The sequence below is a fragment of the Mobula birostris genome, chromosome 4 (assembly GCF_030028105.1).
Source record: "Mobula birostris isolate sMobBir1 chromosome 4, sMobBir1.hap1, whole genome shotgun sequence".
In the NCBI taxonomy this organism is placed as follows: Eukaryota; Metazoa; Chordata; class Chondrichthyes; order Myliobatiformes; family Myliobatidae; genus Mobula; species Mobula birostris.
Window position 1 is genome coordinate 145,135,376 of NC_092373.1, and position 72,089 is coordinate 145,207,464.

Here is a 72,089-nt window from a genome sequence, read left to right on the forward strand (position 1 = left end):
TGCTCTTTGCTCTCCATGCGGCATGCAGTTCCACCTTCCTGGCCGTTGGATCTCACTGTAGATCTCATCCCCCCAGTGTACCTGAGCTGACCTCGCACACTAGGACAGGCATGTCTCTATCTTATCGGGGTGTGAGGCTTTCAGCTACCCTCACCTGGTTTAGCCCGCTTGTCGAAGCAGTAACGTGGGTGATGGCCGCTGTCGCATGGAATCAGCTACTAGGAGCAACGGGGAGAATCGAGTCGCTGGTGGGGACCAAGAGTGAGTGAGCTGCCCCAAAATAGACCCAGACAGCACTAGAGGTGCTACCCTTCCCTGAACAGTCACCATTCCCGCCTCACTTAATCATCTTTCATTCCTCATGTTGCCCAGTCCTACACCCTGTAATGTACACTTTCTATATCTAGTTTGCATCTCTCATAACTGCACCACATTTTGCACCCTCCTCCCATCCTCATCCTGCTCTCCTGGGGAATCCCCACGTACTCAGATCCCACTATGCACCCTCCTCCTATGGCCACACCCTACTGTATTCCATCTCCCACAACTCCTCCACTGCCTCACTTCATTACAGTCTCCTTTGCCCACCATCCCTCCGCACTGAGAACTCTCCTTCAGTGTCCACACTATGAGACACATCTTCTCCTGCTCCCACAGAAATCTCCTATGCCTACAACCTACTCACGTGCCCAGATAAACCCAGACATCCCACCTCTCCCAGAAGTTCCGGGAATCTCCCACATATGAATAGTGGCTCCCTGATGCCCGCAAATTATATACAATATCACAGAAATCAATTTTTTTGAGAGCGAGCGACAGAAAGCAAGAGAGAGCGCTTGAGAGTGCACGAGCGAGAGCGCCATGGCAGAGTGTTCCAAAAAAAATATGAAACATATGACACCCCAGTCTACCCCAAAGTGTACCCCTGCCTAATAGGGGTCAAAATAATGACAGTGTTGCTCGCTGCACTGTTTGCAACAGTGACTTTTCTATTGCCCATGGTGGGTTAAGACTGTGAAAGACATGTTGAGGTGAGTTTAACAGGTGTCATTCGTTCATTAGCATAGCTAACATTATTTAAACTAGCTGGCTAGCTGCTAAGGAGCTACTCTATTGCAGTCATCCCCCTTCCCTTACTCTACACATGCCCTTACACTTCCTCCCTTACCACCATTCAGGGCCCCAGACAGTCCTTCCAGGTGAGGCGACACTTCACCTGTGAGTCGGCTGGGGTGATATACTGCGTCCGGTGCTCCCGATGTGGCCTTTTATATATTGGCGAGACCCGACGCAGACTGGGAGACTGTTTTGCTGAACACCCACGCTCTGTCCGCCAGAGAAAGCAGGATCTCCCAGTGGCCACACATTTTAATTCCACATCCCATTCCCATTCTGTCATCCAATTTGCTGGTGAAAGCAGCAGGCCAGGCAGCATCTCCAGGAAGAGGTACAGTCCACGCTTCGGGCCGAGACCCTTCGTCAGGACTAACGGAAGGAAGAGCTGGTAAAAGATTTGAAAGTGGGAGGGGGAGGGGGAGATCCAAAATGATAGGAGGAGACAGGAGGGAGAGGGATGGAGCACTCTTGTCTCCTATCATTTTGGATCTCCCCCTCCCCCCTCAAATCTCTTACCAGCTCTTCCTTCTGTTAGTCCTGACGAAGGGTCTCGGCCTGAAACGTCGACTGTACCTCTTCCTAGAGATGCTGCCTGGCCTGCTACGTTCACCAGCAAATTTGATGTGTGTTGCTTGAATTTCCAGCACCTGCAGACTTCCTCGTGTTTACCCATTCTGACATGTCTATTCATGGCTACCACCTCTCCCGGAAGTCTCCCGCAAATTGATGGTGCTACCTCCCTGAAATGAGTTTTTGCAGGGTGGGATGTCTGTAAACCCCCGCCAATAACCCCTTCCTGTGCCCATAGTCAAACACAGTCCTTCCATACCCACCTCCTATGCCGAGACTTCCTTCTCCTTTCCCAAGTAGACACCCCACTTCCCGTGGTCACAGGCATCCGCTTCCTGCACCCTCTCTCACTTCCCCAGGGTCAGTCATTCCCTTCTGCCATATACAAACACCTTTGTTCACCTTACTTCGCCAACACCACCCCACGTCCCAGTTTAAATCGTGCGAACTGTTTCCTGTGTCACCGACCCGCCAGCAGCCGAGCTACGCGCTTGCGCCGTGCCTACCAACTGTTCTCTTCCCGTGACCCCTCGCATCCTTCCGGTGACCTCGACCGGGGCGGGCGCGGACACTGACCGGCTGGCCACCCGCCCGCTCGAGCCTCCGCCGTTTGAACCCGAACGTCTGCAGAGCCGCTGCGCGCAGTGCGCATGCGCAGCAGGGTCTGGCGGTTATACATGAGAGAAGGGGACGAGAGGTAACGGGGGAGTGAAGAAATAAGTGGTCGAGAAGAAAAGCAGCGTGTTGTCACCTTGTGAGTAATATAGTGAAGAATTAAGTTTCGTGGCATGGGGAGGGAGTTAGCGACTAGCTTGAGGTACAATATCCCGCTTTCCGGCTGCTCTTGCTGAACAATTTCTGCAGGGTTTGCTGCAGGTCTGCAGATTCTCCATTTCCATTCATTTTTAAACTGGACCGTGTGCTGTAAATTAAAATCCCTGCTGTTTAACCAATTATTTGTGAGCTTTGTAGTTTTCTTACAAGCCGCCTGTTAGTGATACTTTTTTTTTAAATAATGAAGCTGTGATAATGATTTAAATATTTATTGCCGAGCCACTATAGTGGGTTTATAATTTTCTTTGTGGGGTGGGATGTTGTAATCAGCTGGATGTGAATAAGGAAACGAGTAAAAGCTGAAGATGCTAATTAAAAATATGCCTGTGAAAAATTGATAAGGGCATAGATGTCAATGAGAAAATGGATAATCGGCAGTCTGCTATGTTGTCAGAAGAAGGCCTTGGGTGGGCCTTACTATTCTGTATTTCTTTTCACAGCCTTTTGTGGCTGTATGCAGCAGCAATCTGCTATATACTGTAAGATCTGATTTGATAAAATTTGCTTTAAAGTATATGAAATTGGTCAGATTCTGTAGTCCAGTCTTGGTTGGTGATTAAACTCAAATGCAATGCTATTTATCCTTTAACTAGCAATGAAATAAAAAGTTAACGGAATAAACTTAGCCCTTTCGGTTGAGGTGATAGTGCAAGCAATTGAAGCAATGTATAATTTAGCTAGTTAGTGTGTGCCATCGGGAAATTGAAAAGATGGCCTGCAATAACTGTTGCAGAAGTTGGGGGATGGGGGCAATTGTAAACTGGTTAAGTGATTGCTGTTTCACAAGTGCTTCTTAACCTGTTCAGTATTTTCCTCATCTTTTACTTGTAGTGCAGATTTACTGTTCTGCTGAAGTGGCTTCAATGTGAAATGTTAAATCTGTTTCGCTTTCAACAGATGCTGCTTGGAACTCAAATGTTTGACTTTCTGCGTTCTATTATTGTTAAAGCAATGACAGCCATTTTGATCTAAGTTGCAGATGACATTCTGTAATGTTATAATGCATGAAACTCTCCTCAATTTCATAGTAAATGACACTTGTTATCCTCTACTACTTTTTCATTGATCAGCCTAGTGGTCCTGTTTTCAATTTGGTGATGTGTTGAATCTTGGCATCTAAATAAGTCATGTAGGTGGGTTCAAGTTTAACTCTAGAATTTTCAGTGGCATTCTGGTGGAGTACTTACTGCATTACCAAGAAGTTACGTCCCTTATGTAAAGCATGGAACTGGGGCTCCAAGGAGATACCTGGAGTAAAGATGCCAAAGCACACTATCAAAAGAAAGATAGAACTGGAGTTCTCTCACTGTCCTGATGAATTGTTTTTTCTTATCTCATATCACCAATGGCAGAATAACTGATCACTTGTTTTGTAGAACTTGGTGTGAGCTAATTAGCTGCTGTGTTTCCTAAACTATACTGACTACAGTTCAGAAGTACTTCGGCTGTAAAGAAATTTGACTGGAAGTTGAACTCACACCACCAGGTTCAAGAACAGTTACCACCCCTCAAACATCAGGCTCTTGAACAAAATAGGATAATTACACACATCTATTGAGATGTTCCCACAACCAATGATTTCATTTTAAGGGCTCTTTATCTTATTTCATGCTCTTGTTATTTATTGCTATTTTATTTATAGTTGCCTTTCAACAGTTTGTCTTCTATTCTCTTGCTTTTTAATTGATCCTATTTACAGTTACCAATGTATAGATTTGCTGAGTATGCCCACAGGAAAAAGAATCTCAGGGTTGTATATGGTGACATGTATGTATTCTGATGATAAATTTGGCTTTGAACTTTAAATATCTAATTTAGTTTCCAGAGCATCTATTTCCAATTCTAAAAGCCTCATTGCAAACAGTTATATCTCCTTGCCTTAGCAATTATAAGCTTCCTGTGGCTAGCTTTCCTTCCCACATCTTACCAAAACTTAATTCATCCTAAATTCTACTGCCAGCTTGCCCATTGCCCATCTGCTCGTTGACCTACTTTGGTTAATCATACTTCAAAATTTATAAGGGAGAGAAGCCATGTTTAAATTCTTAAATTACTCACTCTTCCTGTTTGAATCAGAGCAGGCCATTGCCAGTAATACAATTGATTTTTTAAATTGGTTTATGATTGTCATATTGAGATGCAGTAAAGAAACTTGTTTTCATACTGTTCAAAGTATCTTATCAAAGTACATATATTTACCATGTACTACCTTGGGATTCATTTTTTTGTGGGGGGAATACATTAGAATTTCATGAAAAACTATATATGCACAAAGGCTGACAAACTGCCAATGTGAAAAAGAAAGAAACTGTGAAAACGAGAGTAATAATACTGAGAACGAGCATTGTAAGCTGAGTCTGTAGATGATAGAATCAGTTCATAGTAGTAATGGTTGAAGTAGTGTGAACAGGTGGATGTCTTTGTGGATGCTGTTTTTTTGTGTGTGTTAGCACACCATGTAAATGTACTCAATGTTGGGAAGGGCATTGCCTGTGATGGAGTAGACTGTATCCACCACTTTTATATTCCTGGCCATTGGTGTTTCTGTTCCAGGCCGTGATGCAACCAGTTAGGATATCCTTCAATGTGTATCCATAGAAGTTTGTCAAAATTTTCAGTGACCTGCCAAATCCATGCATACTTCTGAGAAAGTAGAGCCATTGTGATGCCACCTAAGTGCTGGTTCCAGGACAGATCCTTTGATATTAAGGTCAAAGAATTTAAAGCTACTGATTCTCTCCATTTCTGAGATCAATTTATTAAAACGGTGCATTGAGGTAGGACAAGGTGTTACATTTACAGAAAGAGTGTAAGTAGCCAATAAAGTGCAAGGTCATAATAAGGTAACTTGAGGTCAGAAGTCTCATTTATTTATCTACTTGTATACATGCTTATTTATGTAGAGATACAGTGCAGAACAAGTCCTTCCAGCCGAGCCCAGTAACCCACCTATTTAACCATAACCTAATCACAGGACAATTTACAATGACCAATTAACCTACTGTTACTCTTTGGCATGTGGGAGGAGGCCAGAACACCTGGAGGAAATGCACGCATTCACAGGGAGGGCTCAGACAGACTCAGCTCCGAGCTGTAATAATGTCACACCAATTGCTCTGTTATTGTGTTAGGTTAACGCTCAGTAGCTTTACAGCAGTGAGATAGAAGCTGCCCATGAGCTTGTTGGTGTGTGTTGTCAGGCTTTTCTATCTTCTGCATTATGGGAGGGAGGAGAAGAGAAGATGTCAGGCGTGGGCAGGGTCCTTTGATTATGTTGGCTGCTTTACTGAGGCAGTGAGAAATGTAAGTAGACTCCATGGAGGGCAGGCTGGTTTTTGTGATGCGCTGAACTGTGTCCACAACTCTGTGGCTTCTTGTATTCTTGAGTGAAGCAGTTGCCATACCAAGTAGTGATGCACAATAGAGTGCATCTTATCTGGATGCATCAATAAAAAATTAGTGAGGGTCAAATGAAGCATGCCAAATTTCTTTAGACTCCTGAGGAATTGCAGGTGCTGATGAGTTTTTTTAGTTATGGTATCAACGTAGTTGGACCAAGACAGGCTATTTGGTGATGTTCACTCCAAGGAGTTTCAAGTTCTCGTACCCCTCAACCTCAGCACTGTTGATGTAAACAGGAGTAGTGCAATGCCCCCCTTTTTGAAGTCAGTGACCAGCTCCTTCGTTTTGCTGACATTGGGGGAAAAATTGTTGTCATGACACGATGTCAGTAGGTTCTCCATCTCCTTCCTGTACTTGAACTCATTGTTACTTGAGGTACAGCCCATTACAGTGATATCATACGAATCGAGCCACAAAGTTCTGAGAGTGTAAAGAAGAGAGCTGAGGAAGCAACCTTGTGGAACATCTGTGTTGATAATAATCATGGGAGAAGTATTGCTGCCTATCCTTACTGAATGTTGTCTGTTGGTGAGGAAGTCAAGATTGTTTAACGTTATTTCCTGTACAGTGTAAAGGAGAACAAAATAATTGCTACGGTTTTGTATATCCGTAAAGTGAAGCTCGGCCATACATAAGATATTCTTCAATGTGTATCCATAGAAGTTTGTCAAAATTTTCAGTGACCTGCCAAATCCATGCATGCTTCTAAGAAAGTAGAGCCACATTCTTGTCGCCATTGTGATGCCACCTAAGTGCTGGTTCCAGGTCAGATCCTCTGATATTAAGGTCAAAGGAAATAATGTAGCAGTGGTGGAATTAGTGGATGGAGCTGTTGATCAGCCTTGCTGCTTGGGGAAAGTAATTGTTATTGTTTTTGTTTTTGAGTCTGGTTCCATTTACAAAGGAAGGTGATGAGTCTCAGATGCAGGGGTCTGAAGATGTTTGCTTGGAATTATAGTGTTGCAGTCAGAACTGTAGTCAAACAATTTTTTTTTGTTTGGCTCTTTTTTTTCCCCCTTCGGTCTAGTAGAACCAGATCTGCTGTCCCAAATGATGTTCTGTTTATCAGATACAGTGCAGGCACGTTCCTCTACCATTGATCTATTTGATTTGATGTTTCTTTAACTGTTAAAGCAAATAACATATTCTATCTTAACTTCTCATAGTTATTAACAAAACTTTACACTGACCTAGAAACATAATCTACATCAATCTGCAACATTAAGCCATTTTGACTCACCTTATCAAAGATATTCCATTTGTCCTTTTCATCTCTCTCTTTTGCTCTGTGATTAAAAACTTGATCTAGCATTCTCTATTTTAACATAGTGTCTTGGACCTGAAATGTTAATATTGTTTCTGTTTCCATAGATGTAACTAGGTATTTCTACCATTTTCTGTTCCACATTTCTGATTTCCAGCATCTGCAGTTTTTATTTGCATTCATATTTAAAATGCTTTATGGCTTTCCCATTTTGTCATCATACCTCCAGAACTTTGTAACCTTCAGACCCGTGCTCCTTCACAAATTCTTCCACTGTGCACTTCCATTGTGGTTGTAGCTATTGTGTCTTAAGAACTATAGGTTCCTCATTTTCTTTATGTTTTTATTTTAAATCATCCTTAAAACAATGGTTTCACCAAGGATTTGGTCATTCCCAGTGTACTGTTTGGCTGTTGTTAATTGAACAGTTGTAAAGCTGCTTGGAACAGTATCCATTTATTGAACTGAAGTAAAGTTAACAGAATTGAAGTTTGGGGATTCTCTGAAGTAAGCATATGACTGTTGCCAGCTAAGACTAAATATTGTACAAAGCCTTAATGTTGGGTGCAGTTTTGATTTGTTTCAGAGATACAGCATGGAACAGGCCCTTTGAGCTACGCAACCCACTAGTTGAATCCTAGAGTAATCATGGGACCAATGGTCATGGGGCAATGATCAATTAACCGACAAACGGGTACATGCATCTTCGGACTGTGGGAGGAAACTAGCGCAGTCAGAGGAGACACAGGAAGGACCATACAAACTTGCTTACAGGATGTTGGAATTGAACTGCAAAATCCAGTGGCCTGAGCTGTAATGACATCACACTAACTACTATGCTACCATGGCACTGCGTGTCCAGTTAAAACATGGGATGCAATGTTCTTGAAGATTACAGCCAGGATTTCTCTAATCATGCATCTTAAATTCGATTCCAATTATGTAAGATGATTTGGTGAGTCTTCAAAGAGGTTCTTAATACAATGGGCTTTTTATGATATTTAGATCTTATAGGATATTAGAAAATCTACAATTGACATATTTAACAGCAGAAAACTGGTTTAAAAGCAGTGCTACCTTTTGATTTGTGATATTCAGTAAGTGAAGATATCCGCCGTTGCTTCTGGTAGCTCAATCTGTTACAGATCTTCCTACCCACCACCTTGTAGTCAAAGAATCCTTCATTTTGCAAAACCTCATACAGCTGGAGGCAGCATTCTAATGTGCACTCAATGTTCATTTTACTAGGTATTGGGGTGGAATCCGGTGTGGTCTTCTGCTGTAGCCCATCCACATCAAGACTTGACTTGTGCATTCAGAGATGCTGTTCTGTAACCACTATCGTAATGTGTGATTATTTGAGTTACTGTTGCCTTCCTGTCAGCTTGAAATGATCTGACCATTGACTCCTCTGACCTCTCTCATTAACAAAGTATTTTCACCAACGGATCTGGCACTTACCAGATGATATTTGTTTTTTGCATCATTCTCTGTAAACTTTAGAGACTTGTGCATGAAAGCTGCAGGAGATCAGCAGTTTAAGGTACTCAAACCACCCCATTTGACACCAACAATCATTCTACAGCCAAAATCATTTGGATCATATTTCTTCCCCATTCTGATGTTTGGTCTGAACAATAACTGAACTTTTTGACCATGTGTGCCTGCTTTTACGCATTGAGTTGCTGCCCCATGATTGGCTGTTTTGGATATTTTCATTAACAAGTAGGTATCTATATACTACTAAAACTCTCATGCTCTGTCTGTCTGTTTGTGACCTCCAATTAGCGCAAATGGTGCATCACAGTGGCTTTTTTTTTGGCTAAATCAAATTAAAATGAGCTAACTTACAGAATGCAGACAAAGTTCAGGGTTATGTAGCCTCCTGGTAAGCCTCAGGCTCGCTCAACTCGCTTTCGTCTTGGGGAAGCAGCCTTTGGCCTCGCCAAACTGGGTAATCAAGTTTGTGTGGATGCTGTGTGATGTACCCCACCCTGCCAATTAACAGACAATACACCATATATGATTAAATGATTACAATTTATAGATATTACTAGAACTATGTAATTAATAGAGATAAAATATAAAAGGAAAATAAAAGCCACCAAACTTATCAAAGTTCAACCTCTTCGTGCACAACAGTTGGAGCTCTAGTAACGGGGTCGGCTTTCCACCATTCGATCCCCTCCGACCACCCCGACCCACCGCCTGGGACCAACCACGGTAGTCAACCAGATGCTCCACACAAGTCTGTCTTCGTCTCCTCTCCTCGCCGAAGATCCTGGACCTTGGACTCCGGCTCAGGGTCCGCCCCGTCGGCCAGCTCACAGCATCACGTCCACTCTCTCTCCCCCAATCGCGCCTTCTGCCCAAAAACCCGCGCATACAATAGCTTACAGACACATAGGAAAGAATAACATCTATCCCAATTGGTTAGCAACTGAATACAACTCCCTCTATAATCCAAGCAAGCTGCTAGCAAGAGAACTTTCTCAGCAGTTAACATAACAAAGAAGCCATTTTAATTAGCCTACACGGTAACATAAAAGAAGAAACCCCTTACACTTTCACCCCACCAAATAAAGTCATGTCCTCATGATTTCTAAATAACTCGCCAACCATTCCTGCAGACACAAAAACCCAATCCAGGTACACACAGTGACATTGCTCCCCAAACAGTGGACCTTGCGCCCGGTCCCACGGGCGCTACATACGCCAACCTATCTGGGAGTTTCCTAATCCTCCGAGACCTCTGTACCCCCTCACCTAAACCCTTAAGGCTCAGACACTATGGGGGATACCTTGGGTCTGCTTGCCAACTCCTCTCTCAATCTCTCACTCATGCCTCCACTGCAACTCGGAGCCCCCTGTCCCGTGTCCAGGGTCCCGCTTCTTTTCCTTCTGGGTCCTGCGGTAACCCAGGCTGCCCACAGCTGGCCCTCCCCACTACACCTGGCTAAGTGGGGGAAGAGTCTAAAGTCTCTTCCTCAATCAAGGGGAAGTTAGTGAAAGGCAGCATGTACCACACATCTAGCACATCATCCTTCAAATCCGTATTCTTCCTCATTCCCTTGATTGGTAGCTGCTGTTTGATTTTCTCCAAACTGAAGCTCTTAGCCTGGGCTGCCTCTTCAGCCTCTTCAGCCTCCTGCAGTCGAGACATCAGCTTCTTCTCTGATTCCTCCAGCTGTCGCCCCAGTCTCAGCAGTTCTGACCCACGCTTCATGTCCATCTCCATCGGGGACGCAATTACACCACCAGCTTCTTCCAATCTGTTTTGGATCGATGTCTTGAGTTTCTGCTGATCCTTTCGAAGGTTGGTCATTGTTTCGTCTCTCTGGATTAATTTATTAGTACATGACTGCAGTTTCGGCTCGGAATTCCGTTTCTCCATCTCCACTTTGACGAGCGTGAATTCCAAGTCTTCAATGGTTGTCCTGGGCTCCGGCACTCGCCTCACATCATTGTCCCCCAAGGCGAATCCAAATCCTAGGCGATCATCCGCATACGCCAAAACTCCAAACACCTCCACGTTCCCCATGGTCTTCCCCATGGTCTTCCTCATGCCCCACGGGAAGGTTGCAGGGGCTCCGGATATGCCCTGGGGCATCTCTTCGGATCGAAAGAATCCTAGGGAGCCTATAACGGCTGTCTTCTCCTCTTCGGCCTCACTCATCGGGATCTAGCAACATCCACTCCTCAGATCCAGCACATTAAACCACGTCGCACCAGCAAACAGACCATAGCGTCTTCAGCCCTCAGGGCCATATTCTGGTCAATGACAGTGTGCCTGTTCAGAGTCCTATAATCCACACACACACTGCTTATGTCTTCCACAGCTACTGGGTCCAGTCGCCGCGACCTCTCTCTCACCGAGGTGTCTTCAGCGGTCAACTCCCCTCCCTTGTGGTATTTCGGAGCGTCTACTAAGAGGGTCTCACCCTCGGATACTTCCCCCAGGCCGTACCACAATGGGCTCTCGTTTAAATTTGGTACTGGCCCAAGGCTGCTACACACGTTTGAAATGCTGGGTGCACAGACAATGCCCCCATGAACTCCAGGTTCACTAACCAATCATCATTTTCTGGATAATCACTGGCACTGGTACCCCAAATCTCCAGTGCCCTTAATGTGGTCAAGGGTAAATGCTTCAGACACCGGTTGTAAAACGAACTGTACAATAACTTGACCTGCGCCCTGGTGTTGAGGATGGCTTTAGCATAGCTTCCATCTATCTGTAACAACACACAGGGGCGTGGTCCCTCTAAGCCTTCAAGAATAGGGTCTTTTCCTTTCGGAAGTTCCTTGGTACATTGCTGGGAACGTGCTCCCCCAGAGACCCTAAGCCGTTCCCCCAGTGGGCCTCCACTAAGCTTCCCGACACCTCTCTGATCAGCTGAACAACTGAGGGAAGGACTGATCCCCTGAAATGATCCCCCTGGCACTGCAAGCAATTTAGCTGCCCTCCTAGCCAGAGAAGATGCACTGAAAGCTTTTCCCCAATCTCCTAACACAGGTGTGGACAGCCCCCCAGGTGCTGCCTTTTACTTCCAGTCGAACCAGACGCATTTTCCCCCATTTTCAGATAACTGGCAGCTGTCACTACGGGGTAATTGAACCTGACGGTTCTAACACCTTCAACAACCCGCCTACTCAAACTTTCAACCAATCCCTGTCGCTGTCCCTCAACTGAGCACTGTCATTCATCTAACAACTGAGAGATCTGCTCCGCCCACGTCTCGTACGCCTCCGCCCCTTTAGGGGTGGACAATATCCCAAAAACCAGGCGGAGCCTGCCATAGCTGGAACGTTTATTCACAGACACTACCTCCAAATCAGACCACTCTTTCCTCTCTCTCCTAACAGTATGGACAGTCCCTGGTCCCACCACCAACACGCATGCAGTAATAACCAGCAATCCCACAGAGACACAGATTACTAACCGCAATCCCACAGAGACACAACAGCACTGATTTAAATAGGGCAATCACACAGCACACCACTGAATTCAATCTTGGAGAAAGCCCCCAAATGTAGCCGCATGGTAAGCCTCAGGCTTGCTCAACTCGCTTTCATCTAGGGGAAGCAGCCTTCGGCCTCGCCAAACTGGGTAATTAAATTTGTGTAGATGCTGTGTGATGTACCCCACCCCGCCGAATAACAGACAACACACCATATACGATTAAGTGATTACAATTTATAGATATTACTGGAACTATGTAATTAATAGAGATAAAAATATAAAAGGAAAGTAAAAGGTGCCAAACTTATCAAAGTTCAACCTCTTCGTGCGCAACAATTGGAGCTCTAGTAACGGGGTTGGCTTTCCACCATTCGATCCCCTCTGATCACCTCAACCTGCCACCTGGGACCAACCATGGTGGTCGACCAGACGCTCAACACGAGTCTGTCTTTGTCTCCTCTCCTTGCCAAAGACCCTGGACCTCGGACTCCGGCTCGGGGTCCGCCCCACCGGCCAGCTCACAGCACCGCGTCCACTCTCTCTCTCCCCATTGCGCCTTCTGCCCAAACACCCGCGCATACAATAGCTCACAGACACATAAGAAAGAATAACATCTATCCCAATTGGTTAGCAACTGAATACAACTCCCTCTATAACCCAAATAAGTTGCTAGCAAGAGAACTTTCTCAGCAGTTAACATAACAAAGAAGCCATTTTAATTAGCCTACGCAGTAACATAAAAGAAGAAACCCCTTACAGTTATATATTCGTATAAAATTGTTCATTCGCCGAAAATCAACAAGCTGGCTTTCACCCGAGAGCCAGTCGGCAGTCATGGAAATTGGGATGCGACAGCCCGACGCATGCACACGGCCAGCCTCAACAGCGACACCTACCGGAGCAAAAGGGCAGGGCAGATCTATTTTGAGGGGTCATATTCTGCTAATCACCATCAGCGTGTGCAGGATTAGGACAGATCTAACTGCCATCCATCAATAAGAGATAATTAAATCTTATTGTAATGACGTACTTTGAGACACCCATAAACCCTTTGCTGCAGTCAAAAGACAGCGGTGACTATATCACTTCCATTTAGGAGAGCGCCAACCACATCATCAAGAATAATCAGCCTCCTTTGGTGTTAGTGTTTCGTATCTTCTGTCCAGCATTAGGGTAAAAAAAAAATGGTCAGCCTAATTATGCCAAGTGGAAAGGGAAAGGGGACATTATGGTCAAGAGATGATGCCAAACGTCATCGGGAAGCGGCAAGGAGAGGGAGAGAACAAGAATTGGAAGAGGCCAGGGCCGCATGACTCCTGGATCAAAGAGTCAGGACAAAAAAAGATGAGAGAAGAAGAGACGGAAGAGGAGAGACATGCACGTCTCCAGGATCAGAGACAAACAACAGCAGAAGAGCTGAAGAGACGGGGGATGAAAGGGCTGCACGTCTCCAGAATGACAATGAGGGGCACAAGGGTGGCAGATAAACCAGAAATGATACCATCAAAAGTGTACTTCGTTAAACGAGGAGGAGCTATATTTGCTTTGCTATGCGTCATTCTTCTTTAATAAACTGAGGTTTTCTACTTCAGTTTCCAAAGCAAAGCGATACCAATAGCATTCAGGAAAATTTAATGTTCACTCTGGTCATATCAGACTGCACTACCCTTCTCTCAAAGGGTGCCCCAACGGGTTACCCCGTTGTCTATACCTAATAAAGTGGACACTTAGTGTATATTATGGGTGGTGAGTTCAGCATGCTACATAATGCTGAAACTTAAAAAACTAAGCTTTTGACTACATAAAATCTTACACTTGGAGAACAGAACAAAAACAAATGTTTCTTCACAAGGTGATGTACAAGATGTGTTTTAGATGGTGGTAGTGGACAAAGATAAGACAAGCAGGCAAATCGAGCAATGAGGGAACTAGTTCTAGTATGAGTAGGATAATATTAGGCACTAGTCTGGTGGAGACAGATGTTACATGTTTAAGGAAATTGTCCTGAGTCAATTTTGTTTTTGCTTTTCTTCATATACGCTGAGTAAAAGCAATTCTATGAACAAGCTTTATGTTGCTTTTCATTTTGCAATTGTTATCTGCAAATTGCAAAATTCTCTAATGTAAGAAAAAATCCACCTTATTCACACGAAAATCTCTTAAACTCATGATTTGAAAATTCTGACTTGGAGCCCGCTGGTGGTGCAATGACATCGGCGCCAGACCCGGGAGCAGTTGTTCCCGGGTTTGAAACCAGTCGGGTCCGCCCCCGAGTACGCTTTCCATCCGTGCTGGGTTGAATGTCAAGATCGCAACTCCACCTCGTAAAATAAGGAGAAAATACTGCGAAAATGTCTGTGTGATAAGTGGCACGCCACACAGTCTCTCTCTTTCTCTCGCTCCACGCCTTGTAAAAGGCATGAAAAAGACATCATCACGGACATGCAGACGCACACGCAAAAAAAAAAACTCTGACTTGGCCACTGCCTGCCTTAGCTCCAGAATATCTTAAGTACATTACAGTAAACTTTGATTCTTTCCATGCAGACATCATCAATGCATGCCTAACTTACCAGGGAAAAATATCATTCTTTTCATTGGTTAAATCAGGGAAGTCATAGAAGTTATTCATTACTTCATGTTTTAACTTCCAACAAATGTCACTTGTTGACATTTATTTCATTTCATCCCAAGTGGCTGCTATAGTAGTTGGTTGCCTCCTTTTGAAGTTTATTTCTATAAAACCATGAATGATTAGACCTTTATTGTTTTCTCTAATCAATAAATGCACCACACAACAAATAATAGCCTTCAATGTTAGATGACACATTGGTTCATTGATGGCAAAACTATAGTAGGTGGTGAAAGTATCACTCTAATGTATGCTTCAGTATTGATTACTAGCAATCAATTAATCCTTATTGTCCATTTGTTCTTATTAAGATATCATCCAATTGCATATGAAATGTATCCCTTGTATGTAGTTATATGCTTGCTGTCATTCAAACTTTTCTATTACACTTGTAGTAGATAACAGATAGTGCCTTTGAACTTTGCAAGCCTGGTATTTTTTTTGAGTGATTGACAAGACCATGTTTAGTCTTAAAATTCCCTACTAGAACAGGTCAAAGTATCTTAAGCTGCTTTAAATTCCAGGGAAGACATCAGTTCAGGAAATAAAGTTACAGCCTGGTCACCATTTTCATCAAGTCCTGCCTTGTCAAATGCTTGTCTTCTGCATCATTTCAGCATATCATTGGACAGTGCTGACAGCCTCTCCAACCATCATCATTGAATGAAAAATACAAAATGCATTGAGGACAATCATGATCTCATCTGTGAGACTCATTTCTTTGATCCACATTTGCAGCTTTATTCTCATTCGTTGCATAAAGGGATGTGGACCCAAATGATACAGTGAAATCCAAATTGAGCATCTCTATACAGGCTATTGGAAAATAAGTGCTACTTGAAAGTATTGTCATTAAAACTGTCATTTTGAGAGCAGATTGTTTAGATATTAATTGGCTGAACTGGACTTGTCCTTTGTGTAATCAGAACATATGTGGATAGCTTGTCCTCTGCAAGTTCTTCTGTGCTTTTCATCACAGGAAAAGCTCTTTCACCAGTTGAAAGAAGATAAGATAATCATCAGGATGTTTCCAAACCCATATTTGATCATTTGTCATAAAACTTCATGGGGTCTAGAGCTGAAGGCTGTTAGAGCCATTCCTTCCTGCTGTTTCACTAATGGAGTGTACAGTACCAGGTATTGATTTAATAGCCAGGAACATCAATTGTAAAGGATGACTCTAGAAATATACTGTCAAGCAATTCCTTGATTAGGCTGTGAAATGATTCTCCCATTTTGGAAGCTAATTCCTGACCCTGTCATGTCCTTTGTGAACAGCCTCTCTTCCAAGCAAAGTAAGCCCTGCCAGCTTTGTCTTTCCTCGTAACTGAAGTGTTCCATCAGTGGTAGCAATATAGAGAATCTTTTCTGTACCCTTTCCAATGCAATCCTTTATTTCCTTGAATGTGGCAATTAGAACTGCACATAATGTACCTGCCATGGCCTAATTGATGTTTTTTTATGTAAAGTCCCTGCTCTTATTTTCTCTGCCAAGCTAATGAAAGCAAATAATCTGTACTCCATCTTCACTACCTTATCCTCCCGTACTGAAACTTATAAGAATCTTTGGACTTGTATAATCTCTTCTGTATCTCCACTCCTCTGATTCTGGCCTTCTCATCGGTGGCCATTCTATCAGCTACAAAACTCTTCAGCTCAAGAAATCTCTCATTAGCCTTGTTTTTGTTTTGTTTCCTTTTTTAAATGCCCCTCTAACCCAACAATCAATTGTCCAAATGTTATCTTGGATGACTTGAGTAACTCCTGTGATGCAGTTTGGATTATTTTACATTGTTGCAAAAATACATACCACTACTTATTAAATTATTATTTAATAAATGCTGTGCCAGCTAGTCTGTGATGTGTTTAGCTTGAATTGCCGGTGTGGTGACCTGGTGCTATCTGACATGTGTTTTTGTAAATGTTGAGCAAAGAATATGGTTAAGCTTTTTTATTGCATTTTTAAAATTTTGCTGTATTAACATGAAAAAGAGTAACCAGAGAACTCTAAAATGAGCTGGTAACTTCTGGAGTGGAAGGAAGACGATGGGTGCAATTTAAAAGGGAAATATAAACAACAAAATGATCCTCATTAGTTCTGTCTTCTACACAGGCAAGGCATCAAAATGAGGCTGAAATGGGATTATATTTTTCTTGGATCTTTGCTCATAACAGCAGCTGTCTGGGCTGAAGATGATGATGATGATGAATCCGAAGTAGATGTCTTGGAGACAGAAGAAACAAATGCTGAGAGTAAATCTATAATTCAGGTGACTAGTTTACAACGAATACTTCAAGGTGACCTATTGGTTCAGTGGAAAGAAAATGTTTACACCAGAAAAGCAAATGATATATAAGTAACAGATATTGTCAAAGTTGAAATTTCAGCCCTTCTTTTGTCCAGAAACTGAAATTTAGAATTCTGATTGGTATTTTTCTACACCTTTAGCTACATTTTTGTATTTGTATACGTGATGCATCACACTTCTGGTTATCATTGGAATAGATTATGGTCTGGAGCAGTGGAAATTGTTTTTGAGCAGCCAATATTAATCAAATTGAGCAGACACACACACACACAATATTTGCCAAAGCAAGTTTCAGTTATAGTCTAAACCATGCAGTTTTTAATTTCTTAACCTTTTTTAGTATCTATGTGATTATACATTTTTAGTGTGGGGGAGGAGTTTTTTGTTAATGCCTGGACTTCACTTTGCTGTTTCAGGTTCTACCTTTATTTTTCATGGGCATGTTGTTGTGTTTTTTTTTTCCACTTGTATCGTGAAGCTAACATGTTCTTGGAAAAAAATATAGTCCTGTCTGTACCAGAATGGATTGTTTGAGATTTGGATTGTTGGTTGATAATTTAAATTTGGTGAGAGTTCATTCTAAAATATTTTCAGGTAAATTGTTCACATTTATTTTGGTCAACATCGCAGGATTTTTGTATAGCCATTACTTATTTTCTGATTTGAAAAGGGCAATGTGTAAATCCATAAAGGCAGCATCATTACAGTATAAATGATCTTTTGTATTTACTTTCGATATGCATTATTGAAATTGCAGGTATCCTACAAGACACCTGTGCCGAGTGATGAAGTATACTTTGCTGACACATTTGATCGAGGAAATTTGGATGGGTAAGAGTTTATTTGCACTGTTCTTATTGGTAAAATCCAATTGACTTAATGTACCATTATTGGCAATTCTTGTGCTGTGCTAATGTACTGGCATCAGAAAAATTTCTCTTGGAATAAATAACTTTCTAACTTTGTGTTCCTCCATTTGAAGATGGGTTTTCTCCACAACAAAGAAAGATGATACAGATGAAGATATTGCAAAATATGATGGTAAATGTCATTCAAAATATATGAAGTAATACAGTTAACTAAAATCATCCCAAAGTAGTGTTAAACAGAATATGTAGTCATATCAGCAGGTTAAATTTGTCTCAATCATTCTGTTTGCTTTAGGAGGCCTAGCATTACCAACTAGACCACAACAAATCCTGGTATAATTTTACTAGCAGGCAACAATTTAGATGTTTTTAATTTAGTGAAGAATAAGTGTTTAGTGCTGTTGCAGCTACATTCTGAAAGTGGATAAATATGTAGGTAATCACAGAATTTAGTTGTTTTATTCACATTAGTGGGTAGTAGTGTTTGGAAAAACAATGGGCAACCTTTCATAGCATTACTGCAGTCAAGTTTGGCCTGTCAAAAACTACGAGCCATGAACAGGCTACATTAAAAGCACTGAGGTAAATTTTGTTAAACTCGTAGGAAAGGGAAAATATATGTGAAGTCTTAAACTTTCAGTTATTATAACTAATTCCACTCCAGACCAAGCCATCTGGATTGATGAAACACTGGTGTAATTGACATCACTGGGTGATAACTACAAAGTTATAAATTTCCTTGATTGGTTCACTTATAGTATTTTATTTCACTAAGATGGTTGTGTGAAAGTGAAATTGTACAAAACAATTAGAAGAATGATGCCATGGTCAGTAATGTAGACTCTGGAGGCAGAAATAATTCAATAATAATTCAAGTGCTGTGGAAAAATATCACTCCTGGATTCCCTAGAAGAAATTGACTGCCGGGGGGTGGAGGTTGGAGAAAGAAGCTCATGGTATATCTAGTTGCTTATTCACTTAATGATAATATGGTTAGTTCTTCATGTGATCAATGGATATCCAGGAAGAAATAAAATATCTTGTCTAAGTACAATTGCATTTGCTGCTGTGTAGTACTCAGTGTTCTAGCATCTGGTACTAATGTATCCTGTACTGTAAAATGTCTGATCTATGGACCTTCTGTAATCTTTATTCTTTAGCAGTTTGTTTCTGTATTGTACTGACTTTTCTTCAGTAAAATAAATTAATAGGAGCTTTGACAGGGTGGATGGTCAGAAGAGGAATGTTCAGCACTCTGCTGTGGTTTCAGATTAAGGGGTTGGCTACAGAGGAATAAAATGAGAATTTTCCACCTCCAAAGGTGCAGATGTTCAGTTAATGATTGAGTTTGATTTTTGAGCATAAAAAAATGTATCAATAGGCTGAGTAATCAACTTGGGTCTTTTCATACTTGAAAAACCTTGTGCAGGTTGCTCTTGTAGGTCCATATATCACTGAGCATTTTGTATTCCTTTTGGAACTTGAGGGTAGTATTGTTGATGTTGACAAGGGCTTAATTTTTTTTCATCAATTTTCCACTCTATTCTTTATTCCACGTTTTCTCAGTAGAACAAGTACACCCTTGCTGGAAAACAGCCTGTCCCAATCCACACTTGCCAGATCCTTTCTGAAGCCATCAATTGATTTGGAATCTCAATCAGAGGACCAGACCTATCCTTTTCCAAAATTATCCTGAAACTAATGGCATTATGATCACTAGATGCAAAGCTCCCTTACGCGCACACTTCTGTCACCTGCCTACCTGTTATCTATATGTTTGGTGAGAGATTTGCGCTTGATCTATCATGACTTGCAGTAGTTTTGCTTACTAGGATTATGGTATCTAGCTTACATATCCAATAATTTCCTTCCATAAATTTGCCTCAAAATTAGAGGGAATACATATTTAATTTTGAACTTGCAATTTAATTGCATGTTCCTTTTGTTTAGCTGGACAGTTCAAAGGAAAAGTTACTTTCTGCAGTTGATATTGTCAAACCTAAAAAGTTATGTAGTGCTAAAACTTAAATAGATTGTTAAAATAAATGTTGTTTATTTCCCAAAGCTAGCTTATATGACACATGAATATGTTTGAATTTATGTTCCCTTGTAGGAGAATGGGCAATAGAGGAATTGATGGAAAACAAATTGCCTGGAGACAAAAGTTTAGTGTTAAAGTCCAAAGCAAAGCATCATGCAATCTCAGCTCCACTGACGAAACCTTTTATGTTTGATGGCGAACCTTTAGTTGTCCAGTAAGTACATAGTTGGTGTTGTGTTGTTGTTTGCTAAAATTTTTCATAAATAGTGAATATTCATAATTATTTTCTAAATCAGGAGACCATTCAGAAATCAGAGGTACGAAGGGGCTTGGGAGTCCCTGTGCAGGATTCCCTAAAGGTTAACTTGCAGGTTCAGTTGGTGGCAAGGAAAGCACGTGTAACGTTAGCATTCATTTTGAGAGGACTACAATATAAAAGCCTAAGTTATAATGCTGAGGTGTGTTACAAGGGATGGTCAGACCATACTTGGAGTAGTAGGAATAGTTTTGGACCCTTGTCTAAGAAAGCATTGTTGAGAATCGAGAGGGTGTTCTTGGGAATGATCCTGAGAATGAAAGTGTTAACATATGAGGAGTGTTTAATGTCTCTGGGCCTGTACTCACTGGAGTTTAGAAGAATGAAGGAGGGGGATCTCATTGAAACCCATCAAGTACTGAAAGGCCTAGATGGAGTGGTCATGGAGAGAATGCTCCATACAGTGGGGGAGTCTAGGACCAGCGGGCACATTCTCAGAACAGAAGGATGTCCCTTTAAAACAGATGAGGAGGAATTTCTTTAGCCAGAGGGTGGTGAATCTGTGGAATCCATTGCTACAGGCGGTTGTGGAGACCAAGTCATTGGGTATATTTAAAATGAAGATTTGTAGATCCTTGATTAGGATCGGCATCAAAGGTTATGGGAGAAGGCAGAAGAATGGAGTTGAGAGGGATAATAAATCAGCCATTATTGAATGGCAAAGCAAACTCGATGGGCCAGATGGCCTAATTTTGCTCTTTTGTCTTGTGGTATTGTGTTTAATGAGCTGAAACTCAAAACTTATTGTTCTTGTAATATTCAACAACTTTTGTAGTATTTGTGAGGGGAGGAAATGTAGTGTTTATCTTGATCAGTAGGCTGTCATCAGAATAAAGAAAAGTTGGTGTAAAAGGGGCTTTAAAATGCAGAGAAGGGGAGAAGAAAACTAGAGAACAATTGCAAGTGAATAACGTGCTATGCAAAGTGAAATTGGATAATGTGACAGATGAAGAAAGAAGGATTATTTATGCAAATAGGAGGACCAGAATGATGTGAAATTACAAAAAGGGAAGCTGGATACTGGTAATCTAATTGTAAAGAATTCTGTAAGTGTTCTATCTAAAATTTGTTGAAATCCATTGTCTAGTTTCTTGCAATGTGCCTTTAAATATCTCCAGTTGTTTCTTTTATATAATTTTTAAGGTACTGGTTCTGCTTCTCACTAAGGATTGGAATTTGTGGTTTTTAACTCTGATGCTGTGAAATGAAAATGGTTTTTTTATAATCTGTCTTCTACTCTAAACTCTTTATAGAAAAATATTTGATAATGGCTGCCATCACAGAACTGGCAAGCAATCTTCATGCTTCTCACCAATATCTAGCCATCAAGCATTACACTTTTATTTTGTTAAGTTTAATCAGTTCTATGGCTTGAGTAATTTCGTTCAAAGTTGGGGGGGTGGTGGTGGCACAGCAGCTTAGTAGACAGCATAATGCTATTAACTACCCAGATTCAATTCAGCTGCTGTTTATAAGGAGTTTGTCTATTCTCCCAGACACCGTGTGGGTTTCCTCTGGGTGCTCCAGTTTTCTCCTACATTCCAAAGACCTGCAGGTTATTTGGTCGAATGGATACAATTGGGTAGCTTGGGCTCATTATGTTGGAAAGGCCTGTTACTGTGCTGTGGCTTGAAATTTAAAAAAAATTATTGGTAAAACATCAAAGGATCTGTTAACGTAAATGTAGGTGCATAGCTCATGGCTGAAACTATTCAAAAGAGGGAAATATACTGTAAAATAGGCACAATCAAGTAAAATGTAACATTTGGGGCTTAAATAAAATGAACAGATAAAAAGAGCAAATTTACCTCATTTATGTGACCTGTGGTTTTATGTTTTTATGTTTGCTGTAGAACAAAATATTTCTCAATACCTATCAGTGGGTCAGAGTTTTCTGGTTCAGAAAGTGCAAAGTACCTATTCTGAATCAGTTCACTTTGCAATATCAAGGACTTGACGAATTATGCTTGAAATTCTTTTTCAGATATGAAGTGAACTTTCAAAATGGCATCGAATGTGGTGGTGCTTATTTAAAGTTGCTTTCTCATACTGAGAACCTGAAGCTAGTAAGTAACAAATAAGTGAATGACTTTTTTCCCCCATTTTCTTAAAGGGGAGTTATTAGTGATTCACAACTGCCTTTCCTGAATATATTTGAATTGCAGTGATGGGAAGTATCAGAGCCGAGACAAATCCATTCCTTTTTTTTTTTTGAAAGTTCTGTCTCTCAGGGGCTGAGATTAATCCAAGCATAATTCAAATGTTTAGAAATTCCAATGAAACTGGGCTATGGTTGAGTTCAAGAACCAATGTAACTGGTCTATGGTCAAGTTTAAGAACCACAGGAAACGTCAACCAGTGATAATCTGACTCACTGTGTGATATTTCCTGTGTTTCTTAAATTCATCAGGGTCCTCATCCTTTGCTTCTCAGAAACCTGACAGGATCACTGAATTTGTAATGCTACCATGTAACATTTTAAAAACAACGAATTAAAAGTGGTTTAGGTATTAATAGAAGTAACATCCAGTAGTCCAGAAAAATTTGCCGGTCTGGCTTCACCAATTTTCCAAAAATGTAACAATATTGGAGTATTGCTTTGATCCAAAAATACAAATTAGAACCCTGCCATATTGATTTGAAAATTTACTCATTTTAACAAATTAACCTTTGTTACAGTAAAATAATCAGGATGCTTTTGTATTGTTACTTGTGCTGTTTTTAATGAAGAAAATCTACCACCCTTTGAACAATATACATGTCACAAACATGCTTGGCTCTAAATCCACCCTTCTTGTCATTTCACACAACAAGCCAGATTAAGTTGAGCCATTATGTCCACTTCTTGAGACTGGAGGCAAGTCAGAATTATTATTTTTTTTTTTTTGCAGTGCCATGTTTGGTATTGGCCACAGGGAAAACACTTTTTTTTATTATATATTTTGGTGAATTTGTACAAACTAATAGTATATGTAAATAATAAAAAAAATTTGATTTTCCAAGCTAGTGCATGATTTGCTTGGGTATTACTAAGTGGTTAGAATACGAATGTGGACACAAGTCACTTCAAAATCATTGGAACACTGTTTAATTACAGAAAATCATCAAAATTTCAAATGATGCCCTCTGGAATACAAAGTGATTTATAGGTTGTAGTTAGAAGTTCAGTACAGTGAGACTGAGAATGAATGCAGAGAGAGATGAGAAACTGCTGCATTCTAGTTCTCACCAAAATGTGGCTAAACAAGACCATGCCTAACTCAAGTGTTCCAACTCTACAGAAGGACCCTGTTCCTTGCAGACACAAACTCCTTGTGGTCTGAGAGGCCATACCTCATTAATATTAATCCCAGCATACCGACTGCTACTGAAAATGGAGAAACCAGTCACGAGGACCATTACTGTATGACCTAATGAGGCAATCTCTATACTTCAATACGGTTTTGAATGGACTAACTGGCAGATGTTCAAGGAGGCCGCTACAAACAGAAGACAAAGACCTTAAGGAATATGCCTCATCTGTCACTGGCTACATGAGTAAGTGTGTAGACGATGTGGATGCCTCCAGAGCTGTCATCTCACAATCCAAGCGTGAAGCAAGAGCTTCTGTTGAGGTGTGCTCCCTACTAAAAGCCCAGAATGTTGCTTTCAAATCTGTTGAGGTGTGCTCCCTACTAAAAGCCCAGGATGTTGCTTTCAAACAGAGCAGCCAAGAGAAGCTTCATCTAAGGCATCAGAGAACAATGAACACCTACGCTCAAAAATAAATAAATATAGGAAGATCTCTCCGATGATGATCCCCAGCATATGTGGCTGGGCATCAGGGACATTATTGATTTCACAAGGAAAAACAGAATCAGCTGTACCAGCTCTTACTCTCGCTCTCTCCTTTAGTGCATTTTTTTTGAGGCATGTACATAAGCCACTCCTCTGCCAGGTGAGCAGGCACTGTTTGTAAAAGTGGCAGACGAAAGAAGGACTCTGCAGCGTCAAACCCCCCCCCCATAAGGCAGTCAGCTAGACAACATCCTGGGCCCAGTGTTCAGGGGTGTGCACATCAGCTCACTGACATTTCTTGGACAGCTTTAACACAGCAGCTTGAATAACTGACCCCACATGCTTCAAATCAGCCACTATCATCCCTGTGCCAAAGTGCTAAACATCTTCGAAATTAAATGACTACCACTTGGTGGTACTGATGCCAATCATCATGTAGTACTCTGAATGGTAGTAATGGCACATATCAACAACTCCATTTCTGCCACATTGGACACTCAGCTTACAGACAAAACCACTTACGATGGATATCATTGCATCTGTCATGTACCTGGCCCTCACACACCTAGAAAACAAGGACATTTCTGTCAGAATCCTGTTTCTGGATTTCAGCTTGGCATTCAACATTATTGGTGAAGAAAGGTCTCTGCTTGGAACGTTGACTGTTTATTCATTTCCATAGACGCTGCCTGACCTGCTGAGTTCCTCCAGCATTTTATGTATGTATGATTGGATTTCCAGCACCTGCAGACTTTCTTGTTTATGATTTCCTCCTCTTCTGTTTGACTGTAAGTCCAACACCCAGTTGGACTTCCTAACTAATAGTTCTCATAGTTAGGATTCACAATTGCTCCTCCCTCCCCATCCTCAGCACTGGTGACCCCTACCGGGCTGTGTGCTGAGCCCATTACTGTACACTCTGTTCATGCACAAGTGCACGGCCAAGCACCTCAGTAATCACATTTCAAGTTCGCTGACCATATGACATTGGTGGGGCTCATCGCCTGATCGATGAGACAGTCTACAGAGAGAATGTGAAACAACTTGAAGCCTGGTGCCAGCCAAATAACCTCTTCCTCAATGTCAACAGGACAAAGGAGATGGTTATCAACTTTAGGAGAACTCACATCCCTCTTTACATCGGTGGTACAGCCATGAAAACTACGAATAGTTTCAACTCCTGGGAGTGCACATCTCACTCAACCTCTCATGGTGCTAGAGGACATTCTACATGATCAAGAAAGCTCACCAATGGCTCTACTTTCTGAGGAGGCTGAAGAGAGCTGAACTGTGTACATCTATACTCTCATCATTCTACAGATGCACAGTAGAGAGTATCCTAACAAGCTGCATCACTGTAGAGTATGGAACTGAACTACAGCAGACTGGAAGGCTTTACAGTGGGTAGTCAAAACTGCCCAAGCATCACCAGCACCGGCCTACCTACCATCAAGGACATGTATACAGAAAGGTGCCAGAAAAGGACCAATAATATGAAAGGATCTCACCCACCCTGCTTAAGGACTGTTCCTCTCTCTCCCATCAGGGAGGAGGCACCATAGCATCCACGCTGGGACCACCAGATTCAAACAGGTTACTTTCCACAAGCAACAAACGATCAACACCTCCATCCATTAACCCCCTCCTCCACACTTCCCACACACTACTACTTATTTCCTGCCAGAGTTTCCTTGTATACATACACTCCTGTGCCTTGCGTCACTTTACAAACATATTGTAAATCTATGTATACAACCTATTTTATGTACTTGTTTTTATTGTTTTTTTATTACTGTTTTTTTCTTGTGTTTTTTGTGCTGCATCAGATCTGGAGTAACAATTATTTAATTCTCATTTACACTTGTGTACTGGAAATGTCATTAAACAATCTTGGAATAGAGGAAGAGTGAACTCATAGGAGTTGGAGTAAGCCTTAAGCCTGTTGCATAATTGAATATGATAAGAGCTGATCTATATTGGCTTAAACTCTTCTATGTCACTACTCCATACCCATCTATTCTTCAATCTTTCAAAGTTTACTCTTTGATGGAATATAGCATAGAACAGTAGACATACTATATTAATCTTGGTATTCACTGTCCTTTTGAGCTGCCTGATACAAACACACTGTTCTTTCACATTGATTCCTAATAAAGTCATAGTGAATTTCTACACCAAGATGTCGTTAAAGCATGCAATTTTTCAAATTTAGACTTTGGTAATGTATTCATATTACCTAGTTTTGTTCAACCTGACCTGCTAATTCTGGCAATCCAAGTTGTGTTTGTTTTCTTTACTGTTGACCTTACCAGGTAGATTTGGCTTGCACAAATAATGCAATTGTGAACAGTGATACACTGCAGTCAGAATCTTGCAACATTTAATGATTGATCTTTTTCAGTTAAAGGTGTGTGATGATAGATGTAGTATTTAATAACAAAAGTTAAGTGCCGTCCTTTTTACCTACCACGGGAGTTCTCCGGGGTCAATTTGGTAGCAGTATTCCACCTCAGGCCAATGTCAATCAGGCTTTAGATGATCTAAGCAAGGGGATCAACATGCACAAAACAGCGCACCCCAATACCTTCACGATTGCTTTGGGAGATTTTAACCAGGCCAGTCTTTTTAAAATAAATAAATAAATAAATCATTAAGCAATTGCCATCAACAGATCACTTGCTATTCCACGCTCTCACTTTGGGAAGTCTGATCACCTAGCTGTACTAATACTCCCTGAGTATAGGCAGAGGCTGAAGACTGCAGCACCAGTAGTGGGAGCCAAGGAGGTATGGACAAGGGAAGCACAGGAGCGCCTACAGGGCTGCTTTGAATCAGTGGACTGGACTGTATTCAGCGATTCGTCTTCGAACCTGGATGAGTATGCTGCAGTTGTCACCGACTTCATTAAAACCTGTGTGGATGAGTGTGTGCCTATAAAGACTTGCTGAACCATCCCAAAATAAAAGTCGCGGATGAACCAGGGGATTCGTCATCTGCTGAAGGCTAGGTCTGTGGCATTCAAGTCTGGCAACCCAGGCCTGAACCAGAAAACCAGGTATGATTTGCGGAGGGCTATTTCAAGGGTGAAGAGACAATTTCGAATGAGGTTGGAGGCGACATCAGATGCCCAGCAACTCTGGCAGGGTCTGCAAGACATTACTTCCTACAAAGCAAAACCCAATAGCATGAATGGCAGCAATGCTTCACTACCAGATAAATTCAACGCCTTCTATGCACGCTTTGAAAGGGAGAACACAACATCAGCGATGAAGGTCCCTGCTACAAATGATGACTTTGTGATCTCTGTCTCAGAGGCTGATGTTAGACTATCTTTAAAGAGAGTGAACCCTCGCAAGGTGGAAGATCCAGATGGGAGGATGTGGTAAGGCTCTGAAAACCTGTGCCAACCAACTAGCAGGAGCTTTCAAGGACATTTTCAACCTCTCACTGCTACAGGTAGAAGTTCTCACTTGCTTCAAAAAGCAACAATTATACCAGGGCCTAAGAAAAATAATGCAATTTTCCTATCGCTACAATAGGTCAACTGCAGATGCAATCTCAATGGCTCTCCACACGGCCTTAGACCACTTGGACAACACAAACACCTATGTCAGGAAGCTGCTCATTGACTGTAGCTCAGCATTTAATACCATCATTTCCACAATCCTGATTAAGAAGTTTTAGAACCTGGGCCTCTATACCTCCCTCTGCAATTGGATCCTTGACTTCCTAACCAGAAGATCACAGTCTGTGTGGATTGGTGATAATATGTCCTCTTCGCTGACCATTAACACTGGCACACCTTGGATGTGTGCTTAGCCCACTTCTCTCTATATATACACAAGACTGTGTGGCTAGGCATAGCTCAAATACCATCTATAAATTTGCTGACGATGCAACCATTGTTGGTAGGATCTCAGGTAGTGACGAGAGGCCATACAGGAGTGAGATATGCCAACTAGTGGAATGCTGCTGCAGCAACAACCTGTCACTCAATGTCAGTAAGATGAAAGCTGATTGTGGACTTCAGGAAGGGTAAGATGAAGGAACACATACCAATCCTCATAGAGGGTTAAGAAGTGGAGAGAGTGAGCAGCTTGAAGTTCCTGGATGTCAAGATCTCTGAGGATCTAACCTGGTCCCAACATATCGATGTGGTTATGAAGAAGGTACGACAGTGGCTATACTCTATTAGGAGTTTGAAGAGATATGGCATGTGAACAAATACACTCAAAAACTTCCATAGATGTATTGTGGAGAGTATTCTGACATGCTGCATCACTGTCTGTTATGTGGGGGTGGGGGGGTGGTGGCTACTGCATAGGACCGAAAGAAGCTACAGCGGGTTGTAAATCTAGTCAGCTCCATTTTGGGTACTAGCCTACAAACTACCTAGCACATAGATGCAGGAAGATTGTTCCCGATGTTGGGGAAGTCCAGAATGAGGGGTCACAGTTTGAGGATAAAGGGGAAGCCTTTTAGGACCGAGATTAGGAAAAACTTCTTCACACAGAGAGTGGTGAATCTGTGGAATTCTCTGCCACAGGAAACAGTTGAGGCCAGTTCAATGACTATATTTAAGAAGGAGTTAGATATGGCCCTTGTGGCTACGGGGATCAGGGGGTATGGAGGGAAGGCTGGTGCAGGGTTCTGAGTTGGATGATCAGCCATGATCATAATAAATGGCGGTGCAGGCTCGAAGGGCCGAATGGCCTACTTCTGCACCTATTTTCTATGTTTCTATCTTCAGGGAGTGGTGTCTCAAAAAAGGCAGCATTCATTATTAAGGACCTCCAGCACCCAGGGCATGCCCTTTTCTCACTGTTACCCTCAGGTAGGAGGTACAGAAGCCTGAAGGCACACACTTGGCGACTCAGGAACAGCTTCTTCCCCTCTGCCATCCGATTCCTAAATGGACATAGAACCCTTGGACGCTGCCTCACTTCTTTTAATATACAGTATTTCTATTTTTAAATCTATTCAATATACATACTGTAGTAGATTTACTTTTTTTTTCTCTTCTATATTATGTATGGCATTGAACTACTGCTGCTAAGTTAACAAATTTCACATCACGTGCCAGTGATAATAAATCTGTTTCTGAACTCTTAAACATTTCAAGCAAAGCATTGGAGAAATGATAAAGGTAATGAGTACAACAAAGAGTGGATGTGCAAATGGTTTATTGGCAAACTTGAAAAGAAATCCAAAAGTTTTCTACAGAAATATTAATAATAAAAGGAATTTTTAGAAGAGCACTATGATCAATTTAGGGATGTAAAATAATGAAGATGTATTGGAAGAAGTTTCTATAAATTTGAGTTGGGAAAGACTTCTGTTAAAGATCAAAAAATTCTATTTTTCTCAATGTGAAGATGCAAGACAATTGAATCAAGTTGTGTTAACAGTAGTACCTTCAAATAGCTCTGTCCTTGATCCAGGTGGGTTGCTTCCCAGTTTGCTCATCACAAGTCTTTCAGTCCTGATGTAGGGGTGGTGCTAAAGGTTCAGAGAATTGTAAATATTGTTCTAAGTACTTAGAATTTATAAACTTGGTAGTAATTGGCCGCAAAACTTTTGAAAGCAAATGGAAGAAAGCAAACATCAACTTAAAAAAAGATGCAACATGGCTTGGCAATGACAAATTATATTTGACTAAACAATGTGAGGTAATAAAGATCAACTAGGATGGTGTAGTTGATGCTGTTAATTTAACCTTGCAAAAGGCAATTGGCAAAATATCAGGATACGTTAACCAAGTGAAGCTTGTGAGCTGAAGGAACAATAGCAGTTTGGAAACTTGTTAAGGAATACTGGCCATTCCCCAGAATGGTTTTGTAAAAATGGGCTGAAAGATGGCAGATGGAGTTTAATGCTGAAAAATGTGAGGTGCTACATTTTGGTAGAACTAATCAAAATAGGACATGAAGGTAAATGGTAGGGCATTAAAGAATGCTTTAGAACAGAGGGATCTAGGAATAATGGTGCATAGTTCCCTGAAGATGGAATCTCATGTGGATAGGGTGGTGAAGAAAGCTTTTGGTTTGCTGGCCTTTATTAATCAAAGCATTGAGTATAGGAGTTGGGATGTAATGTTGAATTTGTATAAGGCATTTGTAAGGCCAAATCTGGAGTATTGTGTACAGTTCTGGTCACCGAATTATAGGAAGGATGTCAATAAAATTGAGAGAGTACAGAGGAGGTTTACTAAAATGTTGCCTGGGTTTCGTCTCCTAAGTTACAGAGAAAGGTTGAACAAGTTAGGTCTTTATTCTTTGGAGCGTTGAAAGTTGAGGGGAGACTTGATAGAGGTGTTTAAAATTATGAGGGGGATTAATAGAGTTGACGTGGTTAGACTTTTTCCATTGAGAGTGGGGAAGATTCAAACAAGAGGGCATGGGTTGAGAATTAGAGGACAAAAGTTTAGGGGTAAGATGAGGGGGAACTTCTTTACTCAGAAAGTGATAGCTGTGTGGAATGAGCTTCCAGCCGAAGTGGTTGAGGCAGGTTCTATGTTGTCGTTTAAAGTTAAATTGGATAGGTATATGGACAGGAAAGGAAAGGAGGGTTATGGGCTGAGTGCAGGTCGGTGGGAATAGGATAGGGTAAGAGTTCGGCACAGACTAGAAGGGCCGAGATGGCCTGTTTCCGTGCTGTAATTGTTATATGGTTATATAAAAGTTCAGACCTTTAGGGAGATGTGAGTGATGTTCTTTAAAGTTTAGTAATGGGGCCTTGTAAATTGTTACAATGACTTAAATTTGAGCTTTGTGTCTCAAAGGTTCTCCTGTTATTGGTTGAGCTACCTTCTACCATGCTAATACTAGGTGACATCTCATACCATCAGGCCATCACTTTCCCAGATGTCCAGTCCCCTTAAACATCTATACTACTGGGATTGTATAAGAGGTTTCTACTGCTGAGAGGGCACTTTCCAGTCCCATTTTCCATCCTCTATTTTTCAAGATTTACAGTGCCTGTAAAAAGTATTCAACCCCTTGGATGTTTTCCTGTTTTATTGTTTACAACATTGAATCACAGTGATTTAATTTGGCTTTTTTTTTGACACTTCCCTATCAAATTGAAAACAGATCTCTACAAAGTGATCTAAATGAATTACAAATATATGTTTGTAAGACACAAAATAATTGATTGCATAAGTATTCACCCCCCCCCTCCCCCCTTAATATGACACACCAAATCATCACTGGTACAGCTTGTTGGTTTCGGGAGTCATATAATTAAATTGAGATCTGTTTTTGGAAACCTGTGAACAGTCAAGGTGTTTCAATTGATTGTAGTAAAAATACACCTGTATCAGGAAGTTCCAGCTGCTGGTGAGTAAGTACCCTGGCAGAAACTACATCATGAAGACAGAAGAACACTCCAAGCAGCTCCATGAAAAGGTTATTGAAAAGCACAGGTCAGGAATTGGATACAGGCTTCAGTGGCTGAGATGGAAGAGAGTGCACATACTGTTGCCTGGGTGCTTCGTTAGTGGCAGCTTTGTGAGAGAGTAGCAAAGAGTTGGGGGGGAAGAATTAACTCATGAAATCTCAGCTAGAGTTTGCTAGAAGGCATGTGGGAGACTGAAGTCAGTTGGAAGAAGGTTCTATGGTCTGATGAAACCAAAGTAGAGCATTTTGGCCATCAGACTAAACACTATGTTCGGCATAAAGCCCAATTTATACTTTGGCGTCAAATGTATGCCTTAGGTACGGCGTAGCCGCGTACCCTACGCTGTACTCTACACCGAACCCTACGCCATATCCTAACGAGCACCTCTTCCAAAATGTAACTATGCATCGCAGCAATGCAGACTGCAACAACTATGATTGGTCCGCTTGGTAGCATCGCATTTATGGTTGCTTTTTCTCTGCCATTTCACAATTGAGAGAGAATAAACTCTTGTTCAACATTTATTAGCTCCAACTCCAACATGATGCACTCAGTTTCAATCACCATTGTTTGAAGTACAGGAAGAAACTCAACACAGTGGCATAGAAACCCCACTGCCATCTAGTGTTTTAACAGTGAATTGCAGGGTGACACAGACACACCAACGCACAAGTATAAATGCTCGCAACAGCGTAGGCTACGGCGTAGCCTGTACGCACAAGTATAAATCAGTCTTGAGCCGAACACCACGCATCATCAAAAACACACCATCCCAGCCGTGAAGTATGGTGCTGGCTGCATCTTGCTGTGTGGATGCTTCACTGCAGCAGTACCTGGAAGGCTTGTGAAGGTAGAGGGTAAAATGAATGCAGCAAAATGTAGAGACATCCTGGAGGAAAATTTGATGCAGTCTGCAAGAGAACTGACTTGGGAGAAGATTTGCTTTCCAGCAAGACAATGACCCCAAGCATAAACCCAAAGCTACACAGGGATGGCTTAAAAGCAACAAAGTTAATGTCCTGGAATGGCCAAGTCAGAGTCCAGACCTCAATCCAATTGAGAATTTGTTGGTGGACTTGAAAAGGGCTGTTCACTCACAATCCCCATGCAATCTGACAGAGCTTGAGCAGTTTTGTAAAGAAGAATGGGGAAAAAATTGCAGTGTCCAGACATGCAAAGCTGCTAGAGACTTATCCACACAGACTCAAAAGTTGTAATTGCTGTTAAAGGACCAATCTACTAAATACTGACTTGAAGGTGGTGAATACTTTTGCAATCAATTATTTTGTTTTATATGTGTAAATAATTTAGATCACTTTGTAGGGATGTGTTTTCACTTTGACATGAAAATCTTTTTCTGTTGATCAGTGTCAAAAAAGCCAAGTGAAATCCAGTGTGATTCAGTGTTGTAAAAAATAAAACATGCAAATTTTGAAGAGGGGGTGAATACTTTTTATAGGCATTTTAAGTTTATTTGTCATGTGTACATCAAAACATAGAGTGAAATGTGTTGTTTGCGTTAACTTACAGCAACCCTGAGAGTGTGATGGGGCAGCCCACAAATGTCGGCAACATAGCATGCCAGCAGTCGTCAGGAGAATAACACAACACGAGAAACAACAAAACAAGCCTTATTCCTCCCTCTCACACACACACACACACACACACACACACACACACACACACAGTCCTTCAACCCTAAGATAGGCTTCCAGCCTACGTGGACTCAGACTTGGGTTTCAACCTCCCCAGTGGACTGGAGATATTTGCAGACTCTGCTCCAGCCACTGGGGCTCACCTTCCAATTGGATCCTCTGTATCGATCCCAAGACAGGCTGATCACTGAACACTAAGCCTCAAAACTCTCAACTTGACAAGAATGGGACTCCAATCACAAGGTCTTGAACAGAGGGTCATTGGAATATTATCTAAGTTCCAATGCTGACCTTGATGTACCACATCTGTATCACTAGTCTTCTCATGCAAAGTGGAGACTTAGACTCCGGCCTGACCTCTAATTCTCTCATGTCCCTGTTCCTAAACCCTAATCTGACCATTACCTACCCTCTCTGTCCCCAAAACCATCCTTGCCAGCCTAAAAAACAAACAAATTAAAACCTAATTCTGAGCTGCAACTCAATGGAGGTCATAGCTTAACACCAGCCTGGATTCTCACGATGAAACAGTTTCTTTGATTCTATTTATTTCCTCAAAAATAGAGTGCAGTAGAAATCCATGTATCAATTCCAACTCACTCTTCTTTGGAGTCCCATGCTCCCTTAAGCTTACTGGATTCACTGGGGGGATTGATTATAATACTCATGCACTACTTTTTAAAAAAAAAAATTGTTGGGAGACTAATTGGGTGAATCCAATAATTTGGAAAATATCCTGGTTCAGTGCCTCTGAAGTCTCAGGCATGCATGATTATTAGAGAATAATGTGCTTTGCCCAGCAGATCAAACTTCCCCTCTGAATTTGTATATTTTTGTAAATTGTTTTTCTCAGTTGATTTAAGATTTGTTTATTTGAAGATCAGTATGAAAAGTTAACATCTTTCCCTTTTTATTTATCTTAATAGTAAATTTTAATTTGAGTAAAATGGAGTATAAAGGGGAAAAGTTCAAAGTAAATTCTGTCACAATCTTAGACGATCTCTTGTTTGGAGCATTTCTAATTGAAATAATCCTTATTGAGAAATAGGACAATTGTAACAGTCAGCCTGTATGTAACAAAGATGCACAAACACCAGTGTGGTAATTAACTGACTCTTTTCAGTAGCATTTGTTAAAGGTTAAAGAATTTAACCATTACAACTAGGAGAATTTTTATAGCTTTTACTCTTGGAATAAAATTCTTTTTTCTTTTGTCAGAAAGCTGTGGATGTTCTCATTTCAAATTTCTCCCAGTCTACTAATATAGATGACTAAGATCAATTTCTACTGATCTTAAGCTATCATCTTGTTCTGGTTAAGGATTATATTCTGATTCCCTGGATGCACTTCACATATTGCCTATCTGCATTTCATATTGTGTAACTGTAACAAGGCATGGGAAGTACAGGTTAATAACTGTAGCAGTAAGGGCAATAGCATATCAGGGATGTTGATAGATGGTGGAACTAATGATGTACCTCAATTAAATTTAAGGAATGAACTCAGGAGGTAGGAGGAAGTTTAATACCAAATCAAAAATGGTAAAGAAGAGGAAATTTTATTTGTGAGAAATGAAATCAAGAATATTAAGAATATAACTTATTGATGAGGATCTTTTTCAGTTTCCAGGCTACTAACACAAAATGGCAGAAACACTTAGTCTGAAAACGTCTGGAGAAAAGGTCATTTACCCTGAAACATTAAGTTGGTGTTTCATGTAATGCCTGATCTCTTGGGTATTTGTAGCACTTTGGTTTAAGTTTGTTCAACAGTAAATAAATGGTCACAGAACATTAATAGGGAATTCATACATGGATACTGTAATTTTAACTCTTGAGAGGCTAAGGACAAGATTTGTGTGTAAAGATGAATTCATTCTAGAATTTTATGACAGTTAACAATTTTGGGAAGCTCTTTATGGATTTCCACATTAATAATAATAACATGTCAATGCTTTTCAAGAAAATCTGACTTCTGAGAAATAAGATTCTACATGCACACACCTGACTTGTGGTTTATATTCTGTTTGCAGCAGTGTCATCAATTGTAACGTGTTTCCCTGTTACTTGACTATAATCCACTATTCGTTCTGTTGTCTTGCATTCTTAGTTCTCTTTGTGAAAGAAGCCTATATTTTTAATTCCATTAAATTTTGTTGTATATTAACATGAGAATGTCTTGGTTGTGAATTTGTTATCTTTTATTATGTTTGTGACAGTGGAAAATTCCTTAGCTAGGGTGTTGTAAAATACTGATTTGTGCTTGCCACAATTTTATTGCTACTAAATTTTTTGAAAATGTTTTAAATTTGACAACTTAAGGGGATGGTTATTGGTGTTTTTGATACTTGACAAAAAAGTGCCTTAATTCGTTGAATTACAAAATGCCATTGGACACTAATATAAAACTGATGTATGTTGAAAGTGAGTCTTGGGAGGCAAAGCTGACTGTTGATATGGATGGTATCAGATTTATTTGGCAACTTATGCTAATATGAGAGAATTGACTTGTCAAATATTCTTATTACAAAACTTAATCAGAGCTTTCTGCTTTTCTCTCTCTAGGAAGAATTTTTTGATAAAACACCATATACAATAATGTTTGGACCAGACAAATGTGGCGAAGACTACAAATTACACTTTATTTTCAGACACAAGAACCCTATAACTGGAGAGTATGAAGAAAAGCATGCTAAACGTCCTGATGTAGATCTAAAGAAGTTCTACACAGACAAGATCACGCACTTGTATACTTTAGGTGCTATATAAATTCTACCAACTTTCCTTGATTATTCATGTATTTTTTCTGTAATTTAATTGGTTCAGCACAACAGGGTGGGCCAAAGGGCCTGTTTCTGTGCTGTACTGTTCTATGTTATAATTGTATTTATCTGTCCACGTATGTCAAAAAGTTAGGAAATTAAATCTAATGTTAATACAGATGCATTTGTGGGGTGGGAGAAGAAAATCAAGTTTAGGTAATTAATGATGGTGCTTGATCATCCATGAATGCCATATTGCTCAGTATCACTTAATTTTATTTGAATTATGTCTCTTTTTAATGCCTCCATTCACAAGCTCAAACGTGCAAAATATTTTTGACAAGGCAGTTATCTGGGATGATGTCTTCTCATCTGAATTGGTGAATCTTTTTTAGTGTTATTTGCGATTGTATATAATGTTGAAAATGTGACAAAACTAAGATGTGATGACAAAGATGCATCAAGTATTTTGGAAGGGAATTGTTCATGTTAAGACAACTATAATTTATTCATTTAGCGTAAAAAGCCTTCTACACTCATGAAATCAGATACAAGTACTCAACTTGAAATTTATTTTAAGATCCTCATCTGGAAATTGCATGACAAACTTGATGGAAACAGAATTACTAAAATCAGTGCAGGGTGCACGTGCCTTGAAGTCCACTGTTTTCCATCTTGGTTCTACATGTGAATACATTATGGAGCCTGGATGTACATAGCATTTTCAGCAAAATCCAATGAGATTCTGAAATTTTTTAGAGGGTGCGAAAGCTGCACCAGTGAAAATTGTTTCTGTATGTAAAGGGGTCCTCCTAAATAGATCCCAGAACAATACACTTATTGTATATAGTCACAAAGTAGTTTTAATTACCTGGCCCTTGTTAAACTATTCCTTTATCACAGACAATTGCTAGTAACTTAAATATTCATCCATCCAACTGCTACCTGGTAATTTTCAGAAATATGGCCCTCGTCCTGAACTCTGCTATATAGACAATTCAGTATCCTACTCAGTTCCCCTGATTTCTCCTACCACCCCAACTTCAGTAAGACCTGGCTCCCAGTACAGCCATTCTAAAGAAATTAGACCCCTATGAAGTAGGTGAAGGTTTTCTTCATGTACTCAATACTGCTAAGCTTTCCTTTTGAGACTGCCTTGGGTATGACTGAATTGCCTGGCAGCAGATCCATGAACAAAATATCTAACCCTTGAAAATGCCAATCAAATGCTCTTGAGTTCCTTGTACTCCACCTACTGGATAATATTTTGCCTTGTCTATGTAGCCCATCTTCCAGTGAAGAACAGCATACCCTCCATAACCTTTTGTTCCAGTTGCACATGTCTTGCAGATGGATAGGATTAAAAGGTAGGCATATATTCTTAAAAATTTGAAAAAATTAATTGCAAATAATTCTACATCTGATTTCCCCCTCCCTACAAATGAATGTTTATGATATGCATAATGCAACCATATATTGAGCTTCTGATGTCAATCAAGAACAAATTATTATAGAAGAGGAGAAAGCACAAATTGAAGACTGTTCTTTTTTTGAAATGATTGTCATCATGGTCAAATTATTGTAGCAAATAGCGCACGTAAATTCAACTGTGTCTTGCTTTGAGTATTGTGCCTAGATGTTTCTGTCATTAATTTTCAAAAATATAAACGTGCTCTTGACTGAGCAAGGATGAACAATTTTCTTCCCGCCCCCCTCCCCCCCACCCAATATAGCTCCATAGTATTGGCTGGATCTAAGAAGTAAAATGATCTGGGATCATTATGTGACTGCATTGTGCTCTTTGAATTAACATTAGTTTTTACTTTTTGTTCAGTGCTGAATCCAGACAACACCTTTGAGATTTTGATTGACCAAACGGTTGTTAGCAAGGGAAATTTGCTGGAGGACATGACTCCACCTATTAATCCCCCTAAAGAAATAGATGACCCTGATGATAGGAAGCCTGAAGACTGGGACGAAACCCCAAAGATTCCTGATCCTGATGCACAGAAGCCTGAAGACTGGTGAGTACAGTCTTTTGGGCAATTTCTCTAATGTTTTACTTTCATGTTTATTTTGATATTTTTAATCAGGAATTCATGGTATCACATTGTGCATTTTTACCAATTTGCGGTTTGATTTTATATTATATAATTTTGAATACTTCTGCAGTTCAAACTTTAAAATACCAGATCTTCTTTCAGGGATGAAGATGCACCAGCAAAGATACTTGATCCAAATGCTGTTAAGCCAGAGGGATGGCTTCACGATGAAGCAGAGTACATTGCTGATCCCAATGCAGAAAAACCAGAGGACTGGTAATTTTGTTTTAAGCATTTGATTTGGGTTAGTTGCTCTGAAATTTAATGTCCTGTATAAGAAAGTAGCATTCTTCAAGGTTCTTCCACGGTTGACTCATTGTGTGTGTGTGTGTGTCTGCATGCGTGTCCGCATGTCTGTGCGTGTGAGTGAGTGTGTGTGTGAATGTGTCTGTGATTGTGTGTGTCTGTGTGTGCCTCTGAGTGTGTGTCAGTGTGTGTCTGTGTGAGTGTGTGTGTGTCTGTGCTTGTGTGTGTGTCTGTGTGCGAGTGTGTGTGTGTGTGTGCATGAGTGTGTGTGCCTGTGAGTGTATGAGTGTGTGTGCCTGTGAGTGTGTGAGTGGGTGTGTGTGTAAGTGTGGTTGACATGCGTACACTTTTGTACTGTTTGGTTAAAATTACTACTTCATTTGAGCATATTTATGGAAATATGGGTAGAACTGCTTATTTTGTGTGAATATTTATTTAATGTTGACCATGGGAACATCGACTCAGATGAAAAGGCATGAAAATGCCCGACCATGAAAATAGTGATATAAATCTCAAAAATAATATATAGCTAATTAAAAGAAAACAGAAACTGGAGGAAACACACTCAACTGATCCAGCAACATCTGTGAAAAGAGAAACTGATGCTGCTTGTTCTGCTACATGTTTCCTTCAACTGATTTCCTCATTCCTAATGTTGATATAGGGTCTTCTACCCAAAATATTAATTCTGTTTCTCTTTCTATAGTTGTTAGCTGACCTGCTGATCATTTCCAACACTTTGTTTTAATTTCAAAGTTGAAGTGTTTGATTTTCCATGTGTTATATGTACAGATTGCATGGATGAATGCTAGATGTGTTTGAGTACTTGGGGTATTGGGGAAGTGTACAGCAGATGGTATCTGATTATAACGTTTGACATTACTATTTTTGTTCCAACTCTAAAAGTGCATTTATGTAGCAGTGCAACTGTTTGGTTGCCAGCATATATTGTAAGTCCAGGTAGAAATAAGTGGTTTCAAGTAAAATCTTTCAGTGACCCCATCTTTAGGGGTTTAGATGTGTATTTTGCAGGGTAGGATATGCCATTGTCATGATTGCAATGGCAGAAAATTGACATCTGAATATTGCAATTCTAAAATGGTTAAGATGTTTGTGCAGTCCAAGATTTATTTATATATTTACTTATTTTTTCTTTTTGATGTGTATAAGTAAAATATCACAGGGACATAGTTGTTTGTATTTGGTCATACACATCCTTTCCATTTCTAGGGATGAAGAAATGGATGGCGAGTGGGAAGCTCCCCAGATTCCTAATCCAAAGTGTGAAGAGGCACCTGGATGTGGAGTCTGGGAACCACCCATGATCAGCAATCCTAACTACAAAGGGAAATGGAAGCCACCTATGATTGACAATCCCAACTACCAGGTATGAAAAGGAAATTTTCCTGGCATTCAACATTGCAGAATTAACATTTAGCAAGGGAAGTGAAAGTAGAAGATATTCATTTTGCTGTGCTGAATGTTGTGAAGGAAGCAAGGAATTGGGCAGTGTTAAAATGGGGGGGGGGGTCGGTTAAATATTCTTGAATGATTAGATTAAGGTGTTTGGGGTGAGGTAATTGCACCCTACTGTATAGGCCACTGTTCTATTTCGAGGCTGTAACAGTAGCATACTTTGTTATGTGAGAGTTGACTCAGTCTATTTTCGCACTGATATTTGTGTTCTCTGGCAAAAACCTTATTCAGACCACTCCTAAGTTTAATTGGATAATTTGGTCTAAGTGCTGTCACAAACTGTAAGCTATGGGTTAAGTGCTTTATACTTTTTTAAAGCATAGTGGTTTACAGGTTTCATATGCATTTCTATTTTCACAGCCTGTAAGGGAGCGTGCCATGAGTCAGAACACTTTTTAATATCACTTGATATTAGCCAAGTAGTTGAAGAGTCAGCTATTGACTCTGTTGGAGCACACTTGTTTAGCTTTTAGCGCTTTGCTTTTAAGAGTGAATTTTGAATAATGCATCATAATGAAAAATCAGATTAATACAAAAATGGTTGTATACAGTAACTGTATAAAGGTATATCAAGATATATTGACACGAAATAAATCAGATTCTACTAATTCTAGTACTGGAATATCAAGTCAAAGTGTAGGCATTTCTCTCTCTCAGGTCTCTTCATGTAATTTCAATATCGGCTCAAGAAGCTGAGACCTGGTGTACTGAGAAACCAAGACTTAATGTTTGATTAAAACTGTTTTTTTCTTTGAGTATTATGTGTACTTTTTTATATTATCTTAAGCAAATACTGAAACATTGACATTTGTATTTAAAGTTTTTTTCATTGCTGGGGAGTGAATCCTACCTAGGATGTCACCTCATTTACTTGTAGTTCATATGGTGTAACAATATAATAACACTGAGCAGTCATACAGTAGCCTAAACAATTTACGTTTGCTTTAGCGATTTAATTTTTTCCTTTTATTTGGATCTAGAAGCTTAATGGCCTACATTTTTTTAAAAATGCTACCATTTTCCTCCATTCTTAGCTCCCTGTTATCAGTATTAGTTGGGTGAGGAAATGTGAAAACCTGGCATTTAATATCATCGGCAGGATGCTGGGTCTTGACAAGACTCCTGTCAAAGTCCAGCATGTGCCTGCTCATGAACTTTATTGTGTTGCAATATTCGAATTGATGAAGAGGAAGTCCTGGTTGACAGCAGAAATGAAAATCACCCCAGAGGAGGATTTGAAACCACCGTTCATAATTAGATTAGATTAGATTATGAGGACACGCAGTCCTCTTTTATTGTCATTTAGTAATGCATACATTAAGAAATGATACAATGTTCCTCCAGTGTGATATCACAGAAACACAAGACAGACCAAGACTGAAAAACTGACAAAAACCACATAATTATAACATATAGTTACAACAGTGCAAGCAATACCGTAATTTGATAGAAGAACAGAACAGGTAATTCTATATGGATCAAGAAAAGTTTTAGTTAATCCTTCCAGGCCTTGAAATTTCATCACCTACGGTTTTCCAAATCTCCCCTTGCAGTCAAGGTATTACCATTTTGACCATTAACCACATGGGCATCTAAAAATAAGGAAATTAATAACATCCAATGAAAAGAAGTTGCAGGATTATTTGGCCATATACGAGAAAAATGGGTGAACATACATATGATCTGGTAATAGGTCAAAGCTTCTGTATGGGGCATGCAAGTACTGCATGGAAGAAGTATCAAAACTATGTTGAGCAGCTCATTACTGGATTAAAGATGGGTTTAAGTATCATCTCATTTCAGGTATCTAATTTGACCTAGAACACATTACAAGCAAATTAGATCATTATTATTTGCAGAGGTGGCAATTTTTTTCATAACAATAACTTAAAGGAGTACTTTGACCCTAGAAAACTGATTGGATTGCATTATTTAATTTTAAATTTACAGGGATTGTGGACTCCGAGGAAGATAAAAAATCCTAATTATTTTGAGGATTTGCAACCTTACAAGATGACTCCAGTTCTCGCTATTGGTCTCGAACTATGGTCCATGACTTCTGACATTTTATTTGACAACTTTATCATTTGTGCTGAGAGGAAAGTTTCTGACCAGTGGGCAGCTGACGGCTGGGGTCTAAAGAAGATGGTGGCTACAGCAAATGAGGTATCTTGTCTGTATATTATGAAATGGGTTAATAAATTGTGTTATTTATGTCCAATCACTATAACTGTTTTCCTTTACTCTTATTTTTGGTATTTTTAAAAAATTATCTTTGGAGTAGGAATTTGTCTTCATTGTTCCTGTTAAGTGTGTAATTTTGTAGTGACTGCATGATAACGCTGCCAAGATTTTTTTTTAGCATTGTAGACCAAATCCATGGAATTTTTGTGTTGATGTGCAGCAGCCAGAAATAACATTTAGACATGTATGGTCATTGGTCTAAATTACACATTTCTTCTTCAGGATGTATTCATCTCTGCATAGTCTCTGTAACTGCAGCTACCTCCGACAGGATCCCACCACCAAGCACATCTTACGGCTACACCATGACATTTGATCTTGTGCCCATGTATCTAGTGCAAAAACTCTACATTCTCTGCGCATGTTCCAGGTTGCCCTAACCCTCTAATATATGCCACAAATATACCTAGTCACCAGTAGAAATCTGCTGTGCACAACTGACAATACAATACATTAAAGGTGCATTAGCCATAAAGCATTTGGGATGACTTGATCATGTACAAAGTCGGCCGCACTTTAGTGCAGCCAGTAAAGCTGATGTTTCACAGCTCATTAACTTGGATTCAATTCTGACTTCTGCTGGTATCTTGTGGAGCTTTCACAATCTCCCTGTGATTGTGCCCTTTCCCCCAGGTATTCCAGTTTCCTCCCACATCCCAGCTACGTGTGCTTTGTTAGTTTGATGACTCTAAATTGTACCTGTTCGGTAGGTGACTTGGAATGTGGCGAGGGCTGAAAGGAATGTAAAGAAAATAAATTGCATGTAAAATAAATGGAGAATAGGTGTTGCTGAAAGTTGACTGACTTGATGGACAAAATAGTCCATTTTGCAAAAAAAGAAATTAGATATACCTGGATTGGATGACGTACTAATGTTAGCCAGTCTGTGCCCTTGAAGTTCAAAAGTATTCATTCACATTTTAAATCTGACAAAAGCATAATCAATTATTATACCAATTAATATGATATTGTGCAAAACAATGCCAAAATGTATTTTGCATTGATTCCATGAATCTATTGATTTTGTAGATTCTTAGTATCTTAATTACATTTCAAGTTGTTCCGAATTATATGAAATGATTAGTTTTGTTTTATTTTTAGCTTGTTGATTTTTGTGCCTAGGGAAATATTTTTCCCTGAACTAATTACTTTGTTTACGTGGATAGATTGTATTAACTCAAAATAACCAAATGTTAAAAGGTATGCCTTGGGTAGATTTATTGCTGTAATTTTAATTATGCAACTAGAAAGATGCATTTGCATTTTAAGCAGTCTTGTTTTTCCTTATAACAAACCTAATAAGTTGTTATTTCTCATTATTTTTCCTGCCGTTAATTATTCATTTCACTTTTTTCATGAATTTTCCAATGGTAAAACAAGCTATTAATACAACCAAGTCATGCACAGAACTCAATCCTATCACATATTCATGGAGATATTGTTCTGGTGTAATTTATCCACAGTGATTTTAATTATTTCCATTAAAAAAAATTATCTCTCATCGATATCAAAATGAAATGCAAAAACTAACTTCATCTAATTTTCTTTTTTAGCCTGGTGTTTTGGGTCAGTTGACAACTGCTGCAGAGGAGCGTCCATGGCTTTGGATTATTTACTTTCTTACAGCTGTTTTGCCTTTGGGGCTAATTGTGCTGTTCTGCTGGCCAAGCAAGGTAAAGAAATATTCAAAGGCTTTCTCTGTGGCACTTATTTTTTTGCGCAGTAATTGGCTAGGATTCAGGAAGGTCTCATGTTTTACTTATAATGCTATGGGGGAAGTTCTTTTGGTTTGGTTTATCAGCTCTGCACTCATGGATTAATGAGAGAAATAGATGACTGGGTTCAAGATCTTCTCATTGGCTGTCTTTACTGGAAATATGAACATGTGCCTTCTCTTCATAATGTTGTCCACATTCAACCAGGTAAATGCTAAAGCATAATTTCTATGTATAGAACTACAATTTTACAGGAAACAGCCTTGGTCTCAGTCATACAGCATGGAAAGGGGCCATTCAGTGCACCATATCCATGCTTATCAACAGACATCCATCTGTATTATTGCCACCTTCCCGTATTTGGCCCATAGCCTTCCAAGCCTAAAGTGATCAAGTGGTCATCTAGACATTTAAATCAAGTTAATGTTTCTTCTACTTCTACCATATTCTGACAGTGTATTTCTGGTACTTGCGCCCTCTGTGATCATTAATCCAGTCCCTCATTGTTTTCCAATAACTTGTTTATTACTACTTTTAACTTTGCAGATCTATAATTACAAGTATTTTCTTTGCTATATTTCTTGAAAAAAATTAGGACCACATTTGCTGTCAACTGGTATCTCACTTGCTATTGAAGGTTAAAATTTCAGCCAGGGCTGCAGCAATCTCTTTTCTTGCCTCCCGTATCAGCCTGGGATAAATATCATCTATCCTTGGATTTATCCATCTTTAAATGCACTAATGTATAAAGTACTACATTATGGAGAATTGCACCTTCCCGCTCGAGTTTTCCTGCTCGTAAAGTCTGTTTTCCTTGAGAGGGGAGAGAGGTTTTGCTGGAGTTTATTGTAGCTTCAACTGCTGTATATGATTGTATATACAGTAGGTGCTAATGTACTGGAAAACTAATTTCAACTGCATCTTCATCATTGGACAGCTCAGGAGAGAGTTTCCTAGATTTGGATAGCTTTTGACTAAACAATTCTGAACACTTCATTCGTGAAATAATAGACTTCCTGATACAGTTATCAAACTGGACCATAAATAGTTGCAATTTGGATTTTTAGAAACTAGACTCCGCAGCTGAATACAAGAAGACTGATGCTGTACAGCCTGATGTTACAGAACAAGAACAAGAGGATGATGAACAGGAAGAAGAGATGGATGAGAAAATAGAGAGTAATGGTCTAACAGAAGGTAGAAGTTTATTGTTGGGTTTTATATGTTTGCTGACGTAAAATTCTTTAATTTGACATTATGGTGCAAACACCTGGTTATCAGCTTCCGTTTGTGCATTGGCAACAGTACTTATTCACAACCCCGCATTGTGGGCTGAATGGCTTGTTCAATACAATAGGGTCTTTTATGAGATTCCAGGCTGGGTACATGGAGCTTATTAAAATAGAGGGCTGTTGGTAACCCTAGGTAATTTCTAAGGTAAGGACATGTTCGGCACAGCTTTGTGGGCCGAAGGGCCTGTATTGTGCTGCGGGTTTTCTATGTTTCTATGTAACTATTGTTACGTAAACAGCAACAATAAATATCAATTGAGACAGGTTATATAAAAACAACCAAATATTTATTAAACACGGATAAACAATAAAAAACAAACGAAAATCTTAACCGGAAGTTAACCGCTATGCGGCCATTCAACAAACCATCACTCGGCACTGGTTCTTAAAGCGTTAAATGCGAAAACAATTCTTAAAGCAGTAAAGTCAGATATAGTTCTTAAAATGATAAATTCAGAAGTCCTACAGATTTATATGTTCAATTGGGAGAGACTTCTCTGGAGAAAGATTTCTTCATAGACGCGACTTTCCTGTTGCTTCTGTCCAAAGGATTCACAATGCAGGAAATAAACAGTTTAAAACAACTGACCTTAAATGCTAGAGAGCACCTTGCCTGAACTACCTCGCTGTTTTAGCAAGAGTTATCTTCGATGCAAGTCGCTACTCCTTCAATGAAGACTCAATAAGGGCGATCCTTTGTTAAACTGCCAATCGATACTAACGTCTCTTAATCCTTTGGGTCCTGTACTTCGATAAAGTCTTCACTCTCCCATGCTACTGGAAAAAAAAGGTACATCAACAAATCCAGCAAAAATTGCCAATCCAGCATCATTGTACCTTGCAACAGAATGTAACACTCTGTTTTAAAAATGAAACTGCGTCATAAAATAAATATGCAACAGAAACAGAGACACAGACGCACGTTCTAGCTGGAAAACTAAAAACTAACTGCGTCATCTGAGGTCTTCCCTTATATACCGTGGTGCACATGTCATCATGTGACCTCATTGGCGGGGAAATTACATCAGGTGACCTCCAAAAGACTATTACATCATTCTCACAAAAAAAATCACAGATCTCCTTGAGGTATGTAACACCTCCCTCCAAAAAAAATTTTTGGTCTCTTAAAGAACAAAATTTTAACGATTTATACAAAAAAAAACACAAAGGTATAAAATTTACAACATACACAATATATACAGTCTTATCTTTCAGCACTTTACAAACTAATATACAGTAGGAGTGTTACAAATGTTAAAATACCACTCCATAAAAACAAATTTTTGTTGTACATTTAACATCTAGATAGACAATCAGCGATCACATTATCTTTTTACCATTAATATGAGTGATCAAAATATTGTACTCCTGTAACATTAAACTGTATTATTAAATTGGAGTTTAATTTCCTTGACCCTTTTCCTTAACGGTCACAGTGGCATGACCAAATTCACTTTTAGCGAAGTTAATAGTTAAGTTAGCTTTTGAAAGTCTCTCAAATATAATTCTCCGCCGCAGTAATCTGTGCTTTCCACGTAGTATTTCCTGTAACTAAATCATCAATATAGGCAACTGTATCTTTTAATCCCTGAATCACACTATTAATCATCCTCTGAAAAGTACCTGGTGCATCCTTCATCCCAAATGGAAGAACATTATATTCCTATAACCCAGATGGGGTTACAAATGCTGAATGGTGAACTCCAATTAGAATTAGAGTGTCTAATAATATCACTCTCTAACATATACTTGATTTCTTGTTCAGCAAGTTCACATTTTTCCCTGTTCATTCGATACAGATGTTGTTTTATGGGTTTTGCATCTCCAACATCAGCATCATGTGTAGCTACGGTGGTTCTTCTAGGAACGTCTGGAAATAAATCTCTATATTTAAAAATTAACTGTTTCATCTGCTCTCTCTGCTCTGGCTGTAAATGAGCTAATTTTTCATCAATATTTTCTAGAATTTTTGAATTTGGTAACCTGGCTGAAATAATGTTGGGTTTAAAATGAGTTTCAGATGAATCATCCATTAAGTTTTTATCAAGATCAGACTCATTATTGATCACAACAGTCATAGTAGCAGCTTCTCTCTCATAATATGGTTTTATCATATTTATATGACACAGCTGTGTTGTCTTTCTCCGATCTGGGGTTTTTATCACGTAATCTACATCATTTACATCTCATAAGGACCATGAAATTTAGCTTGTAATGGGTTCGTTTGCACTGGGAAAAGAACCAACACCTTATCTCCAGGCTTAAATGACCTCATCCTAGCTTCCTTATCATACCAAGTCTTCATCTTCTCTTGAGCTAATTTTAAATTTTCCTTGGCCAAGCTACAAACTTTATATAATCTTTCTTTAAATTTGAAAACATAATCTAGCAAATTAGTGTGTACCTTTTTATTAAGTGTGTTCCTTCAGCAAAGCTAAAGGTCCTCGAACTCTATGCCCAAACACAAGTTCAAAAGGACTAAAACTTAATGATTCCTGCATTGCCTCTCGTACTGCAAAAGGTAGTAAATGTATACCTTCATCCCAATCCTTTTCATTTTCCACACAATATGTCGTAATCATAGTTTTTAATGTAGAATGGAATCTCTCCAAGGCTCCTTGTCATTCTGGATGATAGGCTGATGAAATAATCTGTTTTGCTCTCAGTTTATAAACTATCTGCTGAAACAATCCAGACATAAAATTACTACCTTGATCCGATTGTATTTCCTTAGGCAACCCAAAATAAGTAAAGAATTTTATAAGAGCCGTTGTCACAGTTTTGGCTATTATATTCCTAAGAGGTACTGCCTCTGGAAACCTAGATGCTGTGCACATAATAGTTAACAAATATTGATGTCCAGTTTTAGTCTTTGGCAAAGGACCTACACAGTCTACAATGATTTTTGAGAACGGCACACCAAATACTGGAATTGGTTGCAGTGGGGCCACTGGAGTAACCTGATTAGGCTTACCCACAATTTGACACACATGACACGTTCTACAAAATGTCACCACATCTTGTCTTAAACTAGGCCAATAAAAATGTTTAGAAACTTTGTTCATAGTTTTCTTTACACCTAAATGACCACCCAAAGGAATACTATGAGCCATAGTTAAAATCTCATTTCGATAAATCTTAGGAACTACTACCTGATGATTAACCTCCCATTCCTCACTAGCAAGAATTGTAGGCGATCTCCACTTTCTCATTAATACTCTCTTTTCAAAATAATATCCCACTGGTAATTTTTTAATTTCACTATCTGGAAGAGCTTGTTCTTTTTATTTATATATATATATATATATATATATATATATATATTTAGCTATCTCAGGATCTCTACCTTGCTCTGCTATCATCTCCTTCCAAGATAAAGACAAATCTTCCTGGTCAGACTTACCACCAAAATCCTGATCAAATAATGTAGGTAAGAAAGTTTATGATACACCCTCAAAGTTTGAATCTTGATTTGAACTGTCATGGGTAATAACTAACTGCATCATCTTCTGAGGTCTTTCCTTATATACCCGTGGTGCACATGTCACATCAGCGGGAAAATTACATCAGGTGACCTCCAAAAGACCATTACATCATTCTCACAAAAAAAAAGCACAGATCTCCTTGAGGTATGTAACACTATACATAAATACAAACAAGCTAAGAAAGTTAAACTACAAGGAAATAACAATTATACAGTCTAATCCAATACACCCCACTGTCTTCTTTGAGCAAGGCGGTTCTTAATCCAAACTTGCAATTAACCATGGATCCCATCCATCTCTATCTGCTGAATCAACCTACCATGAGGGACCTCATCAACTGCTTTAATGTAGATAATGTCACTGCCTTGCCCACATCAAGCTCCTTTGTCACCTCCCCAAAAGAATTCAGTCAAGTTTGTAAGCCATGACCTGCCCATGCTAACTGTCCCTAAGCAAGCCATGGCTTTCCAGATGTGTATAAATCCTATCCCTCACTATCCCCTCTAGTAGCGTCTCTATCACTGACATGACTTGTTCAAAATCCTTTCTTGAATGAACTGCCACTCCCTTTTGGTTAAAATTAGATGTACTACATTTATTGATTTATCACATGTATGTCAAAGCATACGGTGAAATGAGTCAATTTAGTTAATAATGCCAGCCACACACGGGTGCAAGCCCGCCACACGCACATGACCCAACACCAGGACAAGAACATATTTATAGTTTTGTTCATTTTTCCATTGCCCTTTTGCTTGTCTAAACTCTGCAGCCTGGATTTAAAGCCAACCAAGTTTTCGTCAATGAACCTTTTGCTTACTGGTCTTCATTGTTGAGCAATCACTGTCCTCTTTCTATCGAAATCAGCCTTCATCCAATTTGGGACCTATAACTTGAGGCCCTTGTCCTTTTTCAAAGCTTCCTTGAAACTTGCAGAATCAGGGTCACTGTTCCATCAGCTGACATTTCCATCACCTGCCTGGTTTCATTCCTTAAGATGAAGTCAATGTGGCCCCTTTTCTGGTAAGAATATCTACGGTATATATTGTCGCAAAAAAATCTGTTTTGTGTGCACATAGCAAATTGTGCACAATCTCAAAAATTCTTTCCATTAAGCCAATCCCAGTCAATACTGGGGAAGTTTTTAAAAATACAGCTATAACCTTATTGTTTTATAGTTTTCTTCCATTTGTTTGCCTGTCTATTCTTCTCATTCCCACTGACTATTGGGAAGCCTATAGTATGATCCCAGCAAAGCAAACTGCATCTTTTTCACCAGGTTCTCATCTTTATTGCAAAGTTGGACAATTCTTCAGGATATCTTTAATTACTACTGTGACAGTTTCTTTAAAAGCGGTACAAACCCTGCCCCTGCCCTCCTCTTGCATCCTCTGTCACATCAGAAGATTTTATATTTTGGAACATTAAGCTGCCTGTCCTACCTTCATTCAAACCAAATTTTCTTCGATTCTTATACCACATTTAAACATTGGTCTGTTTTGTTGTAGTCACAGGTCATTATGTTCTGCATTTGTTTTTGAAGTTTGGATCCAATGAAACCCAAGAGTGAATTTATAATTACATGATCCTTTCATTATGATTCTTCAATGCAGGGAAATAGTTTGCAACATCTGCCTTTTTTCAAATCCTTGAAATATTAAGTCAATCCAAGAAATTACTGAACTGACTCCTGTACTTGAAATATATAGAAATCAAGTTTAGGCACCCTGTCTTAATTCATTTTTCTTAACCCTAATTTTAGTAAATTTGCATTACATACCTCCCAAGGCTAAAATAGCCACATTAACACATGAGATTCTGCAGTCACTGAAAATCCTGCATAACACACAAAATTCTGGATGAGCTTAGAAGGCCAGGCAGCATCAAAAGAGAGAGAAAAAAAGTTTGTCCAAAATGTGTTAAAGTAGCCACCTTAAAATATCATGTTCATACTAATTACAGTTCACCAAATTGAGTCTAAATAGGCACAATTCCCCCTCTTTTTATTCCATCTGCTCGCCATTACTCAACAGCATACTTGTCACCACCCTCCATCAAGAAGTTTGAAATATAAATTAGTAAATTTGCTTTCTGTACCAAGATATTGGCTTTCAAAGTACCTGTCCATTTTTTTTTGTTGTACTGAAGCTGAAGATGAGAAAGCAAGTGGAGATGATGAAAACATTGGAGAAGGGAGCCAAGAAGATGAGGAAGATGAAGAGGGCATAAAATCAAAATCTGCCTCTGAGGATGAGGTTAGTATTTTGTTCAATGGTATGTCATCTTTTGAGAAATGTATATTTTACGTCTGAGCATTAATTTGTGTTCAGCTTTTCAGTGCAATGTATTTTGGACACAACTACCAGCCATTATTAAAGCTCTGAAACAATTAAAATGAAAGGGAAAAGTAAAATGATCAGAAATGGTTCTGTAGGTACAATTGCAAGAAAAAGTTTGCAAATCCTTTCCAATCACCTGGTTTTCTGCATTAATTGCTCATAAAGTGTGGTCTGAACTTCATCTAAGTCACAATAATAGACAAACACTAACTGCCTAAACTAATAACACAAACAGTTGTACTTTTCAGGTCTTTACTGAACACATTGTTTAATCATTCACACTCTAGACTGGAAAATGTATGTGAATCCTTTATTTAATAACTCATTTAGCAGTGATAATTGAGAAAATTATGACACAATGCCACTTAATTGGGGGACAGGAGACTGTTGCCAAACAGTTTCTAACTAGTGTCAGGCGGGTCCCTTGCATAGCCGTTAGATGCTACACAGTGCTTAGAGTGAGCAGTTTTTAAATATCATCAGTTGTGTGTGTTTGTTTGAAAAGCAGTGATTTTTGTCACTGATAGTTGGTGAAAAATAAACAATAAGACAATTCTGAACTGTTTTGCACGCTGTGATTTCAAGCATTCAGGCTTGGAGATGCCAAAAATGACAGAGTGAAAATGGAATGATTTCCCTCCTTCAATAAGTTAGGAACTACAAAGAATTTGAAGATATTGACAATCATCTTGAACTTTACAATGAATATGAAGATTTGGAAGATGCAATTGCTTAAAGCATTGTATGAAGGCAGTCCATTATCTGCACTCTGTGTGCACTGATTTTGTTCATTTACAGTCAATCAAAAGAACACGGCAGCATTGACTGGATGAATTCCTCCAATAACTATTAGGAACCATTATACGGTTTTATGGTACTGTAGTAGTATTGGTAATGTTCTAATTTGTTCTCTATTTCATTTAAATACATAATTTATTACTTAGTTAAATGATAATTCATTTTTTTAACTATTTCCATGAAACATCAGCTAATTGGAGCAGCTGCTTAATTGGGGGGATTGTATATGGGGTGGAGGGCAATCTGAATTGCAGGCACAGATTGTTTAGAAGATGTAAGATGGTAACTAGAAGACTAGTTAATGAAGGCAGAGAAAATAGTTGAAGGAGGAGGTTGCATGTTTGTAATTCAAGAATTATGCTATCCCAAGTGCTGTGGAGACTTTAAATTAATTTTGTTTTTCTTTATTCCGCCTCTAAATTCTCCCCTATATACTTGCCTCAACATCAATAATTTTTGGCTTTAATGATTAAAACTTAAGTAGGCATATGGAAGAAAGAAAAATGGAGGGCTATGTGGAAGGGTCGGGTTAGATTGGTCTTGGAGTAGGTTATAGGGTTGCCACAACATTGTGGGCCAAAGTGTGCTGTACTATTCTATGTTTGACTTCTACCTTGACCATAGAACTTAGTATAGTTGGTTCCATTTGTCACTAGTTTTGCAACCAGGTCTCTGTAATAGCTAACATCTTGTACCTTCTAAATTGATTTTGTAAGTGAAATTCATATTTTTCAGCCCTACTTCTACTCTTTGTGTTTGTACAAAAAGTTTGGAAAATATTCTTATCTGCTTTAAAGTTTATTTATTTATCTCCCTAGCTTAATCTTCATTTTACATCCCTTTTGATTATTAACCTCCTTTATTTCATTTTGTTTTAAAATGAACTATTAATAACTTCATTTTCAAATTTGTTTTCCACCCTGCGCCCCCCCCCCCCCAACTTGATGGTTTTAAAGTCCTTGTGACCATCCGATTTGTACATGCACTGGGATGTTTCAGGATGGTTCATGTGGTTACTTGTGGCCAGTTCCTGTCTAGAACCCAAGCAAATGTTCTGTGAAATGAAACCCCTTTTTTACCATAACATCTTAGTTGTGCTTTTTCACTACCCTGCCCCAAATTTGCCTATGTCATTGTAGGTATTGTTATGTAATTTGCTTCCAACAATTGGTACTTTCCAAACAGCCCTTTTTACCTTCTTTTTCCTGATTGGCCTCAACATGGACAAAGAAGTTTGAATTATCCTTTTCACTCCAATAGTATTTCAACCCAAATGTATCACTTGAATCATCTTTAATTTGGACTCTTGATCCAGTCCGTGCACAAATTCTTATTGGATTGTCCCAGAGCTAACACATTGCCCTTCTGTCCATCTCCCTGTTCTATTTTGCATTTTCTCCAAGGTGCTAATGGTTTTCTAGCTTATCATCTTCTCATGATGTGTTCCTATCCCTCCGTAAGTGCATTGTACTCATTCAAAAGAATCCTTGCTTTCCTTGTCACTTGGGTTTCATTTGCTCTGTACAGTAAGTCATACCTCTCTCAATAAGATCTCAAATTTCTGAGGCGCTACTGTAGTTAAGATCAAATTATCTGAATGTTCCTCTCTTCCCTTGTGTCTGACTGCTTCCAGCTTGCAATCTGGCTGAGCCAAAGAGATCTAATCTTGTAATTTCTACTGCAGACAGATTTAATGGGATGTCTATTTCCACAATGCTCTCCAGTTCAGATTCAATCTACCTTGCTTGCTATGGGTTATCAATTTTTGTTAAGTTTATTTGAAGCTTTTAATCAAATTCTATTTTAAAATACTAAGCATTTGTATTTCAGATTTACACAAACTACAAGTGTTGAAGATTAATAACAATAATTTTCCATTAGTACTAGATTTGCATTCTGACCAAATTCTTCACATTTTAAAAACATACCTAAAAGCATCAGCAGCGAGGGCTTGCACGGTTTGGCTCACCACACAGGTTGTCCTTGGGTAACAAGCCAATGAATTTATGTTCCCTGTTCACCATAAAGACCACCTCTGGGTTATAAACTGGTTCAACTTGGTACAATTACTAAAAGTGGAGAGATGAAACTAATAAGAATGTATGTACAGTATATATGTACATTGGACCTTTGAATTTAATAACATGAGAACTTTTGTGGGCCTCCATGAGTTGGGTGTTTGTAACCCAAGGACAGCCTTTACAGAAAATCAGAAAAGGACATGATTTGGTTGTCTGTAGTGGATAGTTTGGTGGAGTTCAACTTGGATTGTTAAGTAACTTTGTTTTGTTTAAGTTGTAAGGTATACTAAATATTGAATTAAATATCAGTCTCTTATCTGGTCACCCAACACCTGATGACAAATTCTCATTCTAAACAGATTTTTAAATTGTTATGAATTGGGATGTACCCATGAGAGAGATCTTAAATGACAAATAGCCCAAAAGTGAACAGGGTTCTGTGTACAATAGTGGTATAATTTGAACTCCACTTGGATTGAAGAGACCAGATCTAGAAACATTTAGTTTGAAAGTGCATTCACGAAGAGAGAAGAACATACTTTAGATATCTTCAGCTGGTTACTGCTATAAGTTAATTTTCTGATGCCTAATTCTATGCCCTATTATCTTTCTACATTGAAAAGATAGGATACATATGCATATAAGGTGGAAAACAGTGTTGTAATTTAACTTTAGAAGACTTGACCAGAATCAATTGTGCACTATTAAGTCAACGGTACATTGACAAAAGGAAGTAAGTGGTGCTAAAGGAGGGTACTTCGTTTGGTAGCGACATCTGAACTTCTGTAATTGACGTTGCTTTCTTTTTCCTTAGATGAAAGAAGCAGATGAAGCTACTGGCTCAGGAGACTGTACCACAAAACTGAGCCGTAAGAAAAAACTGAGAAAAGAATAAGTGCTTTAATACTCTTGGAATGGAGGCATTCTCATTTTCCAGGTGGGCATTACCACCCACTGTACTTCCTAAAAGCATGCAGATTTACTTGGCGTGATGGCTGGCTGATAAATCAGCCTATTAGAAGTACCTGTCTAATCCTAGCCTCCATACTATTATCTTCCCTGCTTCATTTACAAACCTCTTAGTCTTCCTGGAAGAAACAAAAATACTATGAGTATGTTATTGATTTTTAATTTTAAAAGTATCAGAATGTGGCCTCACCAAATGACTAGTTATGAGAGCATATTCTGGAATTGCAAAGAAAGTTGTAGCAAGTATTTGGTAACTCTTGTGAAAGAAGTGTTTAACCAGGGTAAAATTGCAAATATTATAAAATGAAAGGCAGTTATAGTTAAATGGTAACATTTGTAATAAAAGGGAAGAAGCATTGACATTTTATGTCAGGTATTTGATGTTATTCATTTCATGTTTTCACCCTGTTAAGGGGAGGATAAATTAGTATGAACATACAGTAATTCCAATGTACATACTGTATATGAATTCGATTGATGCAGCTCTCGGCACAACTTTTAGTGTCAGTGTTTTCTTCCCTTTATGGGTCTCCTATTGGATTGTATTGTTGTAGCAAAACAAAAGATGCACTGAATTTCTTTGTACATATGAATTGTTCAGGAACACAGAAGGGTGTCGTGCTTTATTTCTCAATGCACCCACCCCCTTCACCATTGCCCTGACATACACACTTCTATGTGGTACAAATAGTTGTGTTACATTTTGTCTTTACCACTAACTTAAAGCATCTCATGATCTGCACTTGTATTATCAATTTAGCTGTGAGAAATTCTTTTCCTAGTTTTTGTTTTGGTGTGTGCATGCGTATTTTGGTAAATAATTTGTATTACAGTGCAGTGACATTCCTAAACCATCTTCTGACTTTGTTTTCTGAATACAGAGATGAATGATTTAATAAACCAAATGGCTGCAGTTCAGGAGATGAATGGTGTGGCGTGTACTAAATTTTCTGGAGTTTTATAGTTTTAATGTTACTCTGGGTTAGCATAATCCTTGTTTACACTGATGTTTGCAAATGTATAATTGCTCTTTGAAATAAATATTTAATATAAGGGCCATGTTTGTGCTGACTACATATTAAATCTCCCTCTGTGTAACTGACTTGGATTTTTAAAACTGGCATTGTTGAATAACACAAATCCACACACCTGAAATTCATCTAGCAAATACTTATTTTGGTGCACCCATTCCTTAATGTCCTGTTAGATCCTCTTCCTTTTTAACACCAGCATTTGATTTCCTTGGATTTTCCCTAGTAGATGTTTCCTCACTGAAGACATTTTTGCATTACAATAAAATGTAATCATTTACAAGTAGAACATGTTTGGTAAAGCAGCAATGAGTTGGAGGTGAATGCCCTTTATTAGAAATTATTTCAGATAAGCCAACATACCAGTATCCTAGTGGGTATCATCAGGACTGTGCAAATGCTCCATTCATTTATATACTAGGTATCCCAAAAGCTATTTTAATTCTCTTTTTTAACTATCTCATGATTTTTTAACTACCTTATGCCTTATTATTTACCAGATTTTATTTTTCATTGTTGACTCATGTTTTTCTCCCTGGAAGTTTTTTTTCCCAAAATTGACTGTATGTACTGGAATTATAAACAGGCAATTCACTAACTGCTTGTCATCACACTATCTGTTTTAACTTTTAGGCATCTGATTTATTTTTGAAGTTTACTCCATTATGTGCATTTTCTTTGTAATCTTGGTTTATGTTTTAAGAGGAAGAACAGTGTCAGTAGCTATGAGCTCCATTTTTGCATGATATTTCTGTTGACATAATGTATCTGGAATGGACCCTGATGTTTTACTGTATGGTTGGGACCCACTGTGACAAACCAGAGTGAGTGTGGAGATCTGCAAATGAATATAGATAGATTATGAGGACACGCAGTCTTCTTTTATTGTCATTTAGTAATGCATGCATTAAGAAATGATACATTTTTCCAGAATGATATCACAGAACCGACTTTAAAAACTGACAAAAACCACATAACTATAACATATAGTTACAACAGTGCAAAGGAATACCTTAATTTGATAAGAACAGACCATGAGCACGGTAAAAGTCTCAAAGTCTCTCGAAAGTCCCATCATCTCACGCAGATGGTAAACCTCCAGCGCCACAAACTTGCTGATGCAGCATCTTGGTAGCATCCGACCATAGTCCGACTCTGAGTCCGTCCGAAAACTCCGAGCCTCCAACGGGCTCTCCGACACCGAGCACCATCTCTGCCGAGCGCTTCGACCCCGGCAACAGGCAATAGGCAAAGTTGAGGATTTGGGGCCTTCCCCTCCGGAGATTCTCGATTGCACAGTAACAGCGGCAGCGAAGCGGGCATTTCAGAAGTTACTCCAGGTGTTTCTCCGCGCTTCTCACGGCTGTCTCCATCAAATCCAGATTGTGCACAGCTCCCTAGTTAACACATATCGATATCAATTCGGAACGGCCGCGCGCACTGCGTCACGCCATCTTCTCCCTCCTTTTTTTTTGGTCAAGGCATGAGTTCATTGTATTTTAATTCTTTGACTTTTAGGGATAACTTGTAAGTCTTGTATTTCCCCCAGTTATCTTAAGTATTGATGATGTTTTCACCTTGTATTACTTGCAGTCCATGAGAAAATCTTAATAAACCAGAAATTGGAAAAGGGAGTTAGTGACACTGAATGGGGCAAAGACTAGATATACAGTACATTGGGAAGGAAAAAATTTGTGATGTCAGCCTATTTAAAATTTTGCTGGCTTGTCGAGGAACTTACAAACACAATGGTAGCCATTTGGGCCTTTCTGCCTGTTCCACTGTTCAGTACAATCAGGGCTGCTTTTTTTTTTACCCCTGCCACTTTCCTGCACTAATTCCATTGGAATAATTTTGAATGAGTAAATGGCATCTCCTTTGACTGTTCCATTCCCATTCCATGGTACTAATGCTTCTGCTGTTCCTTCTTGCCAGTCCAGTTATCAAAGGCACTACAAGGTAAATTGGAAATAAGTTAAAGAAAAACGGTGCATCATGGGAAGAAGTCACTACTGTAGAATTTTCCTTTAACTTCTGCTCATTTCTATAATATTTATCTCTTGCAGTAGCACATAATTTCAGGCTGATGTGAGTAAACACTTGGATATATTTAGCTGAAGAGATTTTCGAGGCATTAGTAATGATCCTTCAAGAATTATTTGATACTGGAATAGTTCCAGAGGACTGGAAAATTGCAAATATCACTCCAGTCTTCAAGAAAGGAGGAAGGCAGAAGAAAGGAAATTATAGGCCAGTTAGTTTGACCTCAGTAGTTGGGAAGATATTGCAGTCCCTTATTAAGGATGTGGTTTTGGGGTACTTGGAGGCACATGATAAAATAGGCCAAAGTAGGCATGGTTTCCTTAAGGGGAAAATCTTGCCTGACAAATCTGTTAGAATTCTTTGAGGAAATAACAAGCAGGGTAGACAAAGGAAAATTGATGGATTTTGTGTACTTGGATTTTCAGAAGGCCTTTGACAAGATGCCACACATGAAAGTGCTTAAGCAATGAGGCCATGGTATCACAGGAAAGATACTAGCAAAGATAGAAGATTGATTGGCAGGAGGCGAAAGATGGGAATAAAGGGAGACTTTTCTGATTGACTGCCGGTGACTACTTGTGTTCCATAGGGGTCGGTGTTGGGACCACTTCGTTTTTACATTGTATGTCAATGATTTGGATGGCGGAATTGATCGCTGTGTGACCAAGTTTGCAGACAATATAAAGATGGGTTGAGATGCAGGTAGTGTTTGAGGAAGCAGGGAGGCTACAGAAGGATTTAGATTAGGAGAATGGGCAAAGAAGTGTTGGGAAGTTGTATGGTCATGCACTTTGGTAGAAGGAATAAAATCATAGACTGTTTTCTAAAATGAAGCCAAGGTGCAAAAAGACTTTGGAGTCCTCATGCAGGATTCCCTAAAGGTTAATTTGCAGATTTGAGTTGGTGGTGAGGAAGACAAATGCAATGTAAGCATTCATTTTGAGAGGACTAGAATGTAAAAGCAAGGATGTAATGCAGAGGCTTTATAACACATTGGTGAGGCCTCACTTGGAATATTGTGAGCAGTTTTGGGCACTTTATTTAAGAAAGGATGTGCTGCCATTGGAGAGGGTTCAGAGGAGGTTCACAAGAACGTTTCCGGGAATGAAAGGCTTATCGTGGCTGTGGGCCTTTACTTGCTGGCATTTAGAGGAATGGGGGAAGGGGGACCTCATTGAAGCCTATGGGATGTTGAAAGGCCTAGATAGAGTGGATGTGGAGAGGATGTTCCTTATGGTGAAGGAGTCTAGCAGCAGAGGCACAGTCTCAAAGCAGGGGGACATATGTTTAAAATGGAGATGAGGAATTTCTTTAGCTGGAGGGTGGTGAATCTGTGGAATTCATTACCACGGGTGACTGTGGAGGCAGGTCATTTGGGTGTATTTTAAGGTAAAAGTTGATAGTTCCTTAATTACGATGTGAAAGGTTACAGGGAGAAGGCAAGAGAATGGGCTTGAGAGAAGCGGATTAGCCATGATGAAATGTTTGGGCAGACTTGATGGGCTGAATGGCCTAATTCTGCTCCTATGTCTTATTATCTTAATTTTCAGTGGTCAATACTCCTGCCTGAACTAACGTAACACATTTGTTAGCTCCTCACAGATATAATGCAATCTCTAATGTTTGATATTGGCACCATTGCATAGAATTTCATAAGTGGACTGACAGTCATCTTTAAGGAATATGTCAAATATATGCCAGAGTATTGATTTATAAATTCATAATTTATAAATGGATGGCTCTTTTGTCAGAAATCAGAATTTTTTAGAAGTCTTGCACACATCAAAATGCACTGTATACACTTCTAGAGTGAAGCTAATTAGGGTATTATGTTAAGTGAAAATGTATAACTTCAGAAGTAAGCCTGATTGATCCTTTGTTAATGAGAATTTCTCTTTCATAGAGATTTGTTTTTGTTATAGATTTTTTAGTTCCTAAGGGTTTTTTTTTAAGCTAGCATCATTAAAAAATCTTAGTCTGTGGAGACTAACAAAGTTTAAATCTTTTTTTGGAAGTACAGCACTTCTAGCAACACTGAATTAAGTGTGGTGTTCACAATGAGAAAATCTTACAAATGCACACTTTGTTATTTGATTGTGGTTTTTTTTGCTGCTATTACCTGTTATTAAATTGAAATTAAAAAAAGATGAGGAAAGTACTTGTATCCCAGCCAAGGGGAAAGTAATGAAAATCAGTTTGACTGACCAGTCAGGACAGCATTATTAATAAAAAGAATAAATAAAGCATTTTAATTTCCTATTTCACAATGTGATTCAATTACACATTATATGGATATGTTAGGAGAATATTGGCTTGCTGTAATGAAACATTGCATGGCAAAGCTTGGCATCATTTAATTATTTAATAAGTATTATTCTTGGGTTTTTTTTAATGCCTGGTGTGTGCTCTCTGCCTGGAAATGGACCTTAACCCAGATGCCCATAGTCTGGTACATTGTTGATTAGGAAAATGACCTCCCAGAGTACCTCTTCTGACTTCAAAAAATGTAGAATTCTCAAAGATAATAACCTTCCTATTCTGCTTCCTGTAATTTCTTGGAGGAAATTCTGTTTCTTATGCCACCTTTTGTCCTTCTGGTTTGTTTTACAACTGTAGATTAAGCCCTCCACGACACCCATAGGGTCACAGAAACAGACCCTTGCAGCCCACCTTGTCCATGCAGACTTTACCTCAAGATGTAAACTTGCTATCTACCTTCTCCTTTTGCCCTGCTATCAGGTGGGAAGTGAAGTCATCTTGGGTTCCATGCCACCAGGTTCAGGAGCAGTTGTTGTCCTAAAGCCATTTGACTCCTGGACCATCTTTACTTGCCTCAGTGCTGGCCTGACTCCACAGCCTGTAGATTTATTTTTTGGGACTCTGCAGTATGTGTTCTGTGTATTATTTATTTACTTATTATTTGCACAATTTGCTGTCCTTCGCATATTGGAGTTTGTCAATCTTTGTCGTGTGTGATTTTACATGGTTTCTATTGTTTCTTTGTGGCTACCTACAAGAAGATGAATTTCAAGTTTGTATATAGTATACATACTTTGATAATTTATTTCAAACATGTTGACTCTGAACTCTTAGTAAGCACCTCCCACTATCATTTCTTTTCCCATCCCCAACCCCATCCTAACTAGCAGCTACTCCCAATCTACCTTTACCAGGTCCCGTTTCACACAAATGAAATCTGCCTTCCACCCCCCCCCCCATTACTTATTATGCCTTATTGTTACAACCTTATTGTTCATATACCCTTCTGCAGTCCGTTCTCATTCAGTGACTATTAGGTGGCCTATTAAATAAACACATCAAAGTGTTCAGCCATTTTATTCCTTATTCTACCTATATTCCCTCATTGAACAATCCCTGTATGATATCCATCCTAAGTATAGCCATAATACTCTCCCTTGTCAGCAGTGCAACACCCTGTCCTCTCCTGCACTTCTCTAATCACATTTCCATTATTGCAACAATATCATAATATCATGTGCTGATTCACACTCAGCTCATCTACTTTACCTGTAAAGCTACTTGCATTAAATTAAATGCAGTTATGCCTACCAGTCCACTCATGCTTCCCTTCTGATGTCTACCTACTCTTTCTATTGAACTTGTCTTTTCTACTGAACTTGTCTTTTCTACTTTCTTCATTTGAGTCCACCTCTACCTCCACAACCTACATTATCCACTCTTCACCACGGTGGAAGATTGTGTGTGTGATCGGGGTCGTCTATTCCATGGTTCTAAGTGTCTATTTGCATTATGTAAGTGGAATACAGCTTCATTGTTTTGGGCCAAATTAACCAATGTTGAAAAATTTCCAGTCCAACTTCTTTCGGATGAACCATTCAACTAAGTCCCAGCTGTCTATATGAGTGAAAGTTTAAAAAAAATGTAAGCATTATTTTAAGAAGAGTAGAGTTATGTTGGGGCCTGGCTAATGTCCATCTTTCAATTAATATTAAAAAGAGTAAAAGGTCAGTTTTTTTCCTTTCTGTCTGTCTTTTGCAATAAACTGGAAGCCACTGTGCTGATTTAAAAACTAATTCTTTTGCTGTAAAGTCCTTTCCACATCCTTGGCACATAAGAGACGAGAGTGCATTTTAATAGTACCGATAGGACTGAACGTACTCATTGAAGTCTTAAATATTTAGTGGATATAATTTGATTAAAATTATTTGTACAATTTCCACAATATGTGTTGCATCTTATGCCCAGATTTTCATCTGCCTGTTCATGATCACATTAGATACAGGTCTATTCCCAGGTTGTAGCTGATGTAATTCACATCCTTTGAAGCAGGATTCAAACTAGTTATTTATTAGGGTCTTCATTATATAATCACCCACCAAATAGACAACTTGTCATTTTTCATGGTAAAATGGAACAATTGTATTGGTTACTAAGCCACACAAGGAAAGAAGCCTTAACGTTTCTGCACTTCTATCTATTTCTAGCCAATGTTGAATTCACTGTGGCAGGGATTCGAAGTTTTCTAGATTTACAGACATTCTGGCAAAACTTAATTCAGTACATTTCAATGTATTCACGTAATTATTTGATTGCTTGTTATATCAGATTTAGGACTTAAGCCTCCACTGTGCATCAACTTTATACTTAAACAAAATATTTTTAATAAAGTTTGTAAGATTCCCTATGACTTATATTCAGCAATACCAAAGCAGATAGATTTTACCATAAAGCCATACCCAAATGCAGCAATTTGCAAGATAAACTGTGTCTGACAAAAACCAAGCTATAAAGCACTTGAAGCAAAAGTCAGATCATACACAGAATAAGCCTGTTGGCTCCAGGCAGATGCAATTTGTTGTTCGTAAAAATCAACATGGTTATTTTTTAAAAAAATAAAAATTTTCAAACATTTAAACCAACAAAATAATCCCAATACGAAGTGCAGGGCAGTGAGAGAAGTTGGGCCTTCACACTTCATTTCAGAAATAGAGGCATGACAAAACTTTTCTGTTAGTTTTGAATGTGCCTTCTCTATCGTATAGGAAGCCAATGATGTTTCTTGTGTCTGGACAGCCATTTTTGTAGATCTTATCAACTGGAAGAGTTCTACATCCATATTTCAAGTATTGAGCAATAGTTGGCAGCACTACAGCACTTATGCGAGTATATTCAAAAAAATGCTGATAGTACTTAAATGCTTGCAGACAGAGACAAATCTTTCACTTGGCAATGCAGATTGCTTAAATGAAAAGGAATTGGACATTAGGGATAGACATTTCTATGACTGTAAATATGATTTGGGGGTGATGTGTTGCCTCGTGGGTGTCAGGGTCATGGACGTTGCTGCATAACAGTCAGAAGTTATGGATTATATAGCAACCTGCCACGAAACTGGCCATTGAACATTTATATCAAGCTTCCTTCTTCCTTTGCCCATCTACTACCTCAACTTTAAATTCACAGTAAATGGACAAAATTATTCAAGATGACTTTATGTTTATTGTTCATTCATTCAAATTGACTTGTATAGTCTTTCTTCCAAGATTTCTGTACTGCCACTCTCTGGTAATAAGTTCCAAATTCTCACAACCCAGAGAGAAAAGTTTCTTCTGAATTTTCCTGTGGATTTTTTTGGTGATTATCCTTTATCAATGATTGTTGCTACAAATGGAAACTTCCTCTTTGCATATTTCCTGACAAAACCCTGCATCATGTTAAAACCTCCATTTGTGTCAGCCTTCAGTCTTGACAAGAGACCTAATTAATTCATTATCCCTGTGATGTATTTCTGATAAACCTTCCCTTGCATCCTTTGCATTCTCCGTGTATGGTCTTATCAATGTGTGAAACAGATTCTGCTTAACTACACACTTTTCAGTTCTATCCCTCTTTTTAAAAAAAATACTAGCACTTGGTTTGCTATTTTTTGTGGCCTTGTCAACTGGTGGCACAAACCTTAGTAAATAATGAAGTTGTAGTCCAAGATCTCTTTGATCCTGTACTCCACTGAAATCATATCTTCAAAGTACGTTTGTAATATGCAATTTGATATTTTTCTTGCACAAATCTGCTACCTCAGATTTATATTGTTGCATTTTGTCTTCCAGTTATTTGTTCATTCTTCAAGTTTATTAAAAACAATAATTTGGTGGTGAATTTATGGAATTTGTTACCACCATGGGAGACCAGGTCGTTGGTTGTACTTAAGGTACAGATTGATAGGATCTTGATTGGCCAGGGTATCAAAGGTTACAGAGAGAAGGCCAGGAAGTGGGTCTGAGGAGGGGGAATAAAGGATCAGCCATGATTAAATGGTGGAGCAGACTGAATGGGCCGGATGGCCTAATTCTGTTCCTATGTCTTGTGGTGTTATGGTCTAATGACCTAGAATTTGTTAAAATATCACTTCCAACCATCGCTGATATGGTATCAAAATTATAAATTATGTTCTTATTTTCAAAAGCAAAATCATTAATGCAAATTCTGAATCACTGGTCCTTTTGGAAAACTGTTGCCCAATTTCTTAAACCGTGAATAAATTATCTTTATTCACAGCCTTTGTGCTCGGTCGTGAATTCAGCTAGAAATCTATTCAGTTACTTGTCACTTGGTTCTACATTCTCTGAGTCATTTGTCTAATGATAATATACATTATCAAAAGCCTTATGGAAGTCTGGATAAATTACAACTATTGATTTTCTAATGTCCCCTCTCTTTGTTAGAATGCAACACAGAACATTGCCAACTCTGATTTTAAAAACTGCCAAAGAATGTCAAATATTGGAAAGGAAATAAATAAGTTATGAGGGTAAAGATATAACAGGGTTTTCACACACCTAAAAAAGAAGGGATGAGACTGGAGAATTATTAATGGAAAATAAGGTAATGCAAGAGTTATTTTTATGTTATCTATCTTTATAGTTAAAACAGTGAACTTATCTCAATAATAGTAGAAAACCTGGGAACAAAAAAAGAACAACAGCTTAAAACAATCATTATCACTGGAGAAAAGGTGTAGAGCAAATTAACAGGACATGTTCCCTGCGCTCAATGGCCTGAATCCTATAGCATAAAAGAAGTGTCTCCAGAGTCAGAATGTCTGTACTGTATTCTGAAAAGCAAATCAGAAGACCCTATCAAAGAAATGAAGGAGACAAAAATCAGAAATTACTGGCCTAGTGAAACATTCAAAAAATGCTGGATCTACTAGAAGGTTTGTGAACCCTGTAGGATTTTCTCTATTTCTGCCCAAATATGACCTACAATGTGATAAGATCTTTGCACAAGTCCCAAAACTAGATAAAAAGAACCCAATTAAATAAATAACACAAAAAAGTTACACTTGTTCATTTAATGAGGGAGAAATAATCCAATATTGCATGTATTTGTTGAAAAAAGTGTGTGAACCTTTGCTTTCAGTAACTGGTGTGACCCCTTTGTACAGCAATAACTTCAACCAGAAGTTATTGATCAGTCCTACATGTCAGTTTGGAGGAATTTTAGGCCATTCCTCCTTACGAAACTGCTTCAACTCTAGGATGCTGGAGGGCTTCCTTGCATGAACTGCTTGCTTCAGTTCCTTCCACAACATTTCTATAAGATTAAGATCAGGACTTTGACTCAGTCATTCCAAAATATGGATTTTCTTTTAAACCATTCTGTTATTAATTTACTCTTGCCTTTTGGATCATTGACTTTTGCATTATCCAACTTCTATTAAACTTCAGGTGATGGACTGCCCTGATATTCTCCTGTAAAATGTCTTGAATTTTGAATTCATTGTTCCCTCAATGATTGCAAGCTGTCCAGGCCTTGAGGCAGCAAAGCAGCCCCAAACCATGATGGTCCTTCCACCATGCTTCACAGTTGGGATGAGATTTTGGTGTTGCTGTGCAGTGCCCTTCTTCCTCCAAACATAGTGGTGTGCACTTCTGCCAAAAAGTTCAACTTTTGTTTCATCTGTCCGCAGAATATTGTCCCAGAAGCATTGCAGGACATCCAGATGGTGCCTTGTAAATTTGAAACGTCTAGCAAAGTTTTTTTTTGGGGGGGGGGAGGGAGCAGTGGTTTCCTCCATGGTGTTCTTCCATTCTTGTTCAGTGTTTTTCTTGTAATGGACACATGAACAGAGAGTTTAGCAAGTTCTAGAGATTTCTGCAGGTCTTTTGCTGTTATGCTTGTTTTTTTTTTACACACCACCTTCAGCATTGCATGTTGTGCTCTTGGTGTGATCTTTGCAGGATGCTCACCTCTAGGGAGAGTAGCAACAGTACTGAGTTTCCTCCATTCGTAGACATTTTTCCTTACTGTGGACTGATGAACACTCAAGTCTATAGAAATGCTTTTGTAGCCTTTTCCAGCTTCATGCATTTCTACAATTCTTCTAATTCATCTGAAAGCTATTTTGATCGAGGCATGGTGCACATAAGCAGGTCTTGAGAAGAGCAGGATCCGTCATTAACCTGAATTTGTGTGTTTTTTTTATAGCGCAGGGCCCCTCTACAACCCTCACCTCCAATCTCATCTGACATCTGACTCCAAATAGCTTTTGTAGAAGGCATTACCCCAGAGATTCATGTACTTTTTCCAACAATTATGTGTAATATTGGATCATTTTTCTCAAATAAATAAATATAATGTGTTATTTATTGGGTTCTCTTTATCTAGTTTTAGGACGTGTGAATATCTGATCACATTTTAGGTCATATTTATGCAGAAACAGAGAAAATTCTACAGGGTCCACCAACTTTCTAGCACCACTGTTTCTATTGCTGGGTCCATTGTTGTTTGTCATCTATATCAATGATCTGGATGATCATGTAGTAAACTTAAATCAGCAAATTTGTGGATGACACCAAAGTGGGGGTGTAGTGAACAGCGAGGAAGGCTAACAAAGTTTGCAGTGGGATCTGGGTCAGCTGGAAGAATTGCAGATGGAATTTAATGCAGACAGGTCTGAGGTGCTGCACTTTGGGAGGACAAACCAGGGTATGTCCGGAAATGACGGGGGCTGCCCTGGTATTTCTCAGACACTGGCCTCTTCAGGAAGAACGTTGCAGCTGCCACTAAGATCCATCGGCCTGGGGTACATGCATGAGAAAACCCAACAGACCGTTATGCTGAAGGAGTCCAGTGACCCATTGGTGAGGAGTACAAATCCCTCAATCCATACCGGCTATAAATGGAGAGCTCAAGCTGAAGCAGACCAGGCTGCAGCACCAAGAGGTTGTCAGCAGAGTCCAGGCTGGATGTACAGGACTTGGCTGGGGGAAGGCAGCACATTTCTAGTCCAAGGCCTCGAAGAAAGGTAGGAAAACTATGGTGGTGGAGGAGCTGACAGAGACAGAGCAAGAGCACTACAGGGTGAAGGCAGCGGCACAAGGCCACCAGGGAATCTGGACAACATTGGAGGGTGCCATCAACAAGTCATTCAGCTGGTCTGACCTGTGGAAGGTCCTACAAGCCAGACTCTGCTTCCTCATCAGGATAACCTACGATACTTTGCCCTGCCCTGAAATCTTCACCACTGGTTTGGCAGTGAGGATAGCTGCCCCTGTGTGATACCCCTAATGCCAAACTCCAACACATCCTGGCAGGATGCGAGACTGGACTGTCCCAAGGGTGCTACAGTGGCAGCACAACTACGTCCTAAAGAAACTGAGGGAGATCCTGGGGGCCTGCAGACAGGATGCCAGAAACAGCCTTTCCCCAGCGGAATGACAACTCATCCCTTTTGTTAAGGCTGATAAGAGCACTGAATGCACCCGCCCAAGAGCACCTTCAGGCCTCCTCTCCACAGGCAAGGAGTGGAACATGAGGACAGATCTCGGCAGACAGCTACGGTTCCCCATGGAAATCACCACCACATCTCTCCGCCCAGATGTAGTACTGGTAGTCCTCATTGAGTTAACCATTCCATGGGAGGGAGGAATGGGGGCTGCCCACAGGTGGAAGAGGTGGAAGATGACAAGGTTGCTTAATGATATGGCAGTGACTGGAATGAGGATCAGGAGGGCACCAGAGAGTTGGCTGAAGAGGCAGAAAAGAGCAGCTTTTGGAAGGACGGAAACTGGGGGAAATGACTAAGCCTACTGGAAATTGCAGGGGGTGCCAAGGAGACGTCCCTGTCACCCAATGTACCAGGCATAAGGGAGTAAAACATCAATGAGCAGTGGTCCCCAGCTGATGACCTGCAGCTGACCTAGGGGCTCTGTTGGAGGTGCAGCAGACAACAATGCCAAGCAGAAAACAACATTTTCCTGTAAATCTCATAGAATTTATAATGCAGTGGAAGAGAGAGGTCAATAATTCCTTGAAAGTGGGATTAGAAGTAGATAGTGTTGTAAATAGTGCTTTTGACATATTGGCTTTCATAAATTATCGAGTACAGGAGTTGAAATGTTGAGGTTGTATAAGACATTGATGAGGCATTTGGAGTATTATGTTCAATTCTGGTCACCTACCTGCAGGAAAAATATCAATAAGATTGAAAGAATGCAGAGAAAATTTACATTCTTTTGACCAGCCTAGGAGGTTGGTCAAAAAGTTCCATCGCTTGGCGTTCAGGATGAGATAGTAAATTAGATTAGACATTGGCTTCGTGGCAGAAGCCAGAGAGTGGTTCCCTCTCTGACTGGAGGCCTGTAATTATTGGTGTGCCACAGGGTTTGGTGCTGGGTCTATTATTGTTTGATATTTTTTATTTTATTTAGAGGTGCAGCATGGAACAGGCCCTCACAGCCCAGCAACACACCTCTTTAACCTGAGCTACTCACAGGACCATTTACAATGACCAATTAACCTACTCAGCAGTACGCTTTTGGAATGTGGTAGGAAACCAAAGCATGGGGAGGAGACCCACGCATTTGTGGGGAGGACATACAAATTTCTTACAAACAGCGCCAGAATTGAACTCCAAATTCTGACGCCCCATGCTGTAACAGCATCACACTAACTGCAACGCTACCATGGCACCCCGTGGCATCATCAGTATCAGCGATCTGTGGTAATGTAGTAAACTGTATCAGCAAATTTGCTGATGAGATCATGATTGCAGGCATAGTGGACAGTGAGGAAAACTATCAAAGCTTGCAGCAGGATCTGGCCCAGCTGGAAAAATGGGCTAAAAAATGGCAGGTAGAATTTAATGCACACAGGTCTGAGGTTTTGCACTTTGGGAATACAAACCAGGTTAGGATTTGCATGGTGAGTGGTAGGGCACTGAGCAGTACAGTAGGACAGATGGATCTGAGAATACAGATGTGTAATTCCTTAAAAGTAGCATCATAGGGTTGTGAAGAGAGCTTTTGGCATATTGGTTTCCATAAATTGAGTACAGGAGTTGGGATGTTATATTGAAGTTATTTAAAACAATGGCGAGGCCTAATTTGAAGCATTGTTCTTGCCACCTACCTACAGGAAAGTTATTAATAAGATTGAGAGAATGCAGAGAAAATTTACAATGATATTGCCAAGACTTGAAGGTTTGAGTGTAGGGAAAGGATGAATCGGTTAGGACTTTACTCCCTCAAGCATAGCATGAGGGGAAATTTCATAGAGGTATACAAAATTATGAGAGGTATCAATAGAATAAATGTAAGCAAGCTTTTTCCACTGAGGTAAGGTGAGACTAGACCTAGGGGTAATTGGTTAAGGGGAAAATGTGAAATGTTTAAGGGGAACATGAGGGTGAGTTTCTTTATTCAGAGAGTGGTGAGAGTTTGGAATGAACTGCCAGCGGAAGTGGTGAATGTGGGGTCGATTTCAATATTTCAGAGAAATTTGGATAGGAACAGGGATGGAAGGTGTATGGAGGCCAATGGTCTGGGTGCAGATCCATGGGCCTAGACAGATTAATAGTTTGGCATAGCTTATTTAGGCCAAAGGGCCTATTTCTGTGCCATAGTGTCAGGAATCTAAATAGAGTTTGACAAATTTATCAGTGTTCTTTGGGATGTAACATGAAAGACATATAAAGGGGATTTGAGTTTCATTTTCCAGAAAGTGTTCTCTTAGGTGCCATATAAAAGGTTGAGGCAAGAGCTTGCGGCACTGTAGGTAATATATTAGCAGGGGTAGAGGATTTGCTAAGTAAAGGGAGACAGAGGTCAGAATTAGTGAATTGGTTTCGGGTTGATGAGCATCCCAGAGATCAGATGGCAGGAGCTTCAACTGTTTCCAGCCTACATCAATGACGTAGCGATGAGGATAATTTAACCAAATTTGTTGCAGGTAGAAAAGAAATAGGAAAAGCATTGTGACGAGGACATGAGTCTACAAAGGGATATGAGTAGGTTAAGTAAATGGACAAAGATGTGGGGAAATAATGAGATTATCTGTTTTGCCTAACTCCCCTATGGACAATCCCAAGCCTGGCTGCAAAAAGTGAAGGATAGGGCATGGGGCTAGCAACCCCTTCCCATAAAACCTGGACCCGCATAAATACCAATAGAAGCTCTTAAAAACCTCATTGCTGGGAGAAGAAGGATCTTTGCTGAGAAGATGCATGAAGTCAAGCGGTGAAAGCAGAACCCAAAGGGACGATCGACTTAAGGTCCAGGACAGAGAACTCTGCGAGCTGCTGTTGGCAGCCTGTGCCCCCCAGCAGGGGTACTACTTTGCCTGGGAAAATGGAAAAGCAATATATTGTTAACTGGAGGGAGACTACAGAATGCCATGGTAGAGGTGTGTCTAAGTGTCCTCAGATATATAAAGTAGAAAGTTTATTTATATATACAGTAAGTCATCAGGATAGCAAATGGAATATTGGCGTTTATTGCAATGGAAGCTGAGGACAAACGGAGGTAAAACCCCTACAATGCAATGGTGGAACCATACCTGGAATACTGCATATCGTTTTTATGAGTTTGTTTTCCTTCTTTAAGGAAATATTTGCATTGAAGGCAGCTCAGAAAAGTTCACTGGGTTGGTTTGTGGAATGAAGGAATTACCTTCTGAGGAAAAGTTCAGCATATTGAGAAAAAAATGGTAGATGAGAGGTGTTGACATAGTAGAGGGGTTGATTCCTCTTGGGCAATCAAAGAATAGGGAACATTAGTTCAAAATAAAGGCAGTCTATTTATAATGGGGATGTGGAGGAATTTCTCCTGCCAGAGGATCCTGAAGTTTTGGAATTTTCTAGAAGGCTGTGGAGAATAATCTAAATAAAGACTTAGTTTAACAAAATCAAATTCTGCAGTGGTTACTTATTACCATTGAGAAACAACAGAGCTAGTGAGAATACTGCAGCCAAGCAGAGAGGAGAAGAGTGCAACTTCTATCACAGCCAATGGACGATGATGAGGGTCCGGGTGTCTTCCAACACATGAGGCAGCTACTGCCAGTTTCTAGCAATGGTCCACATTCACCCTGCTTGCAGAATGCACATCCACATCTCACCTTTGCCAGTGGTACTGCACACTCTGGTCCACCCAACATGAGCCATCACAAACAACCTCCACACTGAACTGTAAGGCAATTCTGTGCTCAATTTGTGTTCAGTTCCTGGTACAGTAACAGTGTCAATAACACATCTCCATTGCTATAATGAACCCTTTTAGCTCTGGTTATAATAGTGTTTTCTTTTCCTGGGTTTGCATCCTGATAGTTAAGTGAGATACCAAAGTACTGTACATATATAGTTAATCTGCTGAGAGAGAAAAAAAATAGATTTTGTTTTAGGAAATAAACCTAACAGACTGGCTTCCTCAGTGCCCATGAGAGTGGGCTTCAGCTAAGCTGCCCGTGCATCTTTGTCATTCTTCACTCAAGGATGTCCAGGAGGCTCCATATTCACGGGATTATGTTCTCTACTGTCTGTCAGCAGGAGGATGGCAATGTTATAAAATACTTTCAGACATGGGCATCCTCCTCAGGAGAGCAATTAAAATTATACAATATTCAACACTGAGATAATTAAACCAATTTGCAAAATGTTCAAATAAAACCTGTTAAAATTTATGCATTATTAAATTCAGATTCATTTACAACTGCCAATTTGCAGTTTTCTTAAAATAATTTGCATCCACTTAAAACTTATGTGTTCAAAATTAAAATGTGTTGAAATCAATTGGGTCAATGCAATCGATTAACTAGAAGTGCAAATCGCTTATATTTGAATCACTTTGCATAAAATTTATGTATTAGGTCAATCAGATACATCAGGCCTTGTAGCAAATTTTGCAGAAAACGAAGTTTTTTTCTTTCTTTTACATCATCACCAGAAAATTATGTGGCTAAATCTCTCTTTAAACAATTTTCAATAGACTTGAGGCCTGGTTGCCTCTGCTCTCAGTCATGTCCATATATGATGCTCTGGTGCAGATAAAATGGGAAATTTGGTACCCGGTGGTAAGAGAATGAGTTTAGGTGAAACATGATGCTTAACTTCCAAAAGTCATAGCTGCAATTCAGAATTACAGTGTGGTTTCAAGCAAATTT

General features: G+C 39.4%; 1 protein-coding gene across 2 annotated transcripts; it reads left to right on the plus strand.

Moving 5' to 3' along the window:
* Positions 1 to 2,073: 2,073 nt before the first annotated feature.
* On the plus strand, positions 2,074 to 55,647 carry LOC140196647 (calnexin-like). 2 transcript variants are annotated; one of them, XM_072256195.1, is made up of 15 exons: positions 2,106 to 2,440; positions 16,895 to 17,051; positions 17,848 to 17,921; positions 18,073 to 18,131; positions 20,073 to 20,214; positions 22,301 to 22,382; positions 35,711 to 35,903; positions 37,742 to 37,931; positions 38,112 to 38,225; positions 39,486 to 39,642; positions 41,682 to 41,897; positions 43,529 to 43,648; positions 44,758 to 44,887; positions 50,616 to 50,722; positions 54,440 to 55,647. In XM_072256195.1, the coding sequence occupies exons 2-15, from the start codon at positions 16,908 to 16,910 to the stop codon at positions 54,518 to 54,520; spliced, it is 1,809 nt and encodes a 602-aa protein (XP_072112296.1). In that variant the 5' UTR covers positions 2,106 to 2,440; positions 16,895 to 16,907; the 3' UTR covers positions 54,521 to 55,647. The 2 variants fall into 2 exon arrangements, with proteins under 2 accessions (XP_072112297.1, XP_072112296.1); XM_072256196.1 differs by lacking the exon at positions 44,758 to 44,887 and having other exon boundaries at positions 2,074 to 2,440; positions 54,440 to 54,526.
* The last annotated feature ends 16,442 nt before the right edge of the window (positions 55,648 to 72,089 follow it).

What these genes read in the sequence shown, in the direction of transcription:
- LOC140196647 (XM_072256195.1), top strand. Translation starts at nt 16,908, where the DNA reads ATGAGGCTGAAATGGGATTATATTTTTCTTGGATCTTTGCTCATAACA. An exon ending in AGATATTGCAAAATATGATG is followed by an intron (nt 18,132 to 20,072) that starts GTAAATGTCATT and finishes GTTCCCTTGTAG; the next exon opens with GAGAATGGGCAATAGAGGAA. An exon ending in ATACTGAGAACCTGAAGCTA is followed by an intron (nt 22,383 to 35,710) that starts GTAAGTAACAAA and finishes TTCTCTCTCTAG; the next exon opens with GAAGAATTTTTTGATAAAAC.